At 46.5% G+C, this 72,089-nt stretch overlaps 1 protein-coding gene across 1 annotated transcript; it reads left to right on the forward strand.

Annotated features, from left to right (window-relative positions):
* Positions 1-19,449: 19,449 nt before the first annotated feature.
* On the forward strand, positions 19,450-26,578 carry SMIM23 (small integral membrane protein 23). The gene is made up of 4 exons (XM_012649690.1): positions 19,450-19,539; positions 25,767-25,818; positions 26,022-26,089; positions 26,339-26,578. Exons 1-4 carry the CDS (start codon positions 19,450-19,452, stop codon positions 26,576-26,578), a joined length of 450 nt encoding a protein of 149 aa, XP_012505144.1.
* The last annotated feature ends 45,511 nt before the right edge of the window (positions 26,579-72,089 follow it).

Raw genomic sequence — 72,089 nt, forward strand, 5'->3', positions numbered from 1 at the left:
CCTGTCATTAAGAAAGGAACAGAAGTAATGGTTCTCTGCATTAAATGGTTCCAAGAAGTTAAAAGAATTACTCATTAGCTGGGCGTGGTGGTGCACACCAGTAGTCCCTGCTACTTGGGAGGCTGAGGCAGGAGGATCGCTTGAGCCTGGGAGCTTGAGGTTGCAGTGAGCTATGATGACGCCACTGCACACTAGCCCAGGCAACAGAGTGAGACCCTGTCTTGAAAGAAAGAAAAGAATTGTTCAGGTTCACAGTCAATGCTTGCCATTGGGAGTTTTTGATTGCTGGCCATGTGGGTCCTTCATTCATCCCCAGGGTGGAATCGCTGCAGTGAGGAAGGGGACAGAGTCCTAGGCACACTCCTTGCCTCTGGCACACCCAGTGGGCAGCCCCACGTAGCATCCCTCCCAGGATACCACTCTGAGGCACCAAAGGACAGCCAAAGCAACCGAGATCCACAGCACGGCATTAACAAATCACATTTTCTTAATAGCATGCCATCCCCTTGGTCACATGCGTGTTTGTGGGCGTGCTGGAGATTATAATCAAGTGCAGCTGGCCTCGCGCTGACGGCCAGGACACACGAGTGCGCACACACGCCCGCGAGCGTTCACACACACATACACATGTTTGGAGGATGCCTGCTGCCAATTTCTTGCCTGGCAAACCAGAAACATTTTAGTGGTTTATAACTACGAGCCCAATCCATCTTGGGACACTTCTCAGGTTCAAGCCCATCTGTGTCAGGTGCTTACAGGGCTGCGAGTCCTTTTCCGTCGCCACCCACACTCCACCCAGCCAGGCTTCCACGTCCCATGACACACGGCAAACTCCTCAGCACCAGACCTCCGAACTGGACGATTTTGCAGGCTGCATCAGTCGTGTCTTGATTTGTTCTTTTTCTCTCATGTCATTGAAATGTTATTTTTTCCACTCATATACCACCACCTCTCACCCCTCCCGAATCAGCCTGCTGGAAAAGATGTTTACTTTGCTTTTCCTTGGCATAATTTAATATCAGACAAGTGCATCCCCGATGCAGACAGTATATTCTTGGGGCATACATCTGAGATCCTGGTTGATTAGAATTACAAATTTGTCATGCAATCCCAGCCAATTTGGGATTTGGCACCGTGACATCATGTTTATGTCCTTTCGGCCTTGCCAGCGGTTGCTAGGATTGTCGGGGGCTTTTTTCAGCAATAAGTTAGGATTTCATAAATAGTTGGCAGTGCCTTCAAAGAAGCCTGCTCTTTAACATGAGATAATGTATGTTTTCGTTCTACTCACTTGGAGTAGGTCGGATTGGGAGCCACCCAAGTTCACTTTTAAATCATTTCTCCGCATGCCAGACGAGGCTTTTGAAGTCGTCTGCACCGGGAAGCCAGTGCCCCAGCCTCTACCAGCGAGCTGCCCCACTGTGTGCCCGCGCCCATAACAGGAAGTGTGTCAGAGCTGGGTGGGCACGGGGTGGGTGGGGCAGGCACAGGGCTCAGTTCCACCAAGCGGAAAATCATCTGACGTGTCCTCGGTGTGTGCGTCTGGAGCAGAAGCGGGTCAGATGTCGCCCTGGCCTCCAAGTCTCCACACGCCTTCCCGGTCTGCCCCGTTGGCCTGCAGAGGCAGCACATGGCGTAACAGCAGTCTTCTTCAAAGTGCAGGCCACAGGAAATCACATCTGAAGTGCCTGGCATGGAGGGTATTTTCGTACCGTTCACTTTTTCCCCTTTCTTTTCATCTGTTTTCTGCATTTTTTCAGTTTGCTTTTTCTTCTTGATTTATTGTTGTATTATTCTATTTTTAAACCAAGACATACTTTCCCATCAGACTCTTTAATATAACTCATATGAAAATTAGGGATGGGTGGACCTCAGACGGTGCGGGCGCTGGATTCGGTAGGAATCGGCTTCCCAAAGCTCAGATGCTTATCTGAATCCGCACCAGCTGCTGTGGTTGAGGGCAGCAGAGCAAGGAGGAGAAACACACCCCTCTTTCCTCCTTCACCAACCAATCTGGGGGGCAATAATGGGGCCCCTGGCCCCACCACTTGAACATGTAACAGATGGTTTCTTTGCCCCTCTGGTGGCTAGGCAGTCACTCTTGGCCTCCCCTTCGGTGTAGAAACACGTATTCCAGTAAGAACCAAGGATACCCAAGTCAGGAAAGAAGAAAACTGGTTGGGCCCAACCCAGCTTGCCCACCTGAGTACTGATCCCACTTGAGCCAGATCTCCAAGCAGGATGGGGTGACAGGTTAGGGTCACACACAACCGTCTTCGCAGTTCTCCCATGTCTCAAGGAGGCCAGTTCAGCTGGGAAGCCAGAGCGGCTGGGGCTGACATCCTTGGCACCGTGCGGCCTGGGTGAGCCTCTTACCTCCCTGTGCCTCAGGTATCTGTAAAATCTGGATGAAATACTTTTCTTCGAGAGTCTTTCTCCCCGCTCTGCCCAAATTGGAGACATTGTGGAGGGTAAGGACCATTCGCCATGTGGCCTGGCAGTTAAAAACCCTGACTTTAGAAACCAAAGTCTGCCTTCACTTCTCTTTAGCGAGTCATTCCTCTGTCCCGCACAGAGGAACGTCGTTCCTCTGTCTCAGCAGGCAGCAGAGTGGGCGCGGGTCCTGCAGCGGGCACCCCTACTTCTCCCCTCCTATTTCAGCCACAGCCACAGCAGACAGCTCCATGCAAGTTCAAGTTCACCTCCTGCTCTCAGCATCGCACCTACAAGGTGCGCTGCATGACACTCTGCCTCCTGCCCCAAGAAGCTGTGTGACATCAAAAGGGCCTATTGGGACCTTCTGCAAACACAAGGCGGAAGTGTGGGGCTAACATTCCTGGGGGGCTATCCTCAACCAATGGGGGGGCGAACGCTGGTGGATAATCCTACCGCCTCTCGTCCTTCACGAAGACAAATCTGGGAGATAGCATGTGCACTTTTCCGAGATCCCAGGGAAATCCAGGCCCTGCTGCCTACCGGCAATCTCAATAGCACACCTTGCATTGACTGTTTCTCCTTCTCGCTTCTACTCCCCCTGCTCCCTCCTCCCTGCTTCTTGAGATCTGTTCCCAGATCAATTGCTTGTACCTAAACCCTTGACGCAGGCTGTGCTTTCAGAAGAACCCAAACTAAGACTATCTCTGCTCTTGTAATGCTTATAATCTAGTATGTGTAGAGAGGCAATAAGTAAATTAATAAACAATGAAGTTACCAGACAACAAAGCAGGATAATGGGACAGAGGATGACTAAAGGGCACTTTACACTGGGTGGCCGGAAAGCCACAGGAAGGAGCCATCCTTGTGACGTTGTGACATTCAGGGAGAGCACCTGTAGCAGCTGGAACGGGGGACAAAGGCCCTTGGGTGAGAATGATCTTGGAACACTCAGAAAACTTGAAGAAGGTCAGGGTGGCTGGAGCGTGCGTGGGGAAGAGAGTGGTCCAAGATAAGGTCAGAGAGATACAGAGGGGCCAGACCAAGTAGGGTTTTATGTCAAGATAAAGATTTTAGATCTTGTTTCTAGTGTATTAGGGAACCATTCCCAGGTATTAAGCAAGATAGTGTGACATGATCTGATTTATGCTAATTAACCTCTTTGAGCCTCAGTTTGCTCATCTGCAATTATCCCTAACCTTGTGGTTATGAGGATGGAAAGGAATAATGTGTGGAAAGTGTTCAGCACAAAGCCTGAACTATATCCATTCTGTATATACGTTTGCTATAATTACTACTCCTATTTTATGTCCACTGCTCACTCTACAGTGCCCAGAGCAAAGCAAGCATTTAAAGATTTACTGGATGGTTTAGAATGGGAATGATAATGGTCAAAGAATTTGTCACATTATAGAAGATTTTAGAGTTTCATGGATTCAGGTCACAGCTCTGCCACTTAGGAATAAATTACTTCCCTCTTTGGAAGACTCACCTCCTCTGCAAAAGAGGGAAACTAATATCTATCTCAATGGACTATTGTAAGATAACGTATTTAACAAGTAAGGCAGATATGGCTTCTGGGAGGTGGGGATAGTGCTGATGGATGTATAGTTTTGGATTTCCCAAAATCCCATATAAAAATAGAGCAACTAGATAGAAAATCCAAAACTAACATGCAACATTTACAACTAAATCAGGTAAAAGTGACTACCCACAAACCCGAAAGCACTAATAGCCATAAGACCTGCATGTCATTGGCACCCGTGAGAGAGAAAGTGGAAGAAGCAACAAGGCATTTGATGGCCCTGAGTACAAGAGGACCCCAAAATAGCCAAGAGGTCTTCACGAGAAAGCGTGACAGGCCAATTGGAAAACAACAACTGAGAACAGGAGGGGTTTTACTGAACTCAGTAAGGGGTGAGTGCCGTCAGTAAGATCTGAAGAGATGGTGCGGTCTAGCTCCTATCAACTCTCCAAATGGACCCACCAGGGCTCCTTTCTGGGACAGGGTCCCACGCTAAGGGGAAACTGCTGGGAATAAAATCAAAATTAAACAGGACAGGGAAAACAGACAAAGCAATGAAAATACAGATAAAGTGGGGGAGGAAAATATAGCCAGGAAATCTCAAAAAATGTAGCAAGCTGCTATATTTTTAAACTTTACATGAAAATAATGGAAGAGAGATCTGTGAAGTCATAAAAGCTCCCTAAACAAACTACCTTTCTAGACTTTCTGAAAAATTAAATTAACACAAAAATGATCAACAGAAAAGCATCAAGGACAAATATTGTACAAAGTTACTGTGAGAAAAAAGAGATTAAAGAAGAGAACAATAATACTACAGGTAATAGGTAGTACACACCATAAAACACACCATAAAAAACACACCGTAAAAAATCCTTTTAAAAAGAAATCAAAATTCTACCACACTATTTCAAAATAAATAAAAATCATTAAGACAATGATAGAACCACGTAAATCAAAATGTTAAAACCTCATAAATGAGATGGCAGAACTCAAGAGATAATTAGAAATAAAGGAAAAAATTATTTTATAAATGAAGACTGAACTGGAAGAAACAGTGCAGACAACACAACAAATAATGCCTTAAAAGAAATACAATAGAAAAAAGAGAAAAAATCAATAAAAAGATAAAAAAGAGATTAAAAATAATTTGAGAGAAGAGATGGGTGTCAGGAAGAATGGACTTACAAGATGATTAGCCTCACAAGCGTAAAGTATATGAAGAGGGGTATCATATACATCCTCTTCTTGGCACCCTGCAAAGTACTCTGCAAATGTGAAACAACATTATTGTTATTATTATTATCATCAATATCATTATTATGATTAACTATTCAAAGTAAATGTTACTAAATTGAGAGAAAAAACTTAAAAAAATAATTTGAGAGAAAGTTACAAATACTGAACATAAACAAAGAAGATCCAACATATGGATAAAAAAATTCCCAGAGGAAGAAAACAGAAGTAAGAGAGCAAAACAAATAATAAAATTTATGATTCAAGAAAATTTCCTAAGCTAAAAAGATTTTAAATTGTGTATTGAGTGATGACACCATATACCTGAGAATTTATTGACCCAACATGACAATACCAAGTTATATCCTAGTAAAGTTACTGAAATTTAAAGAAAAAGGGAACAGTCCTTTGAGCATTTGCGGGGAGAAGCATGTGACTTAGAAGGGAAAGAAAACGTGATTGTCATCAGATTTTTTGACACCAACACTTGATGCTGGAAGGCACGGGAAGAAAAAGTGAGCCCAGGATTTTATATCTAGCAAAACTAAGCTTCAAGTATAAAGGATACGAACTGTTGTCAACTCAAAAACTGTTATTCCCATGAGCCTTTTGTGGAATCTGCTAGAGAACAAGCTTCAGATAACAAAAACAACTGGAGGGACAAACTGTGTGTAGAACTAAGACTAAATGAGAGTTAAGAAGGAAAGATGACAGTAGAAAAGTTGTTCTTTGATCTACGTGGATATAGGACAACCATTTTTTTAAATGAGCAACAATGGAGCTAGTGTATGAAAAACATAACTCTTTTCAATAATCTTAATCAGTGATGGTAGCACTAATATTGCTATTTTGAGATTTTTGTATGTATAAAGTATAATAAGGCAAATGAGTAATTATGGTTTATTCTGATTTTACCATCTATTGTGTCCTTAAGAACCAACGTTCTCAGTATGGAAGAGAGTAGATGAAATGTAACATAGAAGAGCTTACGTAAAATCTCTGAACTTCTGAATTTGAATAGGAAATAGTATAAACTCCCAAGGTATTTCAAGTGCACACACGTGCTCAGGGGTTTCAGGGAAGGGCCTAGAAACAATGAGTAGCCCTGCAGCCACCACCAACCAGGCACCCACATTGTGATCTTTAAACACTACTTCCCATTAATAGAAACAGGTTCCTCAGCTGAACGGCTGGCTCCACGTCTGGAAACGGAAATATACAAGATGAGCCTGGAATATCTTGACATAGCAGATAGCTTTGAAGCTATCAAAGGCTACCAATGTTGTATGAAAAGGAGCCAGAAGCCAATGCGAAGAGGCTCCCACTTGCCAAAGATAGGATGATTTGAGCTTCAGTAAGGTTAAAAGTTGCAACAGATTGGAAATCCATCAAATATATAATTTTTTAGAGATAGGGTCTCACTCTGTCACCCAGGCTGGAGTGCAGTGGCCCAATCATAGCTCACTATAACCTCGACCTCCTGGGCTCAGGCAATCCTCCCAAGTACCTGGGAATACAGGTGTGCACCACCACACCTGGCTAATTTTTTTTTAATTTTTTGTAGAGACTGGGCCTTCCTATGTAATTATTAATATACTTTTTAAACTAATTGGTTACTTTTAGAGAATGGTAGGGATTTAATTTATTTACCCAGTTTTGAAAACTCTCCAAATCCACTTTCCTAAGAGCACTCCCTGATCAACCCAGTGGCCCCGGAGCTCTCCCTCCTGTGTGCTAGCTTCCCCATGGTTCCAAAGCCATTCCCACAGCCCTCCTGCAGAAAACCCACGCCACCCAGCTGGACAACTCCTTCCCTCGGCAACTTTGCCCTCCACCACTGCCCTCCTGAGCCAGTCTGAACTATTTGCAATTCCTCAAATGAGCCCTTAGGTCTCCCCTGCCTGTAACACCCACTCCTTTCTCTACTAGTGAGTTTTGTTAAGATTTAACTCCTCTAGAGACATTCTTTGGAGGCCCCTCCATAGACCTCAGGCTGGGCCCCTCCTCTGTGTTCCCTGGTATCTGCCATAATACCTGTATACTAGAGTGTGACAGTCTGCAGGCTGTGAGCAGCTTCAGTTCAAATGGGGTCATTTGTCTCTGTGTCCCCAGTGCCCAGCAGAGGACCCTCAAATCTCCATTCCCCAGGCCCCTGTGAGTATCCTTCCCTAATTTCCTCTTTTGAGATATTAGGAGACTCTCACGGGGTGGTGCTCTCCCTTGCTCAGGAAGTTTAATAAACCCGGCTAGGCATGGTCAACAAGTTTCCCTGCTAGTCTTTGTACGGAACTTCAGCAGAACCTAGGGCAGTGCCCGGCACATAGTGGGTACTCGGAAAAATATTCGTAGGAAGGAGAGAAAGGAGGAAGGAAGCGGGGGAGGAAAGGGAGAGAGGGGGGAGGGAGATTGAGTATGTGGATCAATAATGAATGCACGGATAAAAAATCTGGCATTTTATTATTATTAATAATTTTTTTAAAGGGCACAGAGAAGATATTGAGTCTGTGGTTTGGTTCTCAGCTTGCTGTTGTTGGTGTATATGAATGCTACTGATTTGTGTACATTGATTTTGTAACCTGAGACTTTACTGAATTTATTTATCAATTCCAGTAGTCTTTTGGCAGAATCTTTGGGATTTTCTAGATATAAGTTCATATCATCAGCAAAAAGCAATAGTTTGACCTCTAGTTTGGGTTGACAAATATATATTTACCCTATTTAGCTTGGAGACAGCCAACCTGTCCCAGCTTAATGTATTATTTCAGAGTCAGAAAAATTAACTTTCTTATCCTGAAAAGAATTGAAAATTTATCCCAAAAAAGTGCTATTCTTTCATTCATCCACTCAAATAAACACACACACGCCCACACACCCCTTTCTCCCCTTGATAGTGTAGTCTCTGACTTTTAAAAAAATAGTCATTTCTTTCTGCTTGAAAGACTGTATTAGCTACTCAGGGAATACTAGCTCTTTCCTTGGATTCAAAAAAAAGTATTTTATCCATTAAAATCTAACCAGGGTGTAGTAACCATAAAATCCAGCCACTCTGTTAGGAAGACGGATATCCTCAAAGATTTATGTCTGGCTGTCTCAAAGAAAATGTGTAAGATGGAGTTTTCTCAGAGACTTCCTGGCTGTGCTCCACCCCACACATAATTTCTGTTTGTATAAACCTCAGCTCAAAATTCAGGAAGGGTTAAGGGAAACCTTTTTGAACCACGGGTTATGTCTGCTCACCATCCTCGGTTGACCGTTTGGAATGAATTAACCAGTCCCTAACCAGCCCACAACTGGTTCTTGGATGGAATTAACCAACCTCTTCATCCCAAATAGTCAAGCCATTTAGGGTCTCAGATGCCATCCGGATTTGGGGTGAGGGTTTAGGTCACAAGCTATATTCAAAGTCATTTGCATGTCCCTGTTGTTGTGGCGAGAGATAATGAAAACACGCCACATGATTAGTCTCCAGGATATGGTGGAGACCATTGGAAACATCAGCGTTCGGGAAGGGGTGGAGAAGGAGGTGTGCCTATTTTGAATGAACCTGAAAGAAAATACTTCCCGAACCTTCTTTCAGAAGGCTATTTCAGTTCCAATTTTTCATAAGGTTGGAAAAAGTTAAGCAAACGAGAACTATAGACACTTGTTTATAAAAGGTTTTTCTCTTTAATTACTGTTTTTGTTTCATGAAAGAAAAGTCTCGTAAAATAAAAGCTCGTTTGGGGTTCAGCGAGGCAGCGAGACTCCTGAGAACGCCGCGAAAGGGCGGACTTGACCCTGGCCAGCCGAGGAGCCCTGAGGAGTCGAACGACTGTGTGTTTCCATAGCAAGGCATGTGCCATTCCCACCCTCCACCCTAAAGGTCTCTCCATACGTTTGAGACAGTTTGTAAAATCTGAACTGTGGGACCGTCTGGTGGCTGGCGAGCATTCCAGACAAGTGGTTTTCTAAGAAGCCAAGTTCTGGTTTGACTCTTTGATTGGAAAAGTATCCATTTCACTAAGGGTGATAGGCCCCTGGATGCAATCTCACCAAAAACCCATAAACCAATACTTGAAATGCCAGCAGCGAGTTGTAGGGAATTCTTTTGGTTTGCCTTCAAGGACACAAAACATCGCAAAGGTCTTCTCTTTGGCAGATAGGGGCCTGGCGTGGAGAGTTGGCCCAGGGTGTGTGTGGAAAGAGTCAGATGTGAGAGTCAACAGACCTGGGTTCGAATCTCGGCCCTGCCACCAGCAAGCCAGTTCTGACCTTAGCTGAGCCTCTTCACTTCTCCTGAGGCTGACTTTCCTCATCTGTAAAATGGGGGCATTGACCTCCATCTCAGGGAGGTTATGAGGGCTCAGTGAGGTGATTTTCGCACGATTCCTTCCACCACGCCTGGTACACAGGAGTCGCTTAACAAGCATTTGTTTCATATCCACACCTCCCCATTATAGTAGAGTGATGGAAATGCAAAACCTCCCTGAGGTTACTGTATCCCTTCCAAGACTTCTGCTGGGGTCGCCTGCTTTCAGTAATCCAGTCACCAGGCCATTACAGGTCATGGACCCTGAGGTCCACACAGCCCAGACAGGAGGGGCTCTGAGATGTGGAAGGCTTTTCCCTGGCATAGGAGCTGGTGCCCTCACGGGACAGACCAAAACAATGCACAGGAAGTGTTTGCTAGTAACCCAAGGCATTGTGACGAGATTACTAAAGAGAGAGTAAGATTCAAGGGGAGGGATCACAAGCCAGATGCCTTCAAAGCCAGGCAGGCAGCATCACAGCGTCTAGTCACCGGGAGGAGCCCCCAGTCCCCATCGGGAGGAAGCTAGACTACTCAGCAGCCAGCAAGTGTTGTCACGCAGGAACTGGGTCCATCCGTGTGGCCAGTTTTCTCACTCTTTGTGAAAAGCCACAAACCTGGATTTTCATGGGAAAGCTCCTAATTTTTCAATATTGGCAACTTTTTTTAAAAAAAATTAAACATCCAGATGGGTAGAGGGAGATCGCTGTGGCTGGAGGACTATGCCAAGGAGGTGGGGCCCGTGCCAGGCCTTGAATGTGATTTAGATGTGCCTCTTTGTGTGTTCACCGTTTGTACACCTCTTAGGAGCAGTGTGGCTCGGTAGCTGTGGACTGGGGGACTGATTCCTCACCTACCACACAGAAGTAAAATGGTATTATTCAGAGGGCAGGGGTGAGGATTGGATGAGTCCAAACTTGTTAGACTCAGCACAACGGAGAGTTTAGTCCTGTCAGCTGTGGCCGCCTGTTGGGCCATCTTGGCCTTTGGAATTGCTGTTGGTATCGAGAGCTGGGACTGGTGGCTTATAGCTCTGTCACTCTCCACCGCAACCCTCCCCTTCAGAGCCCATGCTTGCCCCTGCCTTGACGCAATGGCCCTGTAAAATGGAGAGTAACGTCATTTTCCCAAATTTACAGATGAGGAAACTGAGGCAGCACAGAGACAGGAAGGAAGCCATGCAGAGTTACAGAGAGTCCGTGGAGGAAAAATGGAAACCCTGGTCTCCTGGATGCACAGCTCACTTCCCCATCTCTCCCTACCTGCCCACAGGCCTGGACTGTGGATGACCCAGGAAGGCCCTGGAGCCCAGCTGTGCCCACCCCTTGAAGCTTCTTGTTCAGCTCACATAGTCGCATGGCACACTGTCCACACCCTGCCCTGCCCCACCCTCCAATCCCATCAAAGGCTCCTTTGATCTTGGTCGCAAGGCTCGTCCACAAATCCCAGGAAGCGCCTTGGACGCAGAGGAGGGTTTCATGGTGTGCCTTATAAAAGCACAACCTGACATGCGGCTATTGTGTCAAGAATCCCTCTATTCCCAATTACCGGAAACCCCAAACAGCTTGAGACAAAAAGAAACTGGCTCAAGGTCTGCGGGAGCCTCATTTCAGGCTGTGTCTACACACTCACCCTGTTTTTATTAACTTGGCCTGAAGGCGTCCGACTCATGGGTCTGGGCAGGTCTCCCAAGCGCAGACCCAGCCCTCCTCAGGAGACCCCCGAATGTCCCCGGCTCCATAGGACAGGGGTGTGGGGATCTGCCGGTCAGGGAGCGAAGTCAGAACTGGGGCAGTATTCTCAGCCCAGACACGGCCCAGACACGGATGTTTTGATCTCATCTTGAAGCCATTTCAAACGCGGGGGGCTGGCTGCCAACCCCAGACACTCGCCCTCTGCCACGTTCGTTTGACAGAACCGAGCGCTCACCGAGAGCTGGGAGCGCCCCGCGTTCGTCACCTCTTCACAGGGTCTTCCCATCTGATGGGCCCTTGGCCACCTTCCTGACTCAAATTCAGATCTACACAATCAGAGAGGGAAAGAAGCATCTAGAACATACCACAACAGTGCTGTCCTCGCACCCCCCCGAGCATTTCCCCCACGTCCTGTGGGGTCCGCTGTCACGTGTCTCCCACAGAGGGCATCTTGCCCCTCTTAGGGTAACTCTCCTGTGCAGGTCTTGTCAGTTCAGCGTGTTCCGGAAACAAGTCTGACTCGTGCTCGGATGCCGCGGTCGTCCCGTTGCCGCGGGAAGGGGCGGCTGCGCTGCACTTTGCAAGCGTCAGTCTCCTCCTGCTCGGAGGACCCGTGCTTCCCTTTACGAGCCTCATCTTCACACGCGGCAGTAGACATTTAGAACCCAGGCTCTGGAGTCTCGGGTGAGGCCTTCGTCTCCCTCAGCCTCAGTTTCCTATCTGCAAAACAAGAGTCGTGTTTGTTTCTACCTCGTCGAGTTGCTGCGAGGATTCTAGAGAGAACGAATGCACAGTGCTTCATCCAACGCCTGGCAGTACATGTGCAAAGGGAGCGGATGTTACCATCACTATGGGTTGGAATTTTTCACCTGTGTTATCTTTTTTTTCCATACAACAACCCTCTAAGGTAGGTATTATTTTTATCCCTACCTTACAGATGAGAAAATGGAGATCTCCCAAGGTCGTGGGCAGCCCAAGGTCCCACGGGGAATGGGGGTGAAATTTGTCCTGAGGACGCCTGGCTCCACAGCCCAGGACCCTAACTCTGACTCCACGAGCCCGAGATGCGTGTAGACACCCCTTGCTTTCGTGCACGTCGTCACCGAAGGCAGCTTTTGTTGGCCAGTGAAGAGCTAAGCCCATCCCCCACTTTCCTGCATCTGCAGAAGCTGCTCTGTCTGCCAGAAACCCGGCGTTCAACCAGGACTTCCAGGAACAGAAAAGTCATAGATTTCACACTGACACGCACAGGGCAAACAACCTTGCGTGGCAAAGGAGACGTTCATCCTTCAAGCCTCAAAAAGACCATTTACGGGAGTTCAGGGGTGCCCTAGAATCATCTCTCTGCCCATCAGCAGAGCCCTTCTCTCTCCTTAGCATCATATTGCTCCTGAACGCAAGTGTCTGGGCTGTCACGTCTCAGGATTCTATTCCTAAGTTAATTTTCCATGAAGAGTCTTGGATTCGGGAACAAGCGGCCTTAGGAATTCAACAGCCCCACTGGGATTTCTCCCTCACCCTCCAACCCGAGACCCAATTTAACACACTCAACTAATTGAGGGGAGCGCTTCACACTGCAATCTTTTCCACTCCTGCAGGTGGCGGCTGAAGTCATGTGCGGAAGGGCCCAGGTGTCTGAGGAATTCTCAAGCCCTGTCGTTGATTCATTTGTCTGCAGACATTCTAGACTCCGTGTCTCCGAGACAGGCCACGACAGAGTGCATGACGAGGTGAGCCCGCCTTAGTTTTCCCTCCAGCTTTCCCTCCTTTTTTTTTTCTTCTTGGCCTCAGAGCCCAAAGTATTCTGGACATATTTTTCATTTTTCCAAATATCAATTGCTCTTTTATTCTCTCTCCGAAGCAGTGAGTAATAAGAGTTGTGTCTGGTCCTGAAATTCCGACTGAAATAAATTAGCCCAATGACCAACAGGAGGTGCCTAGAACAATAACGGCAGAATATTTGGCATGTTACAAAAGAGCCCCTGGATGTCGAAGTACAGTAAGTCTAGAAGCGCATTACAGAGCAATGTTGCCAGAACGGGTATGCAATGAGCCATCCAGGCAGCAGAACGCCTCATAAATTAATCCCGCTTTTTTTTTCCTTTTTGGTCCACTGTTCACAGTTCTCTCGCCTTCTCCTTAATGGAGCATGCAGATGGGTGCACTGGGTGTGGCCTGTGTCCCTAGCAGGCAGGCACGTGCCAAGGCTGTGTGTAAATGTATACATTTGCCCCTCAGCTGGTCTGGACTCCCAGGCACTGCTCGCTGCAGTGACAGGAAGAGGGAGAAAGCAGAATTTGGAGGCGGCAAGCTGTTAACAGAGACTGAGCACCTACTAAGTGCCAGGCATGGCTAAATTCTGGAATGCCACACAGCACAAGAGGGAGATGATTCCTGCCCTCCTGGGGCAGGAGCTTAGACATCCCCCAGCCTCTCAGAGCCGGGTCTCTACCTCAGTGCAAATGGGAAGAGGGAAGAGCAAGCAATGCTCAGCACCCCAAATCCCTTCTTCCCTGGGGGGGGGGCAATCACCCACCATCAGAGTCTCGGGGAGTGGCGCAGCCCTGCCTCCCACTGCAGGAGCAGCACAAGCCCCCATCCTCCTCCCCAACTCTTGGCGGCCAGGAGGCAGGCCTGCAACAGGGCTCAGCTGTGAATCTTCAGGGAGTGTCCCAAAGACATGGTGATAGGCTGGAAACATCTGCCCAAAGATACCCACACCCTAATCCCTTGAACCTGTGACTATTACCTTATGTTGCAAAATAGGAGTTCGCAGATGTCCTCAAATGAAGGATTTTGAGATGAGGAGATTATGCTGGATTATCTGGGGGGCCCCAAAGCAATCCCACATATCCTTATAAGAGGGAGACAGGAGGATTTCACACACAGAGAAGAGAAGAAGATGACGTGACCATGGAGGCAGAGATTGGAGTGGTGCAGTCACAAGCCAAGGTATGCTGGCAGCCGCCAGCAGCTGGAAGAGGCAGGGAACGGATTCTCCCCTAGAGCCTTCAGCGCAAGTGCAGCCACCCTGGTGCCTTGATGGTTCAGCCCAGTGACACTGACTTTGGACGTGTGGTTTCCAGAATTTCTGTTGTTTTAAGCCATCCCATTTCTAGTAATTTGTTGCAGAAGCCATAGGTAATTCACACAGACATCAGGAAAATTTAGAATTCTTTCCTGGCCTTGGAATCCAGCCTCCTGGAGTGTGCATTCACCCCAGCACGCAGCTCTGAGTTCAGGCTGTGCCTGTGACACCCTCGCCTATGGTCCCAGCCTTCAGCCTGGGTCTTCAGCCTTCCCGTCAAATCCAGGAGCTCCTCACATCCCTCCAAGATTTGCCCTTTGTGATTTGAGTGAGTCACGGGGACTTCTGTTGCTTGCCATAGTAGGTAATACGCTCCACATGACAGGGCTGTCGTGAGGATTAGGGACAAGCTGTGTTTGGACGCAGTGGACACACAACAAATCAGGGTCCACACACTGAGAGCCTGCATTTAGCCCACACAGTAGAGTTTTTTCTAAAGTTGAATTTGTTGCCAACATTTATAAGTTGAGAGATTTCACATAAAAGACTGACTTTGTAGCTTCTCTTGCAAAAATGTCAGCCCTTGCGACACTGAACCCCACTTTCTCTTGGCAACAGCTGGCTGGCCTTTGTGAGCTCGCACGTTATATCTCGCCACAGTCCCCACCATGCCCTTTTGTTTTATACCCAGATTACTTCTCTGATTTCATTAATCGTTCAGTACCTCTAGGCATCTGAGTCTGCAATCCTGGCTATAAATATGTCTTTCTTCCACAGACTAAAGGTAGGGCACCAGGCCCAGGCTAGCACTGGTCAAAGGCCCAGGTTGTGAGGTCTTCGCCCATAACACTCAGTCTCCCCAGAAATCCTTTGTCCTCCCCTCGGCTAGCCAAAAATGCCTCCTCCCTTATGAAGTCATCCTGTCTCTTCCTCCTACACCCTATTAGTGCCCACCCACTCCCATCCAGGCTTGCCAATTACACCGTATCTATCAGCTTCTGGAGAGACTTTTCATATCAAGTCTTTGCATTGTTACCTTACGGGAAGAATTAAATTGAATTGGCACAGGAGTCGATAAATACTTGGAGAAGTGAGGAGAAGAAAAGGAGGGAGGACGGGAATGGAGAGAGGGGAAGTCAGGGCAGGAGGAAGGAGGAAGGAGGGCGTAGGGCCGGGGGAGGGAGGAGAGGGAAGGAGGGACACTAACTGAAGTTCCAGTTTGAAGCAGGCCCTATCCAGTCAGCTGGTCCTGTTTAGTCCCCCCAGTAACCCCACAAGATATTCGTTATTATCAGCCTCGTTTTTCAGATAACTGAGACTCAGACACACGATGTCACTTTCCCAAGTGGATATTGCAGCGTCACCAGGATTTGAACCCAAGTGTGTTTGGGAGACAGAACTCAAGCACAGAGCACTGCCTGGTCTCCACTTGTTAGGGAGGGGGCAGATTTCTCCCTTGGCAGGATATAATTTTTCAAGACTAATTAGTTGTTTGCCTGGAGCTCTATTCATTCACATATTTTCCCTTCTTTCCCCGCATCCCCCATTAGTTCCCACATGGTCTGCTCCCTAATTCCCTGTTCTGATGGCCCATCTCTCCTTTCTCATCCCTTCCCTCTTCCCTCACTGGGAAGCGGGGAGCACCCAGCAAAGCGCTGCGGCTCCCCCAGCCCTCACCCACCACATCTGCTGGGCACGCCTCTGTGGCCCAGGGGGCTGCTCTTCCTACCCCCTCCCTGCCCTGGGGCCAATCCTGGAAGCTCTGCTCTTCAGGGGAGGTTCCTGGAAGAATTCATGGGGTTTCCCAGAAAATGTTCCTGGTCATCTTCTCTTTAGGTGACTTTAACTTGTTACGTTTGATGTGCTAATTAGCTTCATGTGCAGTCCTTGCATGTCTGCATTTGACATTTGAAATGTGTCCACCAGGTAAAGCCCTGCAGGACAGCAGCTGCAGGGGCACATGCAAGATCATCAAAGTGATGCAAATGACCTTTTGAAGGGCCCCCAAGTGGGAGGCAAGAGACTTGAGGTGAGTCCCTTTCCTGCACCTGTCTCTGGCAGGTCTGTTTCTTTCTCTGGCCTTGAGTCTTCCCATGGAAGGAGCAGTATCTTCCTTTGCTTTGGGCTGAAATTACATTAACTCCTGTGGTAAACTAAAAGACTTTGGAGATAAATAGACCTGTACTCAGGCAGGATATGTGACACTGAGTAAGGAAAATAATGTCCCCAACCGAGAGACTAACAGCACCAGCCTTGCTGGGCAGTTATTGAGGGTAAAATGAGATAATACATGGAAAGCACTTAGCATGGGTCTGGCACATAATAGGTACTCAGGACATGACAGCCACTATCGCTGATACCTTCCTTAGCCTCCCTGGGCCTCAGCTTCTTCACTGGTAAAATAAAAATCATACCACCTGTTTTACTCATTCAACAAGTGTTTACTGAGTCAAGTTCTGTGAATACAAAAATGTATTCACCAGACACAGTTCCTGGCTTCTCAGAGCCCACGGTTTGAGATTTTTCATTATTCATCCTTTCAACAAATATTTTTATAGAACATTTACTATGTAACAAGCTGCATAATGGGTATTTGAAATACAGTGGTTAAGGAGAGGGGAACAGACCAACCTAACGGGTACCATGAACACTATTTGGGTGACAGGCACACCTATAGCCCAGACTCAAGCATTACAAAAACGATCCATGTAACCTAAAACATTTGTATCCCCTTAATATTTTGAAATAAAAAAAGAAATCCAGTGGTTAATAAAACACATTCAATCCCAAACTACCTACAGAATTACAGTGTAGAGAAAATATAGTAAAATAATCCAGTGAAATGCCTAATACATAGCAGGTCTGAATAAATAAGTTATCTGGGTGCTAACCAGAAGCTATGTATGTGTAACTTTGGGAAAATCAATTCACAATATGTGGAAAATGAATGATTTCTTAACATGTGAAATTTGATACACAGGAGCTTTGAAAGTATAAAGACAGTCCAAAGAAAACAAAATATTTAGATATATACTTTAAAAACATGGACAAGATCTATATGCTGAAAATTACAAAATGCTGATAAAATAAAACAAGACTTAAATAAATAGAGAGGCATACCATGTTTATGGACTAGAAGAGACAACATAGTAAAGATTTCAATTCTCACCAAAGTAATGTATAAGTTTAATGCAATTCCTATCACAATCCCATTCAGCAATGTTTTTTGTAGATATAGACAAGCTTATGCTAAAGTTTATATGGAAATACACAGGCCCTAGAAGAACTGAAACAATCTTGACAAAGAAAAACAAAGCGGGAAAATCACTCTGCTCAATATTAAGGCTTATTATATAGCTACCGTAATCAAGACAGTGTGGTATTGGTGCAGGGATAGAAACATAGACCAATGAAATAGAATAGAGAACCCAGAAATTGACCCACACAACATGCTCAATTGGTTTTTGACAAAGGTGCAAAAGCAATTCAAAGGAGGAAGCATAGCCTTTCAACAAATGGTGCTGGAAAAATTGAATATACATAAGCAAAAAATGGACTTTGATTTAAACCTCACACCTTATACAAAAATTAATTCCAAATGGATCATGGACACTGGAACATAAGACATAAAACTAAAAAAAAAAAAAAATAGAAAATCTTCGGAACCTAGGGCTAGATGAAGCATTCTTAGACTTGACACAAAAAGCACAATTCGTAAAAGAAAAAATGATAAATTGGACCTCATCAAAATTTAAACCTTTTTCTCTCCAAAAGTGCATGTGAAAAGGATAAAAAGATAAGCTACAGACCGAGAGAAAATATTTGCAAAACAACTATCCAAAGGAGGACTAGTATCTAAAATAAGCAAAGAACTCTCAAAACTCAGCTGTAGAAAAACCAATCCGGTTCCAGATATTTCACTGAAGAGGTCGTGCAGATGGCACACAGCACATGAATAGATGTTTGTCGTCATTGGCTACCAGGGAAAGACACATTAAAACCACAGTGAGATTTCACTAGACATCTATCAAAATGGCTAAAATAAAAAATAGTGAAAACACCAGATACTGGTGGGGATGAGGAGAAACTAAATCACTGCTGATGGGGACATACCATGGCACAGCCATTCTGGAAAACAGTTTGGCAACTTCTTATAAAACAATCATGCAATTACTAAACACGTGACTCAGCAATAGCACTCTTAGGCTTTATACCAGAGAAATGAAACTTATGTTTACACAAACACCTGTACAAGAATGTTCGTAACAGTTTGATTGGTAAGAGCCAAAAACTGGAGACAGCCAATTTTTGAGCAAGTTTTGGACAGGTTTTTCAGTGGGTGAATGGTTAAACAGACCGTGGTGTTTGCATACCATGAAATACTACTCAGCAGCGAAAAGGAACGAAATACCAATACATGGAACAGACTGGAAGAATCCCCAGGGAATTATACCATGTTTAAAAAAATCCTCAAAGGTTACGTATTGTTCAATTCTATTCATATGACGTTTTGAATTGGCAAAATTTTAGAAACAGAGAACAGATTCGTGGCTTCAGGTAGTCAGGGACAGTGGGGGTGAGGCTGGCAGAGGCGGTGGGCGCCAAAGGGCAACACAAAGCTCCATGCGGTTGTGGAATTCTTCGGTATCATGACGGCAGTGACAGGTACACAGACCTACACATGTGACAAAATCGTTTAGAATTACACACACACACACACACACAGAAATGATACAAGTAAAATGAAGTCTGGCTGAGATGGGTGGATGGCATCGATGCCAACGTCCCGGTTGTGATGTGGTATTACATGAAACAGGACGTTACGCTGGGGAGACGGGCAGCAGGTACACAGGCGCTGTCTCTGTTGTTTCTTACAACTGCACGTGAGCCTACAATTATCTCCATAAATTTTTCAATTAAAAATAGCTTTTATATTTTAGAATTAACATTTTATTTAAAACTTGCAAACATAGAAGAAAAGAAATCAGAAAAATCATTATCCTGAAATATAATCTTTTGATGCATTTCTTCCTGGTCTTTGTTTTCTACATTTATATGGGAAAAACAATATGAGGGAAGGGGCTAAAAATCAGGGTGGTGGGAAGGTGGCATCCTTGCTGTCCCTCACCTTCTGTGACATCAGAACTCCATGCTCGCAGGATGCCTGGTGACCAGAGGCGGGGGAGGGGAAGGGTGCTATCTGCCTGTAGGGTGGGGGACCTGGATCCACCCGGGCAGTCTGACCATGGCAATCCAACAGGGGGGCAGCAGGGGGCACGTGGCAGCCAAGCTGTTTGAACAGAGAAGGGGCAGCCGCTGTGAGGACAAGAAGCAGGTGAGGCCAGGCCAGGTGCGTGCCACTTTCCTCTCATTCGGGCTCCCTTTGCCACTCCAGACAGACTGTAAGGTTGTCAAAGTCCAGAATAGGCCTTGGGCCCATCTGTCGCTGGAGCCCAACCTCGTGCAGCACAGTCTAGGGGCTTAGACACTTCTCCCGGAAGTCATTACTGACACTATCTTATTTCCTTCTCAGCACTGCCAGCAGGAGGTATGTTCCAGAAGGGCTGAGTTTTTTGTTTAGTTTCCTACCAAATCCCTCATGCCTAGAAGGGTGCTTGGTGCATAATAGGTGCTGAATGAACGAATAAACTGAAATAAATAGGATAATACTCTTCAAGCAGACAGGTCCTGGAGGATGCGTTCTCAGGGTTGGAATTCCTCAGCCTTGTGGAATTTTGTCAAATGGAAAATATTCACATTTGCTGTGCACAGCCTGGTGCTTCCACGTCCCCTCTCTTTCAGAACTTGGAACTCTCCTGAGAGGCAAATGCCGTCAACCCCATTCACGGATGGGTATACTGAGGCTCAGAGAGTAAAGGCCGTACAGCTGGGACATACCAGGATTTGAAACCACATCCATCTGATTCCAGAATCCTTGGACACTGGGTCCATCTGACAGGAGAGCCCTGAGCCAGGCTCGCCCTGTGCTCCACGCCTCCCTGGTGTGCACGAGGCTGGGAAGCTCAGCCGGCCTTGCACACTGTGCAGAGGGGTGGATTTTATTCTCAGGATAATAAGAAGCTCTTGAAGAGTTTTAAGCAGCGCAATGAATGACGACCTGTACTGTATGTGTTTCCAGAAGACTTGTTCACTTGTTCATTGATGAGATGGGCAGGCAGCGCCTCCTGTGATGAGCTGGACCTCTTAGCATGTGACCGGGCCTCGACGGGCACCCCATGCTGCAGCTTTTCCTAAGTGTTCCACAAATACCAGACCCCAGGAATGCTTCTTTTAGGAAAATCGTAAAAAGAATTCTGTGGTTTGGGGACCACTGTGCACCCTCGTCCCCTCTCGGAGATTTACACTGCTCCGTCACATGACAAAGACTGACATGTCCTACAGCAGCGAAATCCACTTAGCTTTGTTACCACAGCATCTCGCAAATTGATTCTACCACAGAGCCCCATGTTTTCTATTTGAAAACCCTTTCAGTGTATTTCAAAATCCATTTTACAGAAGAACAAACTGAGGCTCAGAGAAAATAAATGGTTTGGCTCAGACACCAAGCTAGCACAAGGAAAGGACGAAAACTTGACCTAGTCCGTGTTCCTCCCTTTGCCTCCACGCACCACGGAATAGAAACAGCAGCCAGGGTGCTGGGGAGGAAATCAACCTACAAAACGCACCGACAGAGCGCTGGTTAAATCAATAGAAGCGCATCCAGACCACAGAATACTCATCAACCATTTGAAAGAATGAGACAGTTCTGTGTGTCTTCCATGAAAAGATTCCTAATGAATATTGTTAAGCAAAAGGATCCTCACCTCAAATGTAAAGTGCAATGACTTTTACACTGGGGTTACACATCCAGGCCACCACCACTATAGAATATTTCTAGCTCCCCAGAAGGCTCCTTTGGGCCCTCCCCCAGCTAGCACCCCATGTCCATCACTGCAATTCTGACTTCTGTCATCATAGGTGAGGCTTGGACTTTCTTGACTTTCATGTAAATGGCACCGTGTGTGCCTTTGTGTCTGGCTTCTTTCCCCTACCACTGTGCCTGTGAAACTCAACCATGTTATTGCTATGTAACTTATTTTTATTTTTTAAAGTTAGTAATAATAATAATATAGTTGTTAGTATACATAAAGAAAACTATCGGGGGAGAGGAAAATTAGACAAACTTTTATCTTCTTTGTTGTGGTAGCAGGCCTAAATCTTGCTTCACAAACTTGGGTGCGTAAGAAATGCATTTTTTAATTTTTTGTTATTATTGTTATTTTCATAATTTAAGAAGTTTATTATTTCTTTAAGGCAAACTAAATCTGACTCAACCCAAATGTAGTGATTTTGGGGAAAATTTAGTGTCAGTCAATGTGTACGCACACACACACGCACACACACACACACACCCAAATATATATTTGAAAAACGAGAAAATTTTAAAAGCAATGGCCAAAGTTTCCAAATTAGAAAGTAGAAAAAGAAGAATTAAGCACAATGGTAGAAGGAAAGAAATAATAAAGATAAAATTAGACATTAATAAAATATAAAGCAAATAATAAAAGTAATAAACCATTTTTGAAAAAATTAATAAAATTGGCAAACTTCTAAATAGACTAACTTTTTTAAAAAACAGAGAGAGAAAACACAAATTACCAATATCAAGAATGAAAGAGGTAAAACTATTGGAAAAAAATAAAAGGCAAATATAAGCATAATTTCTTAAAAAATAAAAGAACAGAAGAGGTCTCTTGTTTCCTCCCTCTCTCAACCTCTTTTCTTTATAAATTTTTTTAGAAAGCGAAAGAGAGAATCACAACAACTCCCACAGGCATTAGGAGAGTATTAAGGTACTAGTGGGACGATTTGATGTCAATATATGTGAAATGGACAAAATTCTTGGACAATACAACTTATAAAATTGACTAAAGAAGAAATAGAAAGTCTTAATAACAACGGGCCCCAAAAGTTTTCACCAGTAAGTTCTATCAATCACTTGAGACAAAAATAATACCAATCTTACACAAATTCTTTATAAAACAGAGGAGGAGGGAATTCTTACCAATTCATTTTAAGAGGGCAACATAACCTTGATACCAAAACTGGACAAGTATATAGGAAAAAATTTAAATGAATCTTTAATGAATGCATATGCAAAAAAACTCAACAAAATAGTAGCAAATCAAATTCTGCAACATATAAAAAGGCTAATGCACCATGAACAATTAGGGTTTACTGAAGGAACTCACAGCTGGCTCAATATTTAAAAGTCAATTAATGCAATTTACCACAAAAAGGGGATACTCATGTAATTGCTCAGTGGGTACAGAAAAAGTATTTCACTAATTCAGCACTCATTCATGTTAAAGTTCTCACAAAACTAGGAATAGAAGGAAACTTCTTCCACCTGATAAAGACAACAATGAAAAATCTACAATTAACACTGCACTCTTTCCCTCTAAGATATGAAACAAGATGATGGTATTGGTGATTCAAGTCAATACACAGGCAAGAATAAAAGACTAATAACTTTTTTTTTTTCTTTGAGACAGAGTCTCGCTCTGTTGCCCTGGCTAGAGTGCCGTGGCGTCAGCCTAGCTCACAGCAACCTCAAACTCCTGGGCTCAAGCAATCCTCCTGCCTCAGCCTCCCAAGTAGCTGGGACTACAGGCATGCACCACCATGCCTGGCTAATTTTTTCTATATATATATTTTTAGTTGCCTAGATAATTTTTTTCTGTTTTTAGTAGAGACGGGGTCTCACTCTTGCTCAGGCTGGTCTTGAACTTCTGACCTTGAGTGATCCACCGGCCTTGGCCTCCCAGAGTGCTAGGATTACAGACGTGAGCCACCGCACCCAGCCACTAATGACTTTTTTAAAGATGAAGACTAGAAAGGATAAGATAAACTTTCTTCATAGACAGCCCAATTTTCTACATACAAAATCCTAAACTCTATCAAAAAAACCATTAGAATTAATGTCTCAAGATACAAACTCAATTGTATTTCTATAGACTATCAACAAACAATTGGAATGTGAATATTTTAAAATATCATTTATAATAGCATCAAAAAACAGAATACTTTGCAAAGATGTGCAAGGTCTCTACATTTGAAAACTACAAAACATTATTAATAGAAATTAAAGAAAAAGCTAATGAAGAGATATACCATGTTCATGGATTACAAGATACAATATTTTTAAGACATTATTTCTTACCCAATTGAACTATAGATTCAACATAATACCAATCAAAATCCCAGGAAGTTTTCTTATGGAAACAGAAAAAAATGACTCTAAAATGTATGTGAAAATGCAAGGGATGTAGAATAGCCAAAACAAACCTGAAGAAGGACAAAGTTGAAATTTTACACTATCTGATTTCAAGTCCTATGATAAAGCCACAGTAACCTAGATGGTGTGGTATTATATAAGAGAGATACATAAGTCAATGAAACAGAATGGTGACAGTGTAGTCACTGTCATGGACAGAACTGTGTCCCCCAATATTCATATGTTGAAGCTCTAACCCCCAAAGTGACTATAGTTGGAGATAAGGTCTTTAAGGAGGTAATTTAGGTAAAATGAGGTCATAAGAGTAAGTCCCTAATCCCATAGGACTGATGTCCTCGTAAGAAGAGGAAGAGACACCAAGGATGTGCAAGCACAGAGAAAAGGCCACGGGAGGACACTGAGAATGCGCCATCCGCCAGCCAAGGAGAGAGACCTCACCAGAAACCAACCCTGCCAGCGCCTTGATGGTGGACTTCCACCCCCAAAACTGGGAGAAAATAAATTTCTGTTGTTCAAGACACCCCATTCGTGATATTCTGTTAGGAATGTGATATTCTGTTATGTATGTATTAATACAGATTTAGTATTGATGCAAGGATAGACATACAGATCAATGAAACAGGATAAAATCCAGCAGTAGACCAACTTAATACATGGTGGATATATTTTTGACAAAGACACCAGTGTAATTCAATGAGGAAAAATTAATCTTTTTAAACAAATAATTCTAGAACTGGGCACCCATATAAAAAAACTCAATCCCTACTTCATCATATACAAAAATCAATTCAAAATGGATCATACTCCCAAATGTAAAAGCATAAACAATAAAACGTCTAGAAGAAAACAGGAAAAAAATCTTCACAACCTTGAAGTAGGCAAATTTTTCTAGACTGCACACAAAAAGCACAACCACAAAAAGAAAACTTCAATGAATTGGACTCCATCAAAACTGAAATCTTTTAAATTTCAAAAGACACTGGTAAGAAAATGAAAAGACAAGCCACAGACTTGGAGAAAATATTCACAGTGCAAATATCTGGCAAAGGACTTACATCCAGAATACAGAAAAAAAAAAAAACTATTACAACTTAATAAGAAGAAGACAAATAGTCCAATAAAAAATGGGCAAAAGACTCAAATGGACGCACCACAAAAATAACATATGAATTATGAATGGCCAATAAGCACACGATAAAATGCTCAACATCATTAATCATTAGGGAAACTCATATAAAAACTAGATCAAGATATCACTAGCAACAGAATGCCTAAAATTAAGATAGACAATACCAAGTGTTGCCAGCATGTGGAGCAACTAGAACTCTCATGACTTGTTGGCAGGAATGTAAAATGTTACAAACATTAGTAAAACAGTTGAGTGGTTTCTTATAAAATTAAACATACACTGACCGTATGACCCAGCATTTGCATTTCTTGATACTAACACAAGACAAACGAGAACATATGTCCACTCAAAGATGTGAACACTCATGAACTTTTATTCACAATAATCCAAACCTGGAAACAACCTAAAAGTCTATCAACAAGTGAAAAGATTAGTTGTGCTATTTTCATACACTAGAAATACTCATCAATACAATACTAACACAATATAAATACTCATCAATAAAATCAAACACACGAAAACATGGAGGCATCTCGGAAACGTTATCTTGAGCAAAAGAAACTAAATGCAAAAGCATATATACCATGCGATTCCATTTATACAAAGCTATGGAACAGGCAAAAATACTGCACAGGGAGAGAAAGGAGATCGACTCGTGATGCTGGCAGAATGGGGGTAAGGAGGGAATTGAGTGCAAGAGGGCGCGAGGGAACTTTCTAAAATGATAGAACTGTTCTGTGTCTCGACTGGGGCGACAGTCCACAGGTATAGACACTTGTCAAAAGTCACCAACCTCCCATTTCCAATGTGTGCATTTTGTTGTATGTAAATTATACCACAATAAAGTTGATTCCTTTTCAAGATCAATTAAAATGAAAAATTTTTAAATGAGGGAAGAGGTGGACCTTCCTTTTCAAAAGGAAGAAAGGAGGAAAAACACAAATGAAATGTCAATAAGTTGCCAAGTTATCTATTTCCGCCACGTTTGGGGGTTTTGTAGCAAGCATGTGTGACTTAGATAACTAGAAAAAAGACTCTAAAAACTGTCTTACAGCACCCCACGCCTGGCCCTCTGAGGAAGGAGGGAGCATGGAGAGATTCACCCTCATGTTCCCCTTTCTCCTCCTCTCCCCAGACGCTGTTGGCACTGCTGGTCTTGGTGCTGTACTTGAGCACAGTGATATCAGGTGAGCGTTCTGGAATCTGAGAAAGCAGGCACTGGCTCCACACGGAATCTGGTGGGGTATTCCGGAGATGGTTGCATGCTAAGGGGACTCCATAACCTGCCTTCTTCTGCCCCGCCCCCCTTCACCCTACTGGAATGACCAACCATGTTGATTTCAGTTACCACTCACTTACCCTTAAGAGACGTTGTTTGTGCCCATTCCAGGAAGAAGTTGGGAGGTGTCAGAAAGGATCAGAGAATGTAACTGTTACCAGAATCCTGTGGCTTCCCAGGTAACATATTCAGCAAGGTACTAAGGAAACCACTGAGGTGAGGCAATCTGAGTGGGCTTCCCAGAGGAGGTGTCACTGGCAAGCTGGGTCATGAAGGATAAGTAGAAGCTTGCCAGGTGGCTAAGGTGAGGATGGGTACTGTAAGCAGAATGAATATCATGCCCAAAGGCCCAGAGAACTTTTTGAAACCAGTAGTAAGGGGTCCTACATGAAAAAGCTCAAGATGCAACTTTGGTGTCTGCCTTTCAGGGGCTTGAATATCAGACCAGTGAACCCACAGAAGAGCCAATAAAGGTCATCAGGATCTGGTTGAAGGAGAATGTGTATGTTTTCTTGGAGAAGTTAGAGGAAGAGGTGCGAGAGCTGGAGCAGCTAGTGCAAGAGCTGGAGCAGCTAGTGCAAGACCTGGAAGCGTGGCTGGATGCTCTTCTGGGAGAGTTGCACCCGCACCCGGAGGAGCCCTGCTGTGCCCACAAAAGCCACATGTGAGGGGCAGGGCTGGGGCAGGGGCAGGGGTTTCCAGGGGCTCCTCTAAGCAGGGCTGAGCTCTGACACTTGAAGTTCAAGGCAGGCAAGAAAATAAAGCAGCTGGGAAATGAAATCTGCTGTTCACATCCATGGACGCTGATAGAAACAGCCTCCGGAGGAACCAGGGCCCTGCTGAAATGTTGTCCCTCACACCTTCGGAGGGGCCCACTGGAAGCAGCACAGGCTTCAGAGCCAGCCATGGGTTCGGGACTCTTCTACTTACTTGAGACGTCGTGTAAATTTTCTTAACTTCTCTGAGACTCACTTTCCTCGTTTGTAAAATTCAAAAAAACACACTTTGCCTCATACAATCACAGAGTATATCTAGAGTGTGTATACAGTGTGTCTGGCACATAGTAGGTGCCTGGTAAACATTTCTTCCTTTCTCACATTCCTTTTCCTTCCTCCCTGGAGTGTTGCGGTAGGATACTTAGTTCTGGCTGAGTGTGTGGATATTAAGTGGCACTCAGCCCTCTGACTCTGCTGGTAGAAGCGTCAGTTACTGAAATCCCTGTGCAGGGCAATTTGGCAATAGCGATCAAATTTATAAATACATTTGCTGTTTGACCCAGAAATCTGCTTCAGGGGATGTAACCCACAGCCATACTTGCATGTGTGTGAAGTTACATATGTATAAGATTAGTCACCCTAGCTTCATTTATAATAGCAGAAAAAGGAAACAACCCAAATGATATCAGTAGGACTCTGGTTAAATAAGTTATGGTACATCCAGACAATGAGCTACTGAGCAGCTATAAAAGAGAATGAGGAGCCTTCCTGCTGTGGTCTGAATGTTGGTGTCCCCTACATACTCGTGTGTTGGAACCTAACACCCACGGTGACAGCGTTAAGAGGGGGCACCTTTAAGAGGTGATTAGGTCAGGAGGACTCTGCCCTCGTTAATAAGATTCGTGCCATTACAGAAGGTGCTTGAGGGAGCCTGCTTGCCCTCCCACCATGTGACACAGCGAGAAGGCACCATCTATGAGGAACAGACCCTTCCCAGACACTGAATGTGCTGGTGCCTTGATCTTGGACTTTCCAGCTCCAGAACTGTGAGCAATAAAGTTCTACTGTTTAAATGACCCAGTCTTAAGGTATTTTGTTATAACAGCCCAAACAGACTAGAACACTTTCCTTCTACTGATATGAAAAAGCCTGCAAAAAATGGGGAAAAAATCAAGGTGCAAAAATGGGGCAGGAGATAAGAATATATATTTTGCTGTTGATGATGACATTATTAAATGCACATAAAAACTCTGAAAGGATACAAACCTGGGAGTGAGGGGATTTAAACCTGGGCAGATATCTGACAGGGATGGGAGGGAAACTTTTCACTGTATCCTCTTCATACTTTCTTGTTTTCAAACTATGTGAATGTTTTGCCTATTCAAATATTTTTGAAAGATACAATTAGCTACATCTTGTTTGCAGATAGGACTGGAATATAGTGTGTACAAGCAAAAATAATAGTATTATGATGATGAAATTATGAAGGACTTAATTTTTTAAAATAATTTCAAAAGAAAAACCATTTCTTTGGATTAATTTATTTTGATTAAACAATGATAATTTTGGCCGGGCGCGATGGCTCACGCCTGTAATCCTAGCTCTCTGGGAGGCCGAGGCGGGCGGATTGTTTGAGCTCAGGAGTTCGAGACCAGCCTGAGCAAGAGCAAGACCCCGTCTCTACTAAAATTAGAAAGAAATTAATTGAACAACTAAAAATATATACAAAAAAAAAATTAGCCAGGCATGGTGGCGCATGCCTGTAGTCCCAGCTACTCGGGAGGCTGAGGCAGTAGGATTGCTTGAGCCCAGGAGTTTGAGGTTGCTGTGAGCTAGGCTGACGCCACGGCACTCACTCTAGCCAGGGCAACAAAGTGAGACTCTGTCTAAAAAAAAAAACAGTGATAATTTTTATCTAGGATTTTCCCTTTTTCCTTTTACCTTCAGGCAACTTAGAGTTTAGTTGTTCATTATTGGAATTATGCCAGCTTCATTGTTTTGGGTTATTTATTTTCCTCTTCCTATGACTTTTGTGTTATCTATTTTGATGGAGTTATTATATATGTGCCAATTATTAGAACTACCTCAAATCTTTAGAAAGTCATGAGGGTTCCAATTAAACTAATCTCAGAGGATATCTGACTTACACGGATAGCACAGCAATTTGTTTGCCAGGAGGAATTAATCAATTGCCATTTGGGATAGAAAAAGCCTTTGCAAATTATGAGCCCAATTTTCTACTTTGAATATTCTTCAGGGGATGGGAACCAGACTCTGTTTTTTCTTGTTTGCACTGATTTGAGCAAAGTTTCTATGAGAAGGGTCTGATAGATATTTCCTTGTATATTACCATATAGGGCCGTCGTTACATATGTTCATATTATATTTACATATTATATATACTTATATATTTTATATTATATATAAAATAGGATTATAAATATATTAATAAAATATATATTTTATATATGTGTGTAAAATTAAGGGGAATACATGAAAAAAAATAGAGCTTCGATCCCTGAGGAAGGGAACCGCCCCTGTGGATATTAGAGTGCTTGAGTGTCTTGTACACCGCCACCCTCCCTGTGCCCCTCAGCACACAGGGCCTAACAGGGCGGCCCACGCTGGTGCAGGCCCTCTACCCATCGAGGGTGGTTTCTTTTGTTATGTTGGCTTGTGAGCCCATAAAGAACAGTGAGTCACTTAGCGTAACTCGGGCAATTAGAATTTACTGTGGCACAACAACGGAGCCAGAATCTTCCTGAAATCTCATGACCTGGGATCATGGAGCCTGGAACAGGAAGGTCTTTGAAAATTCAAGCTGGCTTCGGCACCCAGCTTCAGGGAGCTGGGGCTTCCCTCTAGCATGCCACCTTTAGCTTGGTGTGCCACTCTCTAGCGCCCACCTCCCTCTGTATGCCTGCCCCGTCTCTTCTTGCTTCCCAGCCTTGCATCTCTTATTCAACTCAGCGCTTCTGCTTCTGACTCCTCATAACTCAGATTTGTTCCTAGCTCTATATGGCCACTCACTTTCCCACAAACTTCCAACTCCTACTGACCATGTGATTCTGCCCACATTCCCCAGGTCACATCCAAGGGGAGTGCGTGGCATAGAACTGACCCATCTCATTGGCTGGAGCCTCCTGTGCCAAGCCAGGCTCTACATCCAGCCTGCCTTTGGGGTGGATTTGGGGTGGGGTGACCACCCTTGATCCAATCAGCTGCAGCAGGAGGACAAGGGGAGGATCAAATACTGTAGAGCAGAGATACCTCCTACGGGAAACAGCCAGAGCCTTTCCTTCCCAGGGGCCCTGGGCTGTGCTATGAGGACCTGACTTACACCACCCAAGGTGGTCACGAGTGTGGCAGATCCCAGACCTGAGCTAGGGCTAGTGTGAAGTAGGGTAGCTGAAAACAGTTGCTGAGAATGAGGTGGGAGGTGCTTGACCACCAGACTCACCGTAGCTGAGTGCATCAGCCTGCCTCAAAAGCACAAAATTAGCCACGATAATAATTGGGGGATATTTCACTCTCTGCCTTCCATTTCTGGGTGTGAAAAATTCAAATTACACACTTAAAAGGAAGCATATGACTACCTTTTATGACTTTGAAGTCTGTTATAATTTGAATGAGGTTAGCAAAATGTTGCCCAGTAGACCTATTAAGGAGCTCACTTTCATATGAACAAAGTAGATTTCCCTTTGGGAGAGAAAATGTCTTTTGCTTGAGAAAGCCACTATTCACAATTCCTTCCATTCAATCAAGAAGTATTTATTGGGCCACGCATGTGCCAGCCCCTGGCAATCAAGAAATTTATAGGCTAAGGGGGGAAACAAATAAAAAACAAGTGGAAAAGTCAAGACAAGGTAATTTTAGAGGATGACAAACAAGAAGACCACTGAGCAAGCCACTGCAGTTTTCCAGATGAGGAATGGAGGCTTGGAGTCGAGAGAGCTGGCCTGGAGCTGGCAGGAAGTGCAGAGAATGAGGATACAGTTGGAAAGTATCGCCAACCCGGCTGACAGAGTCGGGTCTAGACAGCTACTTGCCAGGCCTCAGGACTTCTTCTCTTTTCGGCAGAGAGGAAACTGAGCGGTGATTTCAGGTAGCCCATGAGGGCACAATGGAAGAGATAAGTTTGATCTTGTTAAAGGGAAAGTGGCCAGTTGGGAAAATACCATGACTACCCAATTATCCACATTCCTTTTCTTTGTTCCAGGTACCTGGTGCATGAGGTCAGCATCAGAGATCATTAAAAACTTGTAATTAATTTTAATTGATGGTTTTCTCCTCCATCTCTCTTTTACTGCATAGGTCTATTGGGCAACCTTCCGCATGCTCCCTCAGGTTCTTCTATTTGCCTAACACTGGTTTATTCTGGGTTTTTCTTTTGTTGTTTGTGTTATTGTTTTTGATCAGCTTCTTTTTTTTTCTTCCTTCAATTTATATAATCAGGGGGAAAAAAAACCACAATCATTCAGACAATTCATGCTTTAAAGATAAGAATCTGACACTCTAGACACAAATTGAATGAGGTAAAGATTACTTATGTGTCAGCCATGTCTATTTCTTAAGAATATAAAATTCATTAGGAAGAAATAATAAAATTGTGACAGCTGACAATTTAGAAGATGCTGCCTGTGTTCCAGCACTATTTTAGGGGGTTAGTCAAGTGCTACTGTTCTTTCCACTTTACGAGGTGGAAACTGAGGCACAGGGAGATTATGTCATGGTTAAGTGAGGAGCTGGGGTTCAGACTTGTCTGGCGTCAGAGCCCCCACACTAAATCAGTGTCCTTCACAGCCTCCTCTCCATTAAGCTCAGCCAAGATAATGTTTTTTCTCTCTGGAAACATTCTCACTTCATTGTTAAGTAATCAAATGCCAATTGAATTTATAAGGCCATAAATATTCATTACATGCTACTACATGTAGGGCACACACATGCAAAGAAATAGAAATCACATTCCCTGCTCACTAATAGCTTGTCTTTCTACTGGGAGGCCGAGAAACAAAGATGGGGGAAATGAAATAACTATATTGATTTACAAGCCGTTGGGCGAAGTGCCAAAGGCATCTAATTAATTGCCAATGAGCTATATAAATATTTATTGGCCAAAGAGTTCAGGGACGGGATAGGGCACTTGAGTTGGCACTAACATGAAAATCTGTTAGAACAGCTATACAAAAATTCTGGAACTAAAAGCAGGCTGTTGCCAAGGGGAAATTGTGCGGAGACTGGTGAGAGATGAATGGTGGGGTGTGGGGGTGAGAGGGATCACATCTCAGGTGTGGGTGCCGTGGCCTGTCCTCAACCTAAGGACCAGATCCCAGGTCTCAGAGAAGATTCGAGGCCAGGCTTCCCAAAGTCATTCGTGAGAATCAAGCTGAAAAAAACCAACTCTGACTAGCAAGGATTTGGACTCCACTGAATCTATTCCAAAACCAGAAATGTCCACTTCCTGTCTGCGTGTCATATTTTTGATGGTGTCAAATAAAAAAATGTGGATTTAATTTGTTCCCTTAATCTACAGATTTGTTCAACAAAATTGTGAAATGCACTAAATCCAATTTGGCTCCAATCTGGCTGTCAGGAGGACAATGGAGGGTGATGAGGGACGGAGCTAAGGAAGACGTCTGCCCTGGGGCATGCAAATCCCTTCCGTTGTGACATTTCCATGAAGCAATGCATCCTTGCCTGAGGGCAGGGAAGACCGAAAGAAGGAAGAAAGAGCTTCTTGCAGAGGCAGAGACTGGCCTTCTCAGTGGGGTGGCTGTGCCCTCAGCAGAAAGGGCCTGGAGTCACCTGTGTGTTCACCTGGGCCACCTGTGTGGCCAAACCACTCTTACCTCAGAGCCTCAGTTTCCTCCCGTGTTGTATGGGGCCACCGTCCCCTCCTCTGAGCAGCTGCTGGGATGTTAAGGGGGCCTAATGACCGCAGAGCAGAGTGCCGGAAACCTAGCAGGTGCTTAGGACAAGGCAATAGAACAGAAAATCTGGGTAGCTCTAGTTTCAGGCTCAGATAAATTCAGAGGACACGGACTTTGATTCACTCTCGCCATCTCACCACCCAGCTTGCCTCTGGGCTGGCCCCATTCTCAGGCACGTCCCCACCGTGGGGGCAAGATGGCTTTGGGAGTGCCAGGCTATACTGCCATATTCTCCGAGCCTCCCCGGAAGAAAGGAAATGCCCCTTCCCTGCTAGCTGTCACCAAAGTCCTGCAGTCAAGCCTTGCGGCCCTCTTGGATTGGATTACAGGCCTGCTCCTGAGCTAATCTCGTGGCTGAGGGAACACAGGCTCTGCTTGGCCAGACCTGTGTCACACGGCCATCCCTCTGGCCAGGGACGGAGTCAGCCCTGGGCGCCGACTGAGAGGAGGAGCCGTGTCTCCCCAGGGCAACCGGGTGCCGCTACCGTAAAGGAGAGGAATGGGTAAGAGAAAATTTGAAAATTTGAAAATACTTTGCTAAATTATCAATAATAACAATTCTTCACATTTCCATCATATTCTGACAGGATATAAAGTACTTTCTTTGCTATACTGCCTCATTTGAACCTTGGCTCAACTAGTCACATGACTTTTTCCAACCCCCAGTGTGTGGGGACATGCTACCGCAGACTCGATTTCTGCTGCCTTTGAGCCTAGACGAAGTGCATGGCAGAGGAGGTGGCAGGAAAGAGCAGAAAGGACCAGCTTTGGGGCCCAACAGCCCTGGTTCCAGCACCTCACCCCCACTTCTCCATCGTGTGACCTCAGACAGGTCTCTTTACCGTTCTGAGGCCTATTCTGCTCGCCCATAAACTGTGCTATGTCTACACATCTCCCGGGCCCACTGAGCAGATTAAGTAATAAGAGCCGAGTTTTATTTAGTGTTTACTATGCTCCAGGCGCTCTTCTAAGTGTTTTATGGGCATGACCTTATTTAATCCTCACAGCACATCTGCAAGACAGTTCTGATCAGGGCCTTCGTTGTACACGGAAGGAAACTGGGAGACAGGGTGCCTAAATACTCCAGGGTCCCTCAGTCCCTAAGTGGTGGAGCCGGGACGCAAACTCACCCAGCAAACTCCAGGGCCACGTGCTCAAACCCCACCCGGGGCTTCTTCCGGATTACATGAGGTAATGTGCATGCAAGAGCTGTGTAAACTGTAGCACGCTATATAAATGTCACTCGTTATTACTTCTCTCCTCCCGCCCTGGCCATTAAAGCCATGAGGGACCTCATGATCTACCATCGAGATATTTTCTCACAGCTCTAAACTCAGTCCCTGGGCTTGCACTTCCTCCCAGCGTGCCCTTGACTCCGAGGCTACAGCTAGAGACCCATCTGATTCTTCTCACTCTAGAGCACCCGCCAAGTCACTTCTTGGATGTGGCCAGTTACGTTCTAGAGAGGAGTCAAGGAAGCCATGAATAGGAAGAGACACTGAGGCACCAGTTGAGAATTCTGGCTGGAGGAGCTTTCCTTGCACACGTGTACTCATTCACACGGCAACTCTTAATGACCACAAGCACAAGCCGGGGCCACACTGGGCAGTAGCAATATTTTGGAGACCAGAGCCAACATGATCTCTACTCTCATGGCGTTCCAGAACGGTGGAGCAGTCAGACAAAACTCTTCCTGGGATGTGGGAAGAGACTTCGCGTCACGCGTAACACGGGACAAGATGTCAGAGCCTCCCCGCCAGGGTAGGTGTGAGACACGTGCCAAAGGAATCACACAGGTGCCATCGGAGCTGAATGCATGCAAGCTGCTGTCGCCAGACAAATTCTTCCGCCTCACTCGCCCCGGCGTGGAGCTCGGCACCCACCGTTGTGTCACTTACTTGTCCCCTCGCCACAAGACATTCTGTGTTGCTCTTGGTTTCTCCTTTATTCTACATATCAAACACATACTTGTTAGCAAAAATCCAGGAAAAAAATGAAACGGAAAAGTATATATTTTTTAAATAGCAAGAGAATAGAAACAGCAGAAAGCAGATTCGTGGTTGCCAGGGGCTGGTGGAAGGAGGGAACGGAGGCCGCTTAATGGGTACAGGGCTTCCGTCTGGGGTGAGGAGGGTGACGATGAAGCTCTGGAGTTAGATAGTGGTGATGGCTGCACAACATGGCAGGTGCACTTAATGCCACTGAATCGTACCCTTTAAAATGGTGAAAATAGTAAATTTTATGTTATGTGTATTTTACCGTAATTTTCAAAAAGTAGCAGGAGAGCATGACCTCACTACCCAGAGTCGGCCAAAGCAATGTTTTATGTATTTCCCTCAAGTTTTCTTTTAATGCATATTTTAAAATAGTTGAAGGCATAACTGCAAGTACAATTTTGTAACCTCCTTTTTAAACTCAACAATACGTCATAAGCATTTTTCCCATGTCCTGCATCACACTGTTGGGCGCTTAGGGGGTCCTTTTCTCCAAAGAACTATTCACCAATATTTACAAACACATTAGGGAAATGAAAGGCAAGCTATACATTGGGAGGAATTATTCACAATACATATAACTGACAAAAGACTTCCATCCAGAATACATAAAGAACTCCCACAAATCAATAAGAAAAAGGCAAACTACCCAATTTTTTTTTAAAAAATGTGCCATAAGTTTGAAAAAACACTTCAAAAAGAAGATATATAAATGGACAATAAGCATGAGAAATGTGTTCAACATCATTGTTCATCAGGGACACACAGATTGAAATCACGATGGGATGCTATGGCAACACCGCCCATGGGCAAGGAAGGCAGAGCCCTGGAAATCTGGTGGGATTACACAGTGGTACAGCCACTTTGGAAACCAGCTTGGCAGCTTATTATAAACGCACACCTGCCCTATGTCCTAGTGATTCTACTCCTAAGTATGTATCCAAGAGAAATGAGGACTAATGGCAACAAAAAAAAACTTGCACAAAAGTGTTCGTAACAGCTTTATTCACATAAGAAAAGTACTGGAAACAACTCAAACATCCATACATAAGTTGTGGTATATTCATACAGTAGAATACTACTCATAAGCTGTTTTAAAAAGAATGAACTACTGATACAACAGGATGAATGAGTCTCAAAAGCATCATGTTGCGTGAAATAAGCAAAATACAAGAGTGTTTATTGTCTGAATCTGTGTAAAAGGAAACTATGGTGATATAAATCAGGTCAGTGTCTCAGGGGAATTGTACAAGGAAACTGTTTGGAGTAATAGAAACATTGTATATCTTGATTTGGGGTGTTGGTTACGTGGGTGTATACATTTGTTGAAATTTATCGAATGGCACACTTTAAATCTCTTTATTTTATTGTATACAAGTTATACCTCAATAACATTGACTAAAAACAATAAAATAATACACCAATTCTATGACTCAAAAATTACACTTGTAGATATTTACCCAACTAAAAATCATATACCCACAAAAAGTCTTATACAAAAATACTTATTAGAACTTTATTTATAAGGGCCAAAAACTGGAAGTGAACCAAATACTCCAATTAAAACAGAAAGAATATTAATACGGATTTTTTAAAATGTATGTTGCTTACAAAAGATACAAATATAAAGACCCAGGAAGGTTGAAAGCAAAAGGATGGGAAAACATATCCATAAAAATACTAAAAAATAAACAGAGATAGATAAGTAGGTAGACAGATATTTTTAAAAGGAGGTATAGCTCTGCTGATATCAGATCAAATTGACATGAATACCAGAAGTATTATTAGACATAAAGAATAACAATTCAAATTATAGAGGGGTCAATTCAACGGGATTACATAAGAATTCTAAATTCAAATGAGCTTAATGATGTGGCCTCAAACTCTGTAAGAACTGACAGGAGAAATGATGAATTCCATAATCATACCAGAAGGTTTTGAAACATACCTCTTGGTAACTGATAGCCCCAACAGAGACACAGATTAATAAGGATATAAGATTTAAATTAAATGAATAACAAACTTGATCAGACCCAAATCTACCTAGCCACCTGGTTTATGGCAAAGGCATTGCTACGGAGCAGGAGTGGGGGAAAGAACTGTCTTAGCAGTAAATGGTGCCAGATCATTCGTACAGCCTTATGGAAAATACGGTTGACTCTTACTTCACGCCATACTCAAAATTCTACTTCAGGTGAATGATAGATTTAAATGCGAAAAGTAAAACAACAAACTTATGGAAAAAAATGTAGAAGTATATTTATGACCATGGATACTCAAAGATCTCTTAAACAAAACACAAAGAACACCAAATGTAAATGAAAAGATTAATAAATCAAGACACCATTAAAAGAGTGAAAAGGCAAATATAATGGGGGAAGATTTTACAATACATGTATCTTACACAGAACCTGCATAGTGAACATGTAATGAAATCCTACAAATCACTAAGAAAAAGACAGGTGTACCTCAAAACAGGCACAAATTTGAACAGGTACTTCATAAGAGGGCATACCCAAATGACCAATTAGTTATTCATGAATGTTAATTAAAGCCACAATGAGGTATCACCACCTACAGTGAGATGTCTTAATTTTTTTAAACCCACACCAAGTTTTGCAAGGATGTAGAGCTACTCGAATCTTCATATACTTCTGTGAGAGTGTAAATTGATACAATTGCTTTGAAAAACTGTTGTCAGTATCTATTAAATATGCATATGCATTTTATGGCTCAAAAATTTCAGTCCAAATGTATCCTTTCAGAAATGCATAAATATGTGTACCAATGGCCATAACCAAAAATATCAGAGCTGCATTGTCCTTAAGAACTAGAAACCATTCAAAAGTCCTCAATAGTAGAATAGATAAATGAATAGTATTGCATTCATTTATATAATGGAATACTATCCAGCAATGAAAAAGAACAAACACATGTAAAACGATGGATAAGTCTCACAGATATAAAGTGGAATGGAAAAAGTCAGATACAAAAGAATACATGCTCATGATCCATTCATATGACATTCAAAATCAGGCAAAATCAATCTATAGTGATACAAGTCAGGGATTGGTTACTTTTGGGGAGTAATAATCCGGAGAGAAGACAAAAGAGGCTTTTAGGATGCTGGTAATATTCTGTATCTCGATATGGATGATGTGTGCATAGGTATGTGCACTTTGTAAAAATCCACCAAGCTCTTCACTTAAGGTTCATGCATGTAACTGTTTCGCATTAAACACCGGTTTAAAAGTTTAGCAAAATACAGCATAGGAATATTATTAAAGTTCACGATACATATTGCCAAATTACTTTTGAGTAAAAGTGTACCAATTCCCACTAGCAGTGTATAAGAGGTATGGGCCAACCGACCCTCCCAAATATTGAGCATATCATTTTCAAAGACCTCCTTTAGTTTTATCTCAACTGGATTTTATCCAACAAGCCAGCTATAATGGGTTCAGATCAAACTGTGTCACTCTCTCTCCACTCCCGACCCCCACTCCCACCCAGGCTGTGGGAAAGGACAGGAAGGGACAAATTTGAGACTAGGTATGGAGAACCAGTAGGACTCAGCGCAGACTGCCTGCATGGCACTCAACCCCTTCCTGAAAGCAGACTGTAAAGAAATGCGGAGGACGCAAAGACACTCGGCCTGGCACAGAGAGCACTGGGGCAGGAGTCAGGGGGGCTTGGTCTTAGCCCAATTCTACCACGACTCCATGGTGACCTTAGCAAGTCCCTTTCCCTCTCTGGGCATCTGTTTCCTAAACTGTAAAATGAAGGGTTAGGCTGGCCAGTCCCCAAGGCCTTTTTCCGTGTGACTTGGCCATGACCACATATGATACTGTGGGTTTATGTAACGCCACTGTGTGTTTTCAATGCTCTGTGAGGCACATGTGGGCGCAGTTACGTATTAGTTGAACATTTAATTCACCAGAATCCTCCTTAGGAAGGGAAATGCAGTGTTGAGGGGAGTGAGTCCCAGGGAAACCTGCCTGTGCAGGAATGGGACTCTCGTGGGAGGAGAAAGCGAGAAACTTCCAGCGAAGGAAGAAGACAGAGGAAGGAAAGAGAAGTCCCCGCAGACCCACGAGGTGGCAGGAGGCAAGTGGTTTGTAATGCAACCATCTTCTGTGCCCTCCCCAGCCATCAACAACCGCCCTAAACTCACAACGTGTTTGGGGGCAGATTTTCTTGTGGAAACTGGTGAAGGGGCCGAGCTTCCAGCACAGACGGACATGAGCCAGTCCCGAGGCAGCTCGTGCAAACACAAGAACCTGGGGAAAGAGGGACACGTGACAACATTCACCCAGAAACTGGCGTGGGGTGGAACAAGCCCCAGAGTTTATTAAAGGGATTTGTTCTGTAAAATTCAGATTCACTCAAAAGGCGGCACTCAAGGATCCAAAAGGCCACAGGTTCCCCACCCCTGCTAGACTTTCACATCACAGGCAGGGAATTGGGACTCGGATCTAATTGAACCCAATCTCTGGGGCACAGGAGAGCCCAAGGTGACAAACACATCACATTCTCTATGCCAATGACAGCTACCCACCACCCTCAACCTGCATGAAATAAACCTTGGGAGACAGACAGGACCCGTCTCATTTCCCTCCCTCCTTTCTAACTGGAATCACCTCACTGCGGCTGACACCCCACCCTCACTGTCACCTGTCTACCTCCTGCTTGAGGACCCTCCCCCCAGCAGCGCCAGTACGGTGGGCCAGCAGCGGGTGCTCTGGGAACACATCAGAGGGTGAGGCGTGGCTCTCTCCACCCCGCACACGGGCTTTGCACCCTGGAAACCATTTCCTCCCCCTCCCTTGATTGGAAACAAAGTTGAATTCATAATTTTACAATTTTTCAAAACTGCCTAACTCCGAGGGGGGAAAGGGGAGCTTTCAGTAACCCCTATTCGGTAGCTAAGAATTAGCAAGGAAAACACTGCTTCCCACTCTCCAATTGATGCCTCTGCCAAGGGCCCCAGGTATGTCAGATCCTGAACACGCGTCTTTGGGGAATTAGTCTCAAGAAACATATCCTCCCAGGCCATGTGTGCTTCCTGTCGCCGCAGGGCTCCCGCAGGCCGCTTGCTGCTAATTTTCTTAATACAAAACCATTTCTTTTTTTGAAATGAAAAATGACTTGTTAAACCCCTCCCAGGTCACTTTTTTTCCCACCTCCCAGAGAAACACATTAAAGTAAACAAACGTGAGACTTAGAATGAAAACAGGGGCCCCCACAGCACCTGCAGGGTTTTACCAGCTCACATTACAAAGCCCCGTCTGAAGCTGCCCCAGAGCTGTTTCCATTACAAATAGCCAGTTCTCTTGAAAGTCAGGCAAAAGCCAAATTAGTCAGATTACATCAGGATATATTTTCCTGTAGCGTAAGTTCTTTGGAAACACCTGCCTGACATATTTCAGACGTGTGCCGAGGCAAGCCGGGCCCTCGGTGGTTTCAAGGGCTCGTCAAAGTCTCAACAAAAACGGGTGTTTGGGTTTGACGGAATAAAACCGGGTAAGATGCCCGCGTGGAATCTGAGCTGCTACAGACTGACTTGCGGGCACCTTTCAGCCAACAGGGTTTAACCAACTCTTGTCCTTGGTGCCAAGAGGGTGCAGGAACTCAGGCAGCCTGTACCTGAACCTCCCTCGAACGGCGGGGGAGAGAGACATCGTGGTTGTGTGGTCAGGGGGCTTGAAGGGCCAGGATGGAAACGTTAAATTAGGGAAGAGCAGAGTCTGCGGGGAGCAGGAGACAAGCACACCGAATGGAGCGCACACCTGGGGCAGGGGGCACTCTGGGTTAGAGCCGGGGGACAGCCCAGCCCCTCTCCTCTTTTCCTCTAACCTAATTAACATCCCGCCCTTGACAACTTCCCCCCATTTAGACTTCATTGTTTATTTTGTCCCCACTCAGTAGCCATGGGTAATTTACTGTTTCAAACGAGCTGTGTTGCTGAGAAAGTGCCCAGTCACGTGGGTTAAATAAATCATGGTGAAGCCATAATACAGAATACCATGTAACTGTCACAATGAATGAGGGAGGGTGACAAGGACTCTCTCCTGTGTGGAGAGACCTCTAAGACATGTTGAGTGAAAAAAAAATAAGTTGCAAAATAATACGGATAAAATAATCCTGTTTATGAGAAAGGAAGGGGAGCAAAGGTGTGTGCACACATACACACAGGTGTCACCAGGCGCATGAGGGTGGACCGGGGGAGGGATGGCCAGCTGTCCCTAGTGACCACCTCTGGGAGGTGACGAGGGGCGAGAGAGATGAGGAGGGACTTCTGTAGTCTTTTTGGAATGTGCTTGAAAGATTTATAATAATGGAGTCATGTGTTACTTGTGTAAAGAAAAATGCCCATAATGAAATAATACAAAAAGTATGGAGATGGCGCATTCCAGTTGAGTTCCTAAAGTCTGACAGCGCCCAGTGTGTGACAAGCATAGCCCTAGGGCCTTGCTGGGCACCAGGCTCCGGATTTCTTGCGCCCTGGCGCTGGCCAGCGTGCGCATGGGGCGGTGGAGGGGGCTCGTCAGCAGCGAGGTCGGGGTAGCTCAGGGAGCAGCAGTGAGCACGAGCTCAGGGACGGACCAGTCTGGATTCAGGGCCTGCTTCAGTGACTCGGGAGCAGCAGGACTTAGGACACCGTCCTTGACCTCTCTGTGCCTACAGTAGAAGCTGCCTGATAAAGTCGGGATTAAAGTAGGCCGATCAAGCAGAAGCACTTAGCACAGTGCCTGGCGCAGGGCGAACACTCCAACATGTGAGTTGTTATCAACATAAGACAAATAATAAGGGTTTTCTTTTTACGTTTATATCTTCTAGACAAGTGCCTGACGGGGTCCAGTTCAATGGATTTTACAGATGAAGCTTCCCCCTAACACAAGGATGTGGATCCTGCCCACGGCAGAGTAGGGCCACACTAGCAGCCCGTGTGTGACGGGGCGGACCGGGTTCCTGGCACGCAGCAGAGAGCTCTTTATTCTGAAGAGAAGATCCAAGGTGTGGACACACAGGACCAGACCCCACTCGGCTCTGGGTGAGGCCTTCCAGGGGGTCACCCGGAGGCCAGGAGCAGACAGCAAGGCCGGAGGCGGTGTCGAAGCCGCAGTCCCAAGCCAAGGAAAGGAAGGCGTCTGCAACCAGGGAGCCGAGCGGGGCCTGGGGGAGGAGCGCGCAGGGCCGGGCAGGGCGGCGTTCCACCCCAGCTGCAGCACCTTGCCGGGCTGCCAGCTGCATTAAAAGGCCAGAGTTGAACTAAACAGCCAGAGTCTGCTTAAAGCCAGGAAATTATTGACCTGGAGAGCAACCGTAGACGATCGTCAAATGCAATGTGTGCCGGGTCCGCCGGCCTCCCCTCGCAACCGGCAGCAATCGTAACCGTGCGAACCCTGACAGCGGCCCCTGGACTCCTTTGTCTCGTACATCACAGCCCAGACCGTCAGCGCAATTCCCCCCGGTCGGGATTTTATGACTGGTGATGATGTAAGGACGCAGAGAAAACACAGCTGGTCCTGCGTGCGGTTTACAGGCAGTGCGCTCGGAGAAGGTGTGCCTGTCCCCACACCCCAGCTCTTACAGCTGCTCGGCCCCCCCAACCCCCCTCCGCAGGCGGAGGGTCCCCACCGCCTCTCGCAGAAGGAAACACATGGCGCGGACCAGTGAGACATTCCTTTAATGAAAGAAAAAAATCAGTTGTAGACATTTTTAAAGCCCTGAGATGTTTGGGGTCCTCCTTCCCTGCCCCCACCATCCAGTGAGCTCCCATTCCTGCCAGCTTTACCCGTTAAATATCTCTCTCAAATGCAGCCCCAGGATCCTCGCCTGGGTGGGGCCTCCTTATCTCTCACTGGGATTCTCTGACCACCTTCTCCATTCTTCCAGCCCTCAGTCTCCTCGCATCCAGCCTCCACCCAGTTAGCCAGAGCAACTTTCTCAAACACAAATCATACCCACCTCCCTCCTGTTTAAAACCCTTCAATGGCTCCCCATGGCTTCCAGGATAAAGTCTAAACTCCATTTGCATAGTACAGTCCATTCTTGTTATTCACCACAATCATGTTCTGTGAAAGCATCGCAAACACTGCTGGAATGAATACTGAATCATTGCTCCTAGGGAAAAACAGGATTAGGTTCCTGCATGCCTCTGCTCACGATATTTTCATCCACAGATCAATACATAACCTTGTTGTATGTCTTCCTATTTAATTTTAATCTGCATTTAATATCTATTGCTGATTCATTAACATTGAACTCAACATGGCCAACAGGACTACAAGTCATGCCTGAATGAGGCTTTTCCAAAGTACATGTTTTCTCCATAAAGCATATATCATATCCATCTTGTGTGTAGGAAAACTAGACAGCACTTCAGCACTATTTTGGGTAAGGGGGGCATATTTTATACAGGGCACTTTAAACATTTTAAATCATCAATAAAAGGCTCAAAATGCAAAAAAAAAAAAAAAACGGCATTAAGGACACTTGGTTACAATGTGAAAGCTGGAACAGGAAGTCAGAGTGTGGCCTTGTTTGGCTTCAGCCAGGAACATGTGCAACTCAATGTGTCAGGCAACTCGAATTTCTCACTGCTCTCTGTATGTCGGTGAATGACCACAAAAGCACTGAATGTTAATTTGGGGGTTACAAATAAATTTTAGCAAGTAAGCAAATTCACGAATAAGAAATCTGCAAATAATGAGGATTAATTGCATTTATTACCATCGCATACCCAATACCTCTTTCTCCCATTTCCATTTGGGAGCGAACATGAGGGTGGGCAGGTGACCGCAGAGCTGGGCCTAATGTCCCACCCCATTGGTTGCAGGGACTGATCCAGAGATTGGCACACACCCCAAGTACAATTGGAGACCTCTCCCTGGATTTTCCTACTGGAACCAGGAGGGAAGATTCTTGATTTTGGGATGAACTGGGGAAGATATGACTTGGGCCCTGATGACCATGTTCCTGGCCATGTTGGCCACCTGTGGTAGGAATGGATGTCACCAAGGATGGGAGAGAGCAGGAGAAAGGACCAGGCACTGTCTGGTCTGGCCTTTCTGCACCTCCATGCTCAGTTCTCTGAGCTACCCCAGGATCTTTCAACAAATCCCCTTTTTTGCTCAACTTAATTTGGTTGCCTGTCACAATGAAGAGTGCAGACTAACACTGCCAATGAGGCCTTTCATGGCCAGGTCCCCACACATGCCACCTCCTATTGGGTTCTTACTGCAAAACATTGTCCCACGGTGCAGGGACACTGAGAGTTCCCTGCACGCACTCTGCTTGGAGAACCACCGTCACCGCTGCTCGAGCTCTGCTCTCTGCCTGGAACCCACTTCCTCCACCCCTCAGCTCTGCATTTTCCCAACCTTTCTCTGATGCCCATGCTGGCTCTCTGCCACTCTCTTCAGAAAAGTTGCCATTGCACCAGACAAAGGTCCTCTCATCTCAACACGATATTGAACCTACCTGCTTACAGACCCTGAGCGCCTTGAGGGCAGATCTGGTTTGAACATCATGTAGCGGGGCCGGATGCACTGGGGAGATCCAGCAACAGGGCTGCAAACAGTCGGATTTGGGGCTGGAAGTCCAAGGATGGTGGAAGTCTGCCATTCTTTCCTGGGGCTAAGCAAATCTGCTGAATTAGGCCCTGATTGAAACCCTTGCCATCTGAAGGATGTCTTGCAGCTCAGAAAGCCCTTTTCCACACGTGATTTCTTTCAAGGCTCATGAGAGCCTCAGGAGGCTGTGAAATCATTCTTTCCCTTTGAGGAAATTCAGTCTCATGGAAGTAAAGTGCTACTGCCCCAGTCACATAACTAGCTGGTGACAGAGCAGGGCACAGAATGCAAGCTTTCTGGCTTGGAAGCTGATGAGTTCTAGATATGATGAAAAGCTGAGCCCTTCTTAGATTGACTGTTCCTGAACCTCAACTCAAGAAGCCTGTCAACCTCATCTGACACAGACGAAGAATGTGGGTGACAAGTGCCTCATACGAGACAGGAGAGTGGCCTGTGCTGTGCTCTGTGGAACTTGTGCTATCTTGGAGGAAGAGGCCTTGCATTTTTTACTAGCTCCAGTCAACAGGTACTTGGTCAAAAGTTAGGCAGTAACTTATGGAATGTTTTCCACATGTCCTAAATACTCTGCTGACCCTGTCTTGTTTAATCCTCACAACCAGGTGACCAACTCATCCCTGTTTTCCTGAGAATGTCCCAGTTTTAAAACCTAAAGTCCCACATCCCAGGAACTCCTTCAATCCTGGGCAGACAAGGATGATTTGTCCCCACACCGTGCAACAATGACATGAGACAGATAGTATTGGAATCATTCCCATTTTGCAGATGAGGCAACTAAGGGTCAGAAAGGGAATGTAAATTCCAAAGGTCACACAAATAATTAGTGACCAAGCCAAGATGCAAACCAATGTCCCTCTGACTCTAGAGCTCTTAACATTCCTCAAAAATGCCTCGACTATCAAACAGTCAAGTGATCAGTCATCCAGAATATGTCAGCAAATCGAGGCCTCTTGCATGAAGAGTGTTGGGTCACAAACACAGCACAGCCGTGAAAAAGGGCAACCCAGCCACCATGTTCACTGGTCCACATTTCTCATCAGATCTTAACTACAGTTGTGTTTCCACAGGGATTCAGATCAGCTAGCAGAACAGGCTTGACAGATGTTTCTCCCCACTAAATTGGCCAATGATTTGACTGTACCCGGTGCCAAAACAACAGGCCAATTAATTGAATTCCATTGGCCAATACAGTGGAAAGAGAAAATAAACAAAAACCAGTTGTCTAAAAGAGATGACCCAGTTGAGGACTGAATCTGGCTGGTTATTTCACTACCCTGGGCAGTAAGTTTGGTTGTATCAGGTCACCTTGAGGACCTTGGTAGACCCAACCTGAACTAGTTGAATTAACCAGATCTGTTGGCAAAGTCTATACGCAGCCCCTATCTCCTCAGCTCTAAAAGACTAGATCAAATTGGTGATGGGAGTTTTACATTTTCCGTGTTATGTAATGACTGCCCATGCTAAACGCTTGCTGGGAATCATTACTTTCAAAGGCCTCCGAGCTGCATGTAAGAGTTGTTATGTAAGAGGCACTAGCTCATGCATTATGAGCAGGCCGGCGCAAAAATGACATTTAAGATATTGCACAAGTTTTACAACTAGTGGCTCTACAAATAAACAGTGATTTTTAAAAGAAAGAGGATAAAAGCATTTATAAACCCAATAAAGACGTGACAGGAGCCAAGCAAGATGAAAAGAAGTTTAAGGCTGTAGCAAGCCACCTTCTGATGCCTCCAGAACGCTCAAGTCCTGAAGAATTCCTGGTGCAGAAGAAGGCAGGGGAGGATGTGAGAAATAACAACGGTGACTTACCCTCCTCCTGCCCCACTCACCACCACTGAGCTGTCTGGATCCAATGGAGAAAGCAAGTGGGAGCCAGCAAGGATTTCCACCAAGGAGCAGCCCAGTTTCCATTCCTTCTCTGGCCCTTTAAGCCCACCCAGTCCAAGTAGCCAGCCCAGCTCACCTCCCAGGGCAGGAGCTGAACACCTGCTCTGCTTGCTGCCCACCCAGATCACACCAGTTTACCCATTGGAACAGCCAACAATGGGTAACTTTTATTAAGCACTTATCGTAATCCAGCCCTGTTTAAGCACCTTATTAGATACATTATCTCACTTAATCCTCAAAAAACTTCGTGATATATGCTATCATTAAACCCAATTTAAAATGAGGGCGTGGAGAAGCAAATGCCTTGGCCAACTCTGGTCTTACAGTGGTGCAGCTGGGATTTGAAACCCGATTCTAGAACCGAGGCTCTGCATTTCATTCTAACTACTCATCCTCCCCGCCTCCCCCAGACTCACTAGCCATTGGTGCTATGCTTTGCCTCTCATTCACTGCCCCAGGTTCCTGTTGAGGGGGACCCCTGCTGGAACCCTAAACTAAGATTGAGCTGAGGCTGAGTGTGCAAAAGTGGCCAGCAGGGGTGGATTGGAGGGGGCTTTGGGCCGGAAAGGAGAAGAGATGTTTGCAAATAGCCAAGAACCAAGTCTTGTGATTTGCATCTGAGTCCTTGCAAGAGAAGAGCTAAAGACAGAAGCTAAAGAGAGCTACATAGGGCCCAAATGCTTCAGCTAGCAACTAAAAGAAAACCCATTTCAAACTGGCTTAAAGTAGTCAATTTATCTGTTCATGTAAGAATAAATCTTGTGGAGGGTAGGGGACACTACAAACTTAATTGCTCTGGTGTCTCAAAAATGTCGTCAAGGACTTGGGATCTTCCTATCTTTCCATCCACTGTCCACAGTGTCACCTTCATCCAGAGTGGGTTCTGCTTGTGTCTGGGAGATGCTGTCAGTAGCAGGTAAGGTTGCTGTGTCCTCACCGTGTTGGTGTGAGAGAAAGAGAGCTTGGCTCCCTGCGGATCTCTCAGAACATTGAGAAAGCTGTTTTTTTCCAGAAGGCACACCTGCTCTGCCTGGAGCTCACCCTGGTTCCTTCGCAGAGTGAGCCTGAGGAACACTGACTGAACTGGCCCTTTGAAGGTTGCCACTCTGGGGCAATCAGGGCACTGCACCCTCTTCCAAGCATCTTGACCTCATGGAGGTCGCCATTGGCATTGGCACTGGTAGTGCACTGCCCTCAAGGAGTTTTTGGGCAGCAGACACTATTAAGGGGCCCAGAGAATCATCAAAATGGATGGGTTCACATGAGACACCCAGAAGTAACCAGGAAGACATCAGAGAGCCCAATGTCCTATCCTACATTGTGTGGGTTATAGTAGAAGTCTGTGAACGTTGAACGCATTTGCACCACAAAGCTGGACAGCCCTGGGAAAAATTAGGTTACATTTGCTTTAATGGCCCTTTTGGAACCACTCGTACCTCTACCTGACCCTTAGCCTCTCCCAGACACATTTGTCCCCTCTGGCTCTCTGCATCAGACAATGGGTGAGAGACACCCTCAGCTGGCACAACCTGTCCGGGAATGTCAATGATCTCTGCCAGAGGAGAGGCTCGGACACCAATCAACTCAATTTATTCGTCAACTTGCACAGCCCAACTAGTGTAAAAGAATGTTGGCTTAAGTACCCAGGTCCCAGTCTGGCTCCCATCATTCCAATCGCCCCAGTTCTTCTCCTTCAGCCTAATAGTCCTCTGCTTAGCAGACTAAGCATAGGGCTAACAAAGACAGATGTGTTCATTAGGGAAATGTGAAGGCCAGAAAATGACCACCAGCAGACAGTCAGTCAACAGGCAAAGAGAACCTTAACATCAGACCTCAGTAGATCTGATGCCCCTGCAGGACCAAGGAACCAAGCCCCACACCTGCTGACGGCTCACAGCTGAGATCCATCCTGTGAGTTGCTCTTGGCAAAGACTCTCCTTGACCAGACTTTATGTGGGCTCTTCTGAGCCCTCTTCTTGACCAGGTCTCAACTTTGGGCTTCTGGGTCCATCTTTGCAAGTCTTCTGAGTCCCATCTTAGCTAAGTCAGTTTAGCAAGAATCCTTTCTTCCTTGACATCTGATCACCCTTGTCATCTGATCACACTTGATACCTGATCAAGTTCCTTATCCCCCACCTTTGATGTGCAGAAGTCCTTCACCTGCCATTAGCAAGTGTCCTGAGAGGCCAATTTGGCAAGAATCCCCTGACCCCTGATGTCTCCTCTTAGTAATTTTCTATCCCCAACTCCCCCCCGCCCCCGCTGCAATCCTGCTCACTGGCTATAAATCCTCACTTGTCCTTGCTGTATGTGTTCTCTCTCCCCTCTTGAAATAGTCTTAAATAAAGTCTTTCTTATCATTTTAACAAGTGGCACAATAACTTTTTTCTTTAGCTCCCTCAGCTAAAGGAAGCTGCCTCACCCACGACTAACCACCTCCCCTGCCCCCAGGAGAAGCCCACATCAATGGCTGGTTGGTGCAGGCACACAAAGGCCTGGCCTCCTTGCCGCATTGGACCACATCCTGGCCACAATTCAGGACCTCCCCGAAGGGCCATCTCAGTTTCAGAGTTCCAGAGGGATCAGCTGAATCCTCGGCTGCAACTGCACCATGGTTCCACTTTCCATCTGCCCAATCTTGCCTCCCCCTCCCTGTACAGGTGCTGTCCCTGAGAACACGCCCCAGTCAGCTACTCATTTGCAAATCTGTCCCTCGGAAATCCAGCTTAAGATAGATGGGGCAGAAGTAGGCTCTAAAATAGGATTTTAGAGTTGGATTACCTGCCGGCCAGCTGGCAGGACCCCCTCACTGTGGTAAGTGGAGCACAGTCAGCCACTGGCATGAAGGTTGCTGTGTAATGGTTACAACCTTCACTGGTCACGAGGGATGGGGTCGCTGGACAGGGAATGCACTGGTGGGTACACTGTCTTGGCTTTCAAGAGGTTTGGGGATGTATTAACTGTAAGAACAATGGAACAGGATGGCTGTTACTAAAGATGTTTGGTACCTTGGAGAATGGCAATGCAGGGCTGAGAGGGATGGATAATCACCAATTGAAGGCAAATGTGAAAGCCAGAGGGTCTCCTTTGGCAGTATGCAAAGAGCCTCTTGTTTCCTGCAGGAAAAGGATTGGGCCCAGAACTTCATGTGGGGTGCAGAACTTCAGAGAAGGTGGAATTCTCAGCACCAGCAAGGCACTATGCCAAGGTCGGGATCTTAACTGGGGACGAATAGGACCTTGAGTCTTGGGATGGAAACATCTGGGTCAATACAGTTAAAAACCATGAATCCCCAGAGTCCCCCGAAACTTTGGGGCCTGCAGAAGTGGCCCACTCTTCCCTGTTAAAGGCTGGAATTCTTCCCTTGCTTCAAGATGATGCAGAGGTTGTGCTCTGCAGGACAGCACGGTGCCTGAAAATGTGCCCATGCTACACCTTCCGGCCGCTAGATAGCAGGGAGAGTTAAGACAAAACAGAATCCAGTCAGGGAAGCGCTGGGCCTGCCAAGGGAAGCAAGGGACTCTACGCTGCAGGAGCTGCAGGACCTCACCAGCATGTGCGAGCAGGAGAAGGATCATCTGCTGGACAAAGCAGGTGGAATATAATCATCAAAGGGACAGTTTATCAATATGGGCACACTCTCTTATGATGCAGGATTTAAGACTCTGGCACAAGCCCCGGGAGACAGCACTTAACATGCCCCTTGATGGCTTTGAGAATGGCTGACACTAAGTGAAGGAGAAACGCCAGAGCTGCTGTCACAGGTGATGGCAGAAGGAATCAGAACTCGGAGATGCGAGGGTGCTGGAGTAGGTATGTTCTCCAAGCGTGTTCCCCGCTCCGTTCTGCAGGTGAGTCCAGAGGATGCTCCGTCTACCGATGGACAAAGGCATCGCTGAAGTTCAGGGCAGCTGTTCTCCATAGGTCAGGGCCGTTGGTAGGAGATGATGGTACAGAAACAGGCTCCATGGTGAATAAATAATAAGAGTCCAGGTGATAGTGCTTGACCGTCGGAAGCAAGGTCGGTGGCAGCATAGTAGTGAGTGGCAAGACAGAGTGGAACCAAGGAGCCTGGTCCACAGAGATCTATGGCAATGGTGCCCCAGTACCCCTCGGGGCAAAACAGAGGGACCTTCCTCAAAAAGGTATTTCTCAAAGTACACAGTTAAAAGAAATCAGGGATGATTGACCAAGAAACTGAAGGAGGTTACTTCAATAAAAAGTCTTGCCGGCTTACTCAGTTTTTAGACCTGGAAACTGTCAACTGAAGGAGAGTTGGAGTCCCCATGCAGCAGGGCCCTGGAGCACCACAGTGAGTATATACGGTAATGATTTTCTCAGTCATTCCCTAAAGGGATCTAGACCCAGAAAAATGTCAGGTAAAATACTCAGACATTTCCAGGACTATTGGACACCAGAGCTGAGTAGCAGCATTGATGCAGTCTCCCAGAAGAGTGGAGGCAGAAGGGAGTCAGGTAGCACACGGAGGCCTGGCCCAGGTCTGGCTCGCAGCGGGCACACCTAGTGGTCATGGCCCTGGTTCTCCACTGTGTGAGTGCAATGAACATTTGTTGCAGTTATGAGAACCGCCACACTGGTTCCTTGACACGTGGAGCCATCCTAGGGGAGATAGCCAAATGGAAGCCTTTAAAACTGCCCCGTAATCCCTCAGCCAAGATAGTAAATCAAAACCAAAACCACAGCCCATGGAGAATGACAAAGGTTAGTGCCACCCTTAAAGACCTAAAGGAGCAGCAGTGGTGGTCCCCATTATATCCCCATTTAATTCACCCATCTGGTCCCTGCAGAAACCAGATGGATTCTGGAGGATGATAGTAGACTGCCACAAGCTCACCAGTTACAGCTTGCTGGTCCAGATGTGATACCTCCGCAAGAGCAGACCAACGCAGCTCAGATGTGTAGTACACAACCCCAGCTATGGTAAATGAATTCTCTATCCCCACCAAGAAAGACTACCAAAAGCAGTTTGCATTCCCATGAAATGGTCAATGGGGCGAATCGATAGTCTTACTCTAGGGCTATATTAACTGTCTCATTCTTTTTCATAATACAGTCCAAAGGGATCTGAACCTCATCCAGACATTCTGCAGAACATCACATATAATAAGACAGACATGGCAGATGTCACTATGTCAATGACATCGTATTAAACTGGATAGGAAAAGAGCGGCAAGAATGTGGGAGGCCTTCAAAAGACAATGAGCTCCAGAGGTCGGGAAATAAAACCTTACAAAAATTCAGCGACCCTCTACATTGGAGAAATTTTTAGTCCTAAGCGTGCAGGAGTGGGTATACTACGTAAGGGGGCATCTCTTCCAAAATAAAGGACAAATCAAAGCATCTCCCACCACCCACCACTGAGAAGGAAGCACAAAGCCTGGTTTGGGTCCCGGAGGCAGCACATTCCACACTTGGGAACACTGCTCCAGCACAGTTTCCTGGGTGACATAAACGTCTCTAGGTGTGAATGGGACCCAGAGCAGGAAAGGGTTCTGCAGCAGGTCCTAGCTGTGAGCAAGCAGCCCTGCCACTTGGGCCTATGATTCAGCTGACCCTACAATATTAACTAAGATCGTAACTCTACGATATTAGAGTTCTCTGCAGTGGGAAAAGATGCCATGAGGAGTTCATGGAAGGTCCCCATAGGAAAATCACAGTGTAGATCCCTGGGGGCTTCTAGAGCAAGATCATGTGATCTATGTTGAAGAAGTACGTACCTTTCGACAAACAGCTCCAGGCCTACTAATTGCCTGATAGCTATAAAGCATCCGACCATGAGATTCCAAGTGAACACGCAGCCAGAACTGCCCATCATGACCCTCCAAACCACGAGGTTGGACAGGCCCAGCTATACCCTATCTTAAGGTGGAGGCAGCACATTCTAGATGGAGCAATAGCTCAGCTGCATGTGCGCATGTCTGCACAGGGCCAAGCTCTCGGTGGGGGCACACTGAACAGGACATAGTTGCAGGGAGAATGTGCGCAGATGTGTTATTACACAGCCCCATTCCTCCCATTCCCTTCCCCTTCCTTCTAAGTTCCTGCCCAACACAAGCTGAGTCACCAACTCTCCTCGAAACTCCATCCAGGGAACACGGTGAACGCTCAATAAAAATCCAGACAGTCTTGAAGGAAAGAGGGTTTCCTTGGGGGAGTTTGTATATTAATCAGGAGAACGTAAGAAGTCAGATTTGGGTTTTTTCCTCTGAATTGCAAATATGTTTGAAGCTGGTTTGTGGTGTGCACTCACCCCATCCTCTCCAAATGCTTGGCCTCTGAGGGCCCTGCACCCTCTCCCTGAGTTCTGCTCTGCGGCCACTGGAACAACAAACATCCCTCTGCTTGTACACAGGGAGCTAGAGACAGGCCAACTCTAGCCAATCTCTGCAAGTTCGCTGGCACTGGTTCAGGTTCTTTCAGGTTTTAGGAGGGGCAGAGGCTGGAAATTGGCCTCTTGAAGCACTCTTGGCTGAACTGAGTAAGCTCACGAAAAGGAAAGAAAAAACCGTGGAAAAACAGCTCCAAAAAATATTCCCACTGGGCTGCAGTTGTGTCCCTGCATCTGACCTCTTCCAAAGAAGGGTAACCATCTTTACAAAATAAAATGCCCCCAAGGCAGGGGCACACCACGTGCTCTCATGGAATGTACAGAGCTTGGTATCAGAAGGAGCCAGTTCAAATCCTAACTCAGCCTATGTATATCCTTGAGCTATCCACACAGCCTCTCAGAGCCTCAGTTTCCACTTCTGCAAAGAAGAGAGTGGCTGGAAGGTACCTGGAACACAGTAGATGCTCTTGGAGTCCCTTTAGCATAATTGGACCAGCTGTCACAGAACTTGAGCTCATCAGAGTTGGGAAGGGCCAGAGAGAGCATCTTGTTTCAGTTGAATATTCAGTTGAATATTTCAGTTGAATATTCAATTCTAACAGCCCCTGAGGCCTCCTTCTGTCTTATGGCTGACCTCATCCAAAACGGATAGAGAGGTCTCAAGAAAGGAGGCCAAGATGACATTTTATTAAAAAGAAAAATATTGGAAGGTGTGTTCCGCTACCCCAGTTTCTAAGATTTTGCTGTCATCACAGTTCCTGGGTTGGTCTGATACACGGACCAGGGCAGGGGAGAGGAATGGAGGGGGAGGAGAGGCTGGTCCTTGGTGGTCACGCAGGGATCCGTGACCTCCCCCCCAACTCCTGTGTCCCCTGAGCCCAGTGCAGGGGTATAACTCAGAGACTGCATCTGCAAAAGGGCCTGAAAAGAGAACACAGTGGAGGCAGTAGCTCTCTAAATCACTTAGAAACAATGCATGCCCAAGTCACACAAAACTGAAGAGTGAAGAGAACTTACTGGCTGCTACAATGAAGTCCAGAGGAGGGATGGGTTTCAGCAGCCTTAGTTAGCAGCTCTGTGGAGTCTCCAAGAACCTGGTTTCCTTCCATTTCTCCCCTCTGCCTTCAGCCCCTGTCCACCTCCACTCTTGGCCACAAGATGGCTGCCAGCAGCAGCAAAGGCATCCTAGTCCAGAGGGAAAAGAAACCTCCCCAAAAATAGCTTCTGTGCAAGAATAACAGAAAAGCCTCCTTCTCAGAAGTTCCTAGAAAATGCTCCCCCAGGACATGTGCCAATCACTGAGGCCAGGGCGTGGAGCTGCAAGCACACGCTTAGGCCAACCAGGGTCTGCCTCCTGCAGCTGGGGCTTGTGCCTGCTTTCCCTGGAAGTACAAAGGCTACGTGGGGGACAGTCCCCAAATGAAAATTGGGGTGCTGATTCCAAGAGAAAGGGGGAGTAGATGCTGGGCCAACGGCAGCAAATGTGCCTGACACCATCAAATGCTTTGTCCTCCCTAAACATGCGTCGCCAGCCTTGGTTCTTCCACTGCGTCCACTGCTTTCCGTTCCTGCGAAGACAAACGAGTAAATCTGGCCAGTTCCTCTCTCCCAGGGCGGACGCTGCTTCCCGATTCACTAACGTTTCAGTGGAGTGGCCCAGGGCCACCCAGCTCCTCGAGCTCACTGGTTTCCAAACTGTGTTCCAAAGGGTACTTTTCTCCCACAGAGCAGTCTCAGGGGCCATTGTAATTGCAACAGAAAAGGGATGCCTGGGGATAGAAGAGGCCAAACACATGAGGCTCTCTATCCCCCCTTTCCACTTCAGACTCATGCACCTGCCCCTGGCACCACCTTAAAACAGGTCTCTGATACCCACTCGCTTTTTTCAGCCTCCATGTGGCACTTTGACCTGCCTGCATTCTACACAAACAACAAATCCTTCTGGTCTCCACCTTGAAGAGCTAATTTCCTCAGTCCTCAGGACACTTCCTTGCCATTTGCTTCCCTGGGGACCCTGAATTGACCTCTCAAACTTCTACATGACAACGGCACTGCCACACACAGACAGCACTGCCTCTGGGCCAACCTGGAACCCTGGGGGACTGCTTCTCCTCTCCCAGCCTCAGTTTGCCTCTCTATTCAACTGCAAGAACAACCCACAATTTAGACGAAGAAAATGTTCTCTGTCGGGACACTGGGGCGGCCGTTCCATTTGCAGAATCTCTCTTTTTATTATCATTAATGGCTGGAACTGCCTGACCAGTTCAACATTAATGTTGACAGTATCCAGGCTCCATTAAAGAAATTTTAAAAAGCTCTTTGTAAAGGGAATTGGGGGCCCCTAAAGACAACACTCACACTAAGTGGGCTGTGTGAGTGGCCCAGGCTCACTCCCCAGAGCTCCATAACCTCCTAGAGCCGCTGCAAATGGGAGGCTTAAAGCTGAGTCCCCTCCCCAAAGCCGGGTCTGCTTTACAGACTACACACCTGCGCCTGGGCACTGCTTTCTGCGGTGCAGATCCGCGCGCTGTAACGGCTGCTTCGTCCCTCCTGCCTTTGGATGCCCCCCTGCAAGGCCCAGTCCCGATGGGGGGCGGAAACGCTCCATGGAGGAAATGTACCCACCCATTCACTCACGCATTCATTCACTCACCCAAAGTTTGCTGGCAGCCACCCTGAGTAACCTCCTCTGTGCCTGAGGAGAGGACAGGTGGATCGGGAACTATGTCATGGTGTCACCACACGGGACCCAGGAATGCCCGGGTGGGTCCTGCCTTTTATCACCATCACTGCCCTCCTCACACAGAGAACCCCAAGAGCAAGGGCAGAAGAGAAGCTGGAGGAGGCTCTTTAGAAGGAGCATCGCAGGTAACCCTCGTAAACTGCGGAGCACCCTAGTCAAAGTTCAGGATCGAAGTGGGGCCACCTGTCTCTACACCAAATCTTAACCTTAAAACGATCATGCCAATGCATGCTGGGAACAAGAGCGAGCGAGTGAGAGAGAGAGACAGAGACAGAGACAGAGACAGAGAGACAGACAGAGACAGAGACAGAGACAGAGACAGAGAGAGGGGGAGGAGAGAGGGTGAGAGAGCACCTGTAAGTGAGAACCAGGCAGCAAGAAGGGCCCTGAGTCCCCCTTACCCACCCATAGCTATGGAGAGGGAAAGGAAGACGAATAAGAATGTCCCTCGTGACCTCCCGAGCCAGGCCTTGCTCAGTCAGGAATCGCATGACGGGGTGGACCAGGTGCATGAGGACAGGAGAGCATTCCAGGCCCACGGAGTAGCGTGTGCTTGATGTGGAGTGTGAAAGATCGTGGCCTGTCCAGGGGACACGTGTGGCTATAGCAGAGGGGCCAGAGAAAAGAAGAAAGAGATGAGGCAGGGAAGATGGCGGAGGACTACGCAACCCCACCTGCCCCATGATCCTAAAAATGCACTTTCCTGTCCTCGACTCTGGGCATAGCCACATGACTCGCTGTGACCTGTGGACGCCAGCAGGCATCGGGGGAGCAAAGGCTGTAAATGGGCCTCCAAGATTACGGCTGACTCCTTGCACTCCCGCCTTTTGCCACGAGAAGGACATGTTTTAGGCAGTCACTGATACGAGAAGGTTGGGAGACTTTTGGGGCAGTCCCGGGACTCAACACACAGCCTGGGGTCCGGCCCACGTGAGCCCGGCCACGAGCGGCCACATCCTGGCCAGCCCACACGCATGGGCAAGAGCAGCAAACGCCTCTCGCAGTGGTTGTGCCACTGATCACTTGTGGTTGTCTGCCACACAGCAAGTGTGGACTCCTTCAGCCTCGGACGCTTAGCAAAGACATTTGGAATTCATCCTGGAAGCAAAAGAAAATCATTTTAATAACTTCATGTAGACAGTGTTCCCACAACCTTCTCAGCCCAATCTGGGGAATGAAATTCACTCTCTCAGTCCCTGGAACAGTGTTAGACACATGGAACATACACGCTAAATCCTTGCTGGTGAACTGACGGAACCACATGCCTTTGCTCAAGCTGTTTTCTCTGCCTTAAAAATCTTTCCCCACCTCAGCACCTAATAGGTATACATTTTTCTATTTCAAGCATCCTGTTCAGAATCTTTGCAGAAACCTCCGCAAGCTGGATTTGTAGCTCCAGCAGATGTTATGCTACGGACTTGGTTTCTCGTCTTCTAGGCTGTGAGCTCCCTAAGAACAGGGACAATGTCTCTTTTCTCTTGGGTCCCCAGCACCTAGGATAGTGGCTGGCATAGAGTGAGTAACTGGTAAATGTTTGTTGAATGAACAAACAAACTCCCCCCACAGCTCCGAGCGCGAAGCTGGGCCACTGGCCCTCGTGCAAGGAAGACTTGGCTGCCCGGCTGCCTGTATTTGTCCTAGTTAATCCCCACGCCTGGTGCTTCTTTCTTTCCCATGTAGAATCGCAAACTCCCTCTCGAGTGCTACTCGGCTGCCGCTACAGTAACCTCTTTATTCCAATTTAATAATACCTAGACTATGGACAGAGTGACATAAAGGAAACCCGTGAGTCAAAACATCTATGGTAGGAAAAATACAGGTGACCTATAAAGCACTTCACCAACTTTCCTGAAGACTTCATGCTTGGACCTTATAAATCACGGGCGCCCGTCCCACGCAGGCTGCGCCAGCACCCGGCAGGAGGCTGCCCATCTTTAAGAGGCCTGGTGACACAATGGCTTGTTGATGCAGGGTATTTATACAGAATTTCCCACATCAATCTTGGTGTAAAAAGGGAGGTGATGTCATTAAGTGGCGAAACAAGTATCATCTGTAGAAAGTCCTCGGCGGCCTCTGGGACAGAGTCACGCTTGTTTATTTATTCAAGGGTGTGTGAATTGTAAGAGGAACACTGAAGCTTGCTACAAAGACCAGGAGCTTTCAAAGCATTCAGGCCCTCTGACCCCGAAACCGTTCCCCTTCTAGGAATCTGTCCTAATAAAATCATCAGCAAGGTGCATAGAGAGATGCACAGAGATCTACGTGCACAGTTTGCTTCCTGGAATGGTATCTAAAAAAGCAAAAAAAAAAAAAATACAAACAACTTCTGCTTAATACAGCTGGAAGGTGGTTATGCAAACTGGATTATATCTGCATAATGCGGTGTTTTGCAGCCATTTAGGTTCTTTCCCCTTCATTTCCCTTCCTGATTAATTCAGTCTAAAAGCCATTACATGTGGCTGTGCAAGGGAGGTGTCTACAGAAGGTGGAGAGGGAGAGGTGGGGAGGGTGTCTGCAAAGGGTGGTGGCTGTGGCAGGGGTTCCCAGCCCGGGTGTCTCAGCAGGCTGGGTGAGAAGGGGACCCACGCAGGGAGGCGGTGTTGGTGGCAGACTGGCATGGGGATTCAGAGACTGAGTGGGTGAAGAGAGTGTCTGTCTCCACAGTAGTGGCAGCTGCAGGGGGCCAGCACCTATGGTGTTGGGGCCATCCTGGGGTGAGGAGGGGGTCCATGTGGGAGGAAGAGACATGAGTCCCAGCATATCAGCTCAGCAGGTGAGTGGGTCAGCAGGTCATCCACATGATTGCAGGGTGGGTAGCAGTGGCTGTGATCAGGGATTGGTTACTTGAAGAAGCACTAAGCAAATTATAGTAAATATATTCTGGGTTTCTCATTGTCCAAGAAGTGAAACCAAAGTGTTACTAGAATGAACCTGTTATATTGGATTGAAGAAATCTGTGTGAGTTCATGAAAAGAGAGAGAGAGATTATTAGATAGGTCTGAGCCTAAGTGTGTGTGTGTGTGTGTGTGTGTGTGTGTGTGTGTGTGTGTACATGTGTTCCCTAGCTCTGTCCACTGAGAGAACCTGGAGCAACCACAGCTCAATAGCAACAAGCACCTTAGCAAGCAGATCTTGGTTTCTAAATACCATCCTCCACTAAAAGGCACCAAGAGTCCATGGAGAGATGGTCCCTGGAAGAGGCAAACTGCTATAGGCCCAAGCATCCCCCGCACATTGTTGACTGGTGTGCCGAGAGTGCATCTGACTTCTCTTTCCCAGGCCTGTCTCAGGGCTGTGTTTGCGGTGAGCAACTTTGCAGAATGAGTAATGTCTCCTTTTGGGATAAAGATCAGGCTTGCTTAGTGCTTGCTATAAAAGTGGTGGATTCCCCAAGCTCAGTGTTCTTTGGCTGTCATGTAAACACACTGCATGCATGACATCCAGTCATACCACACTGCTCCCATTGTACTAGGAGGAGGAAAACCAATGAGCTATGCTAATGCTTGTGTTGCTTCCTGTGCTGTGAGTAATAAAGTCCTTTGTCTCTGATTCAGAAGTCTCATGTATTCTGCCCACATTCATGAAATACTAAAAGGCTCTTATTAGCTTTTAAGTAGGGTAAAATCAAATCCCAGCCTCAATGAGGAGTGACTCCAGGGCTAGACCAGGAAGAGTATGAGACAAACCTGAAATATCTTTTACTAGAAAATAAAGAAGTGCTCAGAGAAAGATGGGGGCACATCTAAAGGACACAGAATTCAGCATTAAGATGCTCTCACTGCCAAATCTGGGACAATTTGATCATCAAATAAATGATAATAGTAACTGATTACAATCTATTGAATAAGATAGGAACCCATGACATCATACTATATAAATAAATAAATAAATCCAGCTGACCAGTGATATTTCCTGTGCTGAGAAAAGAAAGTGTTCAAAAGAAGTTTTAGAAGACATGGACAAAATGATCACTCTACATACAGAATGGAAGACATGAACTCCTTTCAATTTTTTTATTTATCAGAATCCACTCCCTCCTTCCAAATACTTGTTTGCGGTCCTCCCTTCCTCTCTTGGGCTGTGAGCTCTGGGTGAAAATCTCTGTTTCGGGTGTGGAGCACATGACCCAGGCCTTGTCCGTCAAAGCAGGCCATGCTTTTTGGCCACTGCAACTAGTTCAGGGATGAGCGCTTGACCTAGCCTGTCCAATGAAAGTGAATGTCAAAAGCTTTTTTGGGGAATGGGGGAACATTTACTCTTTTCCTCTTAACTTGAACTTGAGAGGGTGTGAGTTTGGAGTTGCTCAGTCATCTTGGCACAATAAGAGAAGAGACTGGAACTTTTGTAGATACCATGTAAAGCCTGTGACTAAAGCTGCTGTGTAGACTTGTCAGGATTCTTGAACATCCTTGATATGTATGTAGAATCTTTGGTCTTATGAGTCCTTCCTCCTTAAGGTAGAATTCAGAAAACGTACTTCTCTAGCCCCCTTTGCACATAGCCACCAATAAGATGTATTTGTGAAGACTTTGAATTTTTTTTTTCTTTCTTTTTTTCTTTTTGAGACAGAGTCTCACTCTGTTGCCCAGGCTAAAGTGCCTTGGTGTCAGCCTAGTTCACTGCAACCTCAAACTCCTGGGCTCAAGCAATCCTCCTGCCTCAGCCTCCCGAGTAGCTGGGACTACAGGCATGCACCACCACACCTGGCTAATTTTTTTCTATTTTTAGTAGAGATTAAGTCTCACTCTTGCTGAGGCTGGTCTCAAACTCCCAACCTCAAACGATCCTCCCATCTCAGCCTCCCACAGTGCTAGGATTACAGGCATGAGCCACCACACCTGGCCTTGAAGACTTTGAATATAAAGTAAGCAACATGGAGAAGGAGGCCCTGCTCAAAATCTTTCTTGCTGGTAAAGGTAGCACCAAAGCATCTGGTTGCAAAGGTGGTGGTGGCAGCTAAAAAGTCAAATTACTGGAGCAGAAATAGCACCAGTGCTGGCAGCAGTATTCATTGTGCCGAAGTCAAGTTCCTGGCAGCATTGCAAGCTATAGAATTTAGTGCTTGCTGGCAGGAATGGCGATAGTTTTCTCAACATATCATTTCCCTGGCATTTTTAGGGACATTATTTCAAGAAGCTTAGTCTTAAACCTGATGCTTCTGCCCTTGCAAAAATTTTAAATTACCAAATATTCTTTAATTAATCTCCTTTTCTGCTGATTAAGCCAAAGTAAATTTCTTTTGCCCACAACTAAAAGTCCTTTCTGATTTTTTTTTAATTTAAATTGGTACCAGGAGTGGGGTAATGAAAGTAACAGAACCTAAAATATGGCAGAAAAAGGATCTGATCTTTTTTATGCAGTTGCAACCATTTGGTCAAACTGTTGCCTTCTCTGCCTTAAGATTTCATGTCTATTGGGGTTGTAGAGTCCAAAGAAATTATTGGAAAATTCCAGACTTTTAATCCATGGTGGCTACTTTCTTGCCATTTTTAGCAAAGTCCTATGAGAGAGATGATCTCAGACAAGAGCTACCTAGTCTGCAAGCCAATGGAAGGGCTATAGCTTTGCTAAGGCGGCACTGTCTGACTGTAGCTTCTAATCTAGATTGACTGAGAATACCACAGTGTGAAGTCTTATGAGTCAAAAAAGCTCAAGTAACAGAAAAAGCAATAACAATGAAGCTGCAGTGTGAGCAGGGAATTAGACCAGCACCCAAGGTGTCATCTAGTACCTTCCCTTAAGAGATCCCTGCCAAGTAAAGAGGGAGCACAACATGCAAAGATCAGATTAAAGGAGGTGTCTCCCCACCCCAGGTTACTATTTTAAATTGCCCCCAAAGAATCAGCCAATAAACCAAGAACTAGAGAGTTGGACAGAGCACAGAGAAAGACAGTGCATCAAAAAATGAGACTATTTAGGCTTACACACTGCATCTAGATGAACTCTTTGCTGTAGTTACTTGCATATGCAAGTCTCTAAAATCAAAGACCAGATCTTCTATTACATGTTTTGTGGAATGTATATTTGCAAAACAATGTGAGTCTGGCCTAGGATAGCCTGTGACTGTTAAACTCGAAAAAGTCAAACTTGTACTAAGACAAAATGAGCTACTAAAGCTGTACAGTCTCCCAGAAAAGGCATCAATCCTGATATCTTTTAGATGTCGCTAAGGTAACAGACAGGCAGTATCCTTCCACATCTGGACCCGATGGGTGGACCACACGTCATCACTCAGAGATCCTGGAATTCAAGATGGCTGCAGTAACTGACTTTGGACTTGGGACTATACATAAAGTGCATGTATAGGAAGAAAGACGTGTGGATGCTGGGTAACTAAAGGGGTGAACTATGGCAGACATTTTTAATTGGCCACCTAAAAGCCACTCACTACCATCTTCCTTGCTTTCCTTGATTAGCAAAGCTAAAAAATATTCACCTTTCCAGACCTGAGGGTGGCCTTGTGGTGCAGTTCTGGCCAATGTGACATCAGGGAAATTGCTCGATGGGGCTTCCAGGAAAGCTTTTTAAAAGAGATAGGCTCAGCTGATATAAGTCAGGCAATTAGCATTTTCCTTCAAAACATATTAAAACGTTACATACAAAAGTGAAGTCTCCCTTGACCACTCTTCACCTCTAGCCTTTTATCCCCTCATCTCGTGTTATCAATTTCATATACACCTTCCAGACATTTTCCCACACATTGAGAGAGAGAGAGAGAGAATATGTAACATTGTTGAGGGTTACATAACTGATACCATGCTGAGGGTCAAATTCTGCAACTTGATATTTCATTCAACAGTGTTTTGGATAGCCGGGCATGGTGGTGCATGCCTGTAGTCCCAGCTACTCGGGAGGCTGAGGCAGGAGGATCGCTTGAGCCCAGGAGTTTGAGGTTGCTGTGAGCTAGGTTGCATGGCGTCAGCCTAGCAACAGAGAGAGACTCTGTCTCAAAAACAAAACAAACAACAAGAAAAAGTTTCAGAGATATTGCCATGCCATACTTGTAGATCTCCAGGTCATTCTTTTTACCTGCTGCATGGTTTTTGGTGTGCAGGGTCTCACACCAGCTAGATCTGGGACAATTTGATCTTCCAATAAATGGTGACAGTAACTAGTTCTAGCCAACAGGCTAGGAATAAAAATGGCATGGATCACTTCTGGGGAAAGCATTTAAAAACTGGTGTGTTATTTTCCATCTTCTTTCCTCTACCATGGTGAACCAGGAAGGATCATGCTGAGATGGAGATGCCCAGGACTGAGGCTTGCAATGGTGAGCCACCTCATGGCGCACACATGTCCCAAAGAGCCACCTGGACCTGCAATGGATTTCTTCAGCCATTTCTTAATTGACAGACATTTAGACTGTTTCCAATTTTACTACTTACTGCGCACTCTCAGAAATGATACTGCAATGAAAATTCCTATACACCGCTCCTCGTGCACATGTGCAAGCATTTCTCCAAGGTAGATACTCAGAAGTGTAATTTCTGGGTCATAGGCTGTGCACAATTTTTATTTTTATGCCCTTTTAAATTTTTAATAGGTCCTGCCAAATTTCCCTCCAAGGTGGCAGTACAAATTCACAGTCTCTCAGCAGTGCGTGAGAATTCTCCACCCTCTCACCAACTTAAATTTTTTTCCAACCTGATGATGGGTAAGAAATGTCTTCTGGTTGTGTTCATTTGCAGTTTTCTGATGAGCAGTGAGTTTCCCTTTATTTTTCAGACTCTCCTCTAGATGGAGGCTTTTTTTTTTTTTTTGGCCTCAGCACCTTAGCGGGTTCACATCGAGGGTCTGTATCAAGTAGAGGGAAGGTCTCTGGAGTAGGAACGACCACAGTAGGGTCCTAATCCCTTTGTCACAGTCATTCAGGCAGGTTAATGAGACAATACAGGGAGGGGATTCAACCCGGTGCCTGGCACATCAGGAGCACCCAATCAATGCTGGCTTCTTCACTGTCAGTAGGCCACATCTCCACTTCTCTGACGTGTGACGGGTAGCTGCTGACACAGTTTCCAGTGATCCCTGCCCCTGGTATTCATGCCCTTGTGTCATCCCTCCCCTTGAGTGTGGGCTGGACCTGGTGTCTTGTTTCTAACCAATAGAGTCCAGCCAACATGATGGAATGTCACCTCCATGGTTAGGTTATAAAAGACTGTGGCTTCCATCTTGCTGACACACTGCTGTTGCCTTCTCCCTTTGCATATTTGCTGAAGCAAGCAGTCACATTGGAGAGGCCCACAGGGCAAGGGACCAAGGGTGCCTTCCAGTCATCAGCCAACAAGGAACTGAATCCTGCCAACAACCATGTGAGTGAGCGTGGAAGCAGATCCTTCCCCAATCCAGCCTTTTGATGACGACAGCCCTGGATGACACTTTGAGTGCAGCCTGTGAAAGACACTGAAGCAGAGGACCCAGCTCAGCTGCGCCCAGATTCCACACCTACAGAAATTATGAGATAATTGGTTTTATTCCAAGACACTAAGCTCTGGATGATTTGTTACACAGCAATATCTAACTAATACATGATGTAAATTTCTTAAAGAAATAAGCTCCATTGACCACCTTTCTTGATCAGTAACATGAAACTCAGAATCTTCCCCAAAAAATATGACAATGGTGTATATTTTACCAAAATAAGCCTACTGAATTATTCCCAAAGACAGGAAGACATTGTAAGTTATTTGGAAGAAAAGGGATTCAGGGTATTTCATTGCCCTTAGCTTGATCTGCCGCCTCACGTTTACCAAGGTGGGAGGCAAGGTGGTTTAACAATGGAATCAAGGGCTTGATGGTCAGATGGACTTGGCCTTCAGCTTCAGCTCTGTGACTTTCTAGTGGTGCCACCTTGGGCACCCGACTCCTCTCTAAGCCTCCATTGCCTCAACCAACCAAAGAAGTTTAAAAAAGAAAACGACCTCACCAACCTCACATGGCTTTATAGTGGGGGTGCAGAGATACATGACATACCCAAGCACCCAAGCCACAACAGGCACAGAAATATTACTTGCTTCTTCCAAGACTTTTTTGACCTTGAAATTTATGCCCCTTCACAACCAGATAAAATACTGAAAAGCACGCCACTGAAATGGTAAAGGATAAATGCCAGCTCTTTCATACGAAAAGAGGAGGGAGGCCCAGGCTTGGCCCCAGGATTAAGAATAAAAGATGAGAGGTGGGAATCCACTCAGGACGAAACAGTATTGCAAGGGACTGTTATCAAAATCGCAGTAAACTGTTGCCCTCTCTTCAGCCTTGGAAAGAAAAAGAGAGATTTGGAGAGTTACCTAGAAGGGTGAGGGTTGGCTTTTCTTTTAACTTTCAGTTCATCTTCTCAACTGCCTCTAAGTAATTAAGGGCTGGAAAGTAAAGGTCTGTCGGTTTGAAGGAACCTTATCTGGGGCACTTTCCCTATTTTTTTCCAAAAGAAATACTCTTTCTAAAACCACAAACCTGCACCTGTTTCCCTTGATTTAAGGGCCCCAAAAATGATGTTTTCAATTAGTAGATGTCTTTCTTTCTAAAACTGATCTCCAGACAAACTTTTATAGCTAAAATATTACTTTTCTCTCACCACCTTCCCCCAAACAAAAAGATAAGAAAGAGAAGGAAACACCCTCTGTTTCTTTCCTCTTTCATTGAATTTTTCACTATAAATGTTCAAGCTTTTCCTTTGGTAGAAGCAGGAATCCTTTGAAACAGGAGCGAGAAACAGCCCGAGGCCGATTCTGGCTGCAGCCCAGACAGCCAGGGCTGCCGCGCGCGGATGGCTCAGGAGGGCCTGGCGGTGGTGGCTTGAGTTTCAGCTTTGGCCAAAGCCGGCTTCTGTCTGTCCCCCTCCCATCCAGAGGAGCGAGCCCTGTCTAGACAGTCAACCCTGCGGATTGTTTCCATTTCAGACCTGCTCCTTCCTTCACCTGCTCATGAGTGGCGAGGGCTCCTTGGTAAGATCTTCAAATTCTCTGCATCCAAGATGACTGGCAGGGGGAGGAGGGGAGGGGGAGGAGGACCTATCTTTTACGTTATGAAAAGTGGGCGCGGACAAGGAATGACCTACCAGGCCCTCTTTGGGTGAAGGCAACTTTGAAAACCAATCAGGCAGGTGACTTGTGAAAAATTGCGGAAGGTCTCTAAGGAATTACAGTTGGTATCAGCTTTCCGGCTGTTCTCCAAACAGTGCGGTCAATCCAGTCCCCCAAGATGGACATTCTCAGCACCAAGTGGAAGGGCCAGAGGTTCCTTCGCACCCACCGCCAACGCAGAGCCCAGCCCTCTGAGTGCGTGACCGGAGGTAGCAAATAAAAACACAAGATGCCCAGTTAAATTTGAATTTCAGACAAACAATCATTTTTTCCACTAATTTTTTTTCAATTATCTGAAATACATCCTGTATTTTACCTGGCAACCCTACGCGTGGGGAATTTGACTCTGGAAGGATGACCCAAGGCACAGAGTAACAGGTGGCTCTCGGAGATGTCATGGGGTCTGGAGTCCAGGGCGCCATAGCCAGTCCCAGAGCTGGCGGTGCGGGTGGTGGGAGCCTGTGTCCCATGGCTCTGGTGCCAGCAGCAGCGCGTGAAAGGAACCGTCGCTGGGCAGGGGCTTTGTCCTGCCTCGGTTTCCTCCTTTCTGCCTAAGGATCCTCTCTGGCCTTCTTTTTGGTTCTGAGACCTACCTAATAATCATCCAGGACATGTCTTTCCCGACAACGCATTTGTCATTGTAGTTTTTCCACATATGTCTCCTTTTCCAGTTCCCGGGGCAGTCCCAGCATAGCTGCGAGGTCCAGACCCCCCACCGCGGCCCAATCCCTCAAAAAGGGTGGGGCGCGTGCTCAGGAGGACACTTCTCAGGTGGACATGAGGCGGCTGCGCCAGCCCTCACCTTGGAGCACGTGGCCACGCCACAGAAATACCTCTGCTTGGCCGCAGCCACCTTCCCTCTGCTGTTGGTGGGCTCGCAAGGAAACAGGCCACGTGTTGGGTGGATTTTAGTGCCACTCGGGCGCTGCCATACCAGGGCTCGCTGCTTTTCATTCACCCTCAGAAGCCGGCGCTGCCAGGGACAGGGGCAGCTTCCGCGCTCCATTCTTTGCCAGTAGAGAGTCCGGTCTCTCCCAGGTCGGCTGAGAGCGGGAGGATAGAGTCACTTGCTGAAGAATTCTGCGGGGCACGGCACAGCGGGATGCAGCACCTGCCATATATGGGGGCCCCCGCCCTTGCGGCTCATTCCTGGAGGCCCCAGCAGAGCCGGCCCAGGAGCCACCCCCCACCCTCCACCCGGCGACTGCGACCCTCCCACCGCCTCTCCCTCCACCGTTTCCTCCCTGCATCACCTTTAAAACCAAGGGGTGTGGCATGGTACACATTCAGGTTTGAACCCTGGCTGTACCTCCCAGGCACTATGATCTCAGTTGCTCTCCCTCTCTGAGCCTCAGCTTCCTTACCTGTAAAATGGGGGTAACGAATGAATCTAGTTTATGGGGTGTGGATAAGGATGCAGGAACGATGCCGGTGAGGCGTTCCAACAGGGCAGAGGACATGTCTAGCCGTCCCTCGTGCTGCTCCTGCGCGGCAGGGACCTCATCCCACCCCGGGGGGTGGAGCTTGCTAAGTGTACCAGGGGTGGTGGCCTTGTCTTTCCCACCTGGACCAGGAGCCCACAGACAGTCCCTGCAGGATGCCACACAGCACAGCCTCACCCCGTGCCAGATAACAGCGAATCATAATAACAATAATAGTTTCTCCCATTCACTTAGTGTCTTTACGTCCCAGGAACTGCAGAGGGAATAAACATAAAATAAAACGACCCCAAAACCCCTGCCCTCATGAAGTTTACCTGCTCTATCTCAGTCAATCTTCACACTCACCCTGTGAATAAGTGCTATTGATGGGCTCATTTTACAGATTAGGAAACTGAGGCTTAGAGAGGGTAAGTGACTTACCCAAGTCCACCCCGCTTAGTAAGTAACTGAACTGGGATTCGGATGCAGAGATCCAAAGCCTGTCCCTTTATGACTGCTCGGGTCCACGTAAGCTTCATGAGAAGGTTGTGAGTTGGTGCCACTTTGCCAATGGTGAAAAAAAAAAAGAGGCTCAGTCACTTGCCCCAGTCACCAGGTTGGCCCGGCGCAGAGCTCCAAGCGAACGCCGGTGTGTCTGATTCCACAGGCTGTGGTGTCCTCATCTTGCTGCCAGAAGGGCCACCTCTGAGCACCCCTGGAGGAGGCCAACAGAGCACCGAGCTGAGGGCCCCTCAAAAACCTTCTTTCGGCCGGGCGCGGTGGCTCACGCCTGTAATCCTAGCTCTCTGGGAGGCCGAGGCGGGCGGATTGTTTGAGCTCAGGAGTTCGAGACCAGCCTGAGCAAGAGCAAGACCCCGTCTCCACTAAAATTAGAAAGAAATTAATCGGACAACTAAAAATATATAGAAAAAATTAGCCGGGCATGGTGGCGCATGCCTGTAGTCCCAGCTACTCGAGAGGCTGAGGCAGAAGGATCGCTTGAGCCCAGGAGTGTGAGGTTGCTGTGAGCTATGCTGACGCCACGGCACTCACTCTAGCCCGGGCAACAGAGTGAGACTCTGTCTCAAAAAAAAAAAAAAAAAAAAAACCTTCTTTCGTTGAAAGAGACCCCAGCCCTGCTCAGCTGTGCTGAGAATGACAGCCGCACACTGACGGCGGGCTCCTCTTTTGGACATGACCAACTTCAGGGAATGCCAGAGAGGTGTCCCAGGAGGGGAACGGTGGGCTCTCTCCTCAGCCGTTTCTCATCCTTTCTCCCTATTCTTGGATGGCCGATGGCGCTGTGTCAGCCACAGCCCTCCTTGCTCAGCCCAGGGATGAGCTTGTTCAACGACCCCTGCCCGAGGCCACGAGCTGCTGGACGGAGCCCACCATGCCTCCACGCTCCCTCCGAGTGTCCCTCGGCAGCACCTGCCAGCCAGCAAAGTGGCAGCCAAGCTCATTTTTCACAGCCCCAATTCAAGGTTTTTCAAAATGCTTCTTTCCCTGCTAGAAAGCCTTTTGAAGCCCAAACTACTTTTCAATTTTTACCTGCCAGCACCCAGCCTACTCCCTACAGCAGGGGCGTTGGTAGTAAACTGAGCTTTCTCCGGCTCTGTCCTGCATTGCTTCGGAGCTAAGGTGGGAGTTCTCGCTTAAGTGGGAGAGGCTAGTGCCAACGTGGCTCATTTCTTTTCTGTATTTGCTACCTCTAGCTATTAGACTGGCACAGACGTGGGTGCAAAGACAAGCACTATCCTTGAAGGTGGTAATTGAATTAGGGGTACACTATCTTAATAGTTTGCTGATTAGTTCCTTTGTGTATTACTCAGGAATTTTAACTGTGACAGAGATCCAACCCAGCTAGTTTAAGAAAAAATAAAGAAGGGATTGGACTTACTTATTTATTGGTTAATAAAACTCAAGAGTCCAAGATTGTATTGGATCAGCTTCAGGCAGGTCTTGATCCAGGAGTCCAAACAAGGTCAAGACTTGGTCTCTCACCTATCTCTGTTTTATTTTTTCTGCGTTGGCTCCTGTTATGGGCTCCTGAATGGGCCCTCCCCACCACACTAAATTCATATGTTGAAATCCTAGTTCCCACTCTTTCAGATGTGACTGCATTTTGTGATATGGTCTTTAAAGAGGTAATGAGGTTAAATTATGTCATTAGGTGGTGTCCTTATAAGAAATTAGGACACAGACACACATACAGAGAAGTCCATGCAAAGACACTGGAAGAAGACAGCCATCTGTCTACAAGCCAAAGAGAGAGGCCTCAGAAGAAACCAGCCCTGCCAACACCTTGATCTTGGACTTGTAGCTTCCAGAACCGTGAAGAAATAAATTTCTGTTGTTTAAGCCACCCAGTCTGTGGGACTTTGTTATGGCAGCCTGAGGAAACTAATACAGCTTCATTCTCAGCCAGGCTATTTCCCCACAGTGACAGTCTGGGCCCCTACCGTTCCGGGTAGACATCCCCAGCTTAGCATCCTCAGTAGGAAGAGTCTCTTCTCCCCAACACGGCTAACAAAAATCTCGGAACTGAGTCTCATTTGCCTGCCTTGGGTCACATGTACATTCCTGAGCCAATCCCTGCGGACAGGGGGAGAGAAGAGGCTGATTGGCCAGACCTGAGTCATGTGCCACCCCTCAAGCCTAGGGTGGGGTCAGCACCCCTCAAGCCACAGGGCCTGAGAGCAAGGGGTGGTTCCCCAGGGAAGAGCAGGTGCCAGGAGGCTGAAGCAGCAGGTGTCCACTCTCTCCTGTCGCCAAGCTACCCCGACCTCACAGTGCAGGCTCTGCTGAGCTGCCGGAGAGCTCTTCCTTCGTTTAAAATCAGACCGCCCTACCCCCTCTTCCAGCAAAGTTTCACAGTCTGGCCCTGCCTGCCCCTCCTCCACTTCCCCTCTCTGGACACCCCTACCCCTTGCAGCTCTTGGCATGCGACAGGAGCCTTCAACTGTTGGGACCTCCTGTTGCTGCCTTCTCTACCTGAAAACTCTTCTACTCCCTCCTGCAGGCCCACAGCAACACCACTCTCTCCGGGAACCCTTCCCTCCGAGCAAGCCCACCACATTCCAAAGCGGACTTGGGTAGCACGATGGTAAGGAGCTGGACATACCGCCTAGGTGCAAATCTGTGTGCCGCGTGACCGCGGGTAAGTTACTTACATCTCTGTGCCTCATTCCTTAGTGCCTAGCTCTTGGGACTGTTGACAGAACGAGCGGGTTAGTACCTGAAAAGCGCTCAGGGCAGCGTCTGGCAGGTGGAAAATACCTAGCGAGCCGTTCGCTGCTATCACCTCTCCTCGTCTGAGCACACTCTACTGGAAAGGATCCACCCGCCCGTCTCTTTCCTTCCTCGGGTCTGGGCCCTCCTGTGAAACAGGGTGTCTTAGCCATCTCGGGCTGCTGCAACAAAATACCATAGGTGGCTAAAAATGACAGAAATGTGTTCGTCACAGTTCTGGAGGCCGGAAGTGTGAGATCAGGGTGCTGCGTGGTCAGGCTCTGGTGAGGGCCTCTGCCTGGCTGAGGCTGACTTCTTACATCCTCGCGTGGCAGGACGGCCAGAGAGCTCTCTGGGACCCCTTTTCTAAGGACACGAATCCCATTCCTGAGGGCTCCACCCTCATGACCTAACCACCTCCCAAAGGCCCCACCTGCGAATACAATCGCTTTGGGGATGAGGTTTCAACGTATGAACTTCGCGGGTGGGGACACAAACATTCAGGGCGTAACAGAAAGACGCCTGTTCATCACAGAGGCTCTCTGGTGCTCGGGAGGTGTGTCGCGTCCCCAGGGCAGAGGAGGTGCTGAGACTTTCGAAACCATGCGTGCAGGAATAAGTAAGCGGATGAGTGAGTGAGTGAACGAATGAGCATGGAGGAAGAGTCTTGGACAACGGATAGCACAACAATCTCCCTCGAGCCGCACGAACCTCCACCTGTCCCTGAAACGGCCCTCAGACCTGAGCCAACCCCACCCTTTCTCCTCGAAACCATTTTCCTCCCGCCCCTCCTCCTACTTCATTCAGCAGAAGTTCAAGTGCAAACCACCAGGAAAACCCAGGGACCGTTCATGGGATAAATCACCCAATTACTAATCAGGTCCATCCGTCCCACCGTTAACCACTATTTTCCCTGCGAAAAGTAAACACGCCTCCTCCCCACGGCCTGACGGCGAGGGCCATTAAACCCAGGAAGGGTGTGTCTCCACAGCAGCCCAGAAACAACTTGAAAGTGGAAAAATACGGTGGATTGGGTGATTCAGTGGCCGTTCAGATAGCCAAAATGTTTGGTTTCGGCCTTGACGGAAGCCATTCCTCTCCTATTTTGTCTCTCTTCAGATCAGAGAGGTGGAGTCTGATAAGACACCCTGCGCTCCCCGACATGAGTCTGTCACGCACTTGAGTTTCTTCCAGGTTTGCCCCCTGCCCACTGGACCAGGCCTGGGGGTCCCCAGAGGTTCTGACACAAGGCAGGTGAATCTGAACAGCGCCCGCCGAAGGAAGCTGAAGAAGTGTTTCAGAAACCAGGGAGCACAGCCCCCCGCACTTGGGCGCCACATTTGACTCTGGCTTCTGGCAGCTAAGGCAGAAAGAGAAACACATCGGGTTGCATAGTTTTCATTTTCCGACAACAGAAAGCATGTTCAAACCTCGGCAGAGACAACATTTTTACTGGAACCAGGCTCCAGAAGGAATGTATCGGGGCACTTTGGGGATAAAGAACGCTGGGTGACAGGGCAGATCAGTCCTGCGACTGCAGCTTCCTCCGTCCCCAGGTTGGTTCGTTGGTTCAGGTAGCAAACACCTGCTGAACGTGCGTGCTGTGTCTGGCCTCGGCTGGGGCCTGGGGCCACAGAGAATGCATGACACTGTCCCTGCTACCCAGGGCTTCCAATATTCTCCCTCTTCCTCCAGCACTTAATGATCCCCGCTCCTCTGTCCATCTGCCCATCAGTAACAACCCCGGCAGCAGGGTTACCCTAAGTGCTGCATTGGACTCATTTCTGGAATGTAACCATCTGGAGAGGAGATAAGGGCCAGGAGTTGCCTAGGGCCTCTCCTGCCCCCAACAGCCAGCCTCCCACTTCCTCTTTGCTAACAGAACCCTAGTCTTGGCAGGGTGTGCCCAGCCCTAGAGGATGCATGATTGATCTAAGAAAACCAGAACATTCCCATTCCCCTCTATTGGATACTCCCTCTCACACCCTTTGTAGCTAGAGATGGTCATGTGACCCAGTTCTGCTCAAAGAGATGTCTGCTAAGGCCTCTGGGAAAGTTCTTTCCTCCTTAATAAATGGAAAGCCCCTACCTTCTGCCTTGAACACAGTGTGCAAAGATGTGATGCTCTGAGCTGTGGCAGCCTTTCTAGGACTAAGAGGTGATAAGTCTGGACTCTTAAAGGAAATATGTTGAGGATGGCAGAATAAAGAGACAGAAAGAGTCCTTG

This window comes from Propithecus coquereli, unplaced genomic scaffold (assembly GCF_000956105.1).
Source record: "Propithecus coquereli isolate 6110/MARCELLA unplaced genomic scaffold, Pcoq_1.0 Scaffold301, whole genome shotgun sequence".
Classification (NCBI taxonomy): Eukaryota; Metazoa; Chordata; class Mammalia; order Primates; family Indriidae; genus Propithecus; species Propithecus coquereli.

Bases quoted from the DNA above. Each gene is read 5' to 3' on its own strand.
- SMIM23 (XM_012649690.1), top strand. From the start codon at position 19,450: ATGGCAATCCAACAGGGGGGCAGCAGGGGGCACGTGGCAGCCAAGCTG. The intron at 19,540-25,766 runs GTGAGGCCAGGC...TCCTCTCCCCAG, and splicing joins GCTGTGAGGACAAGAAGCAG to ACGCTGTTGGCACTGCTGGT. The intron at 26,090-26,338 runs GTAACATATTCA...TCTGCCTTTCAG, and splicing joins AGAATCCTGTGGCTTCCCAG to GGGCTTGAATATCAGACCAG.